The sequence below is a fragment of the Rutidosis leptorrhynchoides genome, chromosome 10, assembly GCF_046630445.1.
Source record: "Rutidosis leptorrhynchoides isolate AG116_Rl617_1_P2 chromosome 10, CSIRO_AGI_Rlap_v1, whole genome shotgun sequence".
In the NCBI taxonomy this organism is placed as follows: Eukaryota; Viridiplantae; Streptophyta; class Magnoliopsida; order Asterales; family Asteraceae; genus Rutidosis; species Rutidosis leptorrhynchoides.
The window spans coordinates 308,033,596-308,105,684 of NC_092342.1; the positions used below are offsets into that span (position 1 = coordinate 308,033,596).

Consider the following 72,089-nt stretch of genomic DNA (forward strand, 5'->3'; position numbering starts at 1 on the left):
TATAAAGGGGGGTTTTTACCGTTTAGTGACCGGTTTGTCGATTCTATATTTTAAGCGCAAAGATAAATGACGATAATTAAAGTGCGTAAAATAATGACAATAAATAAAATGACAGTAAATAAAATTGCGAGTAATAAAATGACAGTAAATAAAGATACGATGAGAAATACAATAAAAGAATTATGCTTATTTAAACTTCCGTAATCATGATGTTTGACGTGTTGATTTTAATTTATTACCATGGGTTAACTGTCCTTTGTCCTGGTTTATTTGATACGTCTATCTGGTTTTTGTCCATAATAGTCCATCGGTCATAAATATAAAGTGCGAGTATCCTCGTCAAATTACCCTTATACCCGAAGTCAAATATTCCAACTGATTAAGGATTTAAACTGTGACGCAGTTATCACTTCTGTCAACAATTACACCAGTTATCACTGTATGTAATCCACCCCTGTTTTAATTAGTTTATGAATATTAATTCATCCACTTGATCAGAATGAATAATCAATTACCCAACCCAATTGATTAATTAAATGATTATAACAGATTCCATATGAACGTCACTAAATAGGACAACCATAATCATTATTAATTATTAGGTTAATTAATTTAAAGATAGGTTCGACAGACTCCAATGAGTTGTCACTCAATTAGACAATACCCCCCATCTATTAATAGTCAATAGTCCAATTTCCACAAGTGTCGTTCTTTTGTCCAAACCCCAATTATGGTACAAAGCCCAATTACCCAATTTTAGTAATTAGCCCAACATCATGATTACTTCGTTTTAAATAAGCATAATAATAACTTAGCTACGAGACATTAATATAAAAAGGTTGAACATAACTTACAATGATTAAAAATAGCGTAGCGTTACACGGACAGAATTTCGACTTACACACTCAAACGATCTCTATCATAAATCTTATTATTATCATAATTTAAAATTAAAATTAAGATTATTGTTATATCTTATTAAGTTAACATTATGATAGAGATATAGAATATAGATATTGATAAATGATATTGATAATAGATAGATGGATCGATATATAGATAGAAAATATGATCGAAAAAAGGTATATTCAATTGATCGTATTACATAGCTTTTATAGGCGAAATTAGAATTGAAATTTTCATTTACGACCCCTGAACTATGCTCAATTAACAACTTTTTATTATTTAATATTATTCTTATTATGAATTATTTAAATATTATATTTTATTCTTGTGCATAGTTGACTCGTAATTTTTACACCGTTACGTCGAGCGTTGAGAATTGACTCATGTCCCGGTTCCGGATTTTCGAACGTCCTTGCGTACTATTTTATATCGTGTACTTTGCGTTTTGTAACTTGTACTCTTGTCATTTTTAGACGTTCTTCATCAATAATTTGAACCTTTTTAATTGTATCTTGTACTTTTGAGCTTTTTGGACCTTTTTGTCTTCAATTTGTCGAATCTGCCTTTTGTCTTCGCACTTATTTAATATAAACGAATATCACTTGAAAATGGAACAATTGCAACTAAAATCTTGTCTTTCTTGGGGGATAATGCTATGAAATATATGTTCCTTTTTAGCCTTATCAATATCCCCACACTTGAGCGTTGCTTGTCCTCAAGCAATATAGTCTTGAAATACTAGAATCACTTCTTTATTCTTCACACTTTGTACATCAGTGATTTTGATATGGCGGTATAAACAATGGTAGTAACGATATGGTTTACAGTCCCACATGACTATAAAAATTTAGATCCATTAAGGAAATTGGATCTTTATGAAAACATTTGATCTTTTGAAAATTCATTCTAGATTTTACCCTAGATAAGTTTTCTGATTTGATCCACCATCGGTGTTGCAAAATATATTTGTGGATCAATATTTTGGCTAAAACTTTTAGGCTCGTGTAATCCACTGCTATCCCGGTATCGGAAAGCACACATCCAGTTTACTTGTTCCGTATATTACCTTTCGGTAAACTACCGTCCGGTTGTAAAGGAAAGTGATGAACAAGAAACTGTTAAGGCAATGTCTAATGACATGTATTTGTTCATGGTCTAATTACGTGTCGGATGCTAGAACTATCCTTGGTAGGAGCAATAGTAAAGATCATCCTATAATTTTTCGGTCTGGCACAAGGTCCTGTCTCCGACCATGCTATGCAACCACCGTTCTTACGGTTGACACCCGATTTGGTTCAGGTGACCTAATGAATTCCAGGTGAATTCCTAGGATTTTACGTTCAATGGTAATGAACGAATTGAAAATGGGTTTTCAGAAAACAAATCGGTTTGTATTTTTGATCAAAATATTTTCTCGTTCAAGCCCGAGTTTAGATATCATTGAATTCCATGAGTTTGAATTCTCAATCTTTAAGGTCAATCTCTAGGATTGAGTATTATCAGTCTTAAAAGCTGATTTTTAATCTTTAAGGAGATTATCCTTTTCTGGGGATCTGATTCATTAGTCTTATCAAGCTAATTTGCACGGTGCCTCCCCATTGTACGAGATAAATCCTTCTCATGGTTAGGATAAATCTGACCACTTGGCGACCCTGTTTGATGCTGAGGTCCGTGGATTTTCTGCTGATTTTAGTGATGACTTTTCTAGATTTTTCGTCAACCTACAGCTGGTCTGGACGACAACTTCATGACCTAAATCAAGAAGCGCGTGTCTTTTTCGGAAGACTTTACTTCCTTTTAATGATGCAATTGATTCATCGTGTAGATCCATCTCTTCTTTTCTTTCATCAGGTAAAACAGTTGATTATCGTCCAAAACAAAAGTATTTTCAATTGTTTGTACAAAAATATGTGATATATTTTGAATAACTTGGTAGAGTTTTCACACACTTGGCTTTTATTTATGTTTTTCTTTGCCTTTTTCTCCTCTATTCCATTCTTAAATGAATTCTAACATTTTGGTTGTTTCTCAATTTATGTCCTTTCCGAGGTAACGATAATTTCGGCATTAACACCTAGTTTTCATCGTTCATAAATATGTATAAACATGATTTTGACTTCATTTAATTGAAAATTTTTCAAATTTTCACAAAATTTGGCAAATAAACCAAGTATAAACCCGAGAGAATTTATAACCCTTCCCCACACTTGAGATCATGCAATGCCCTCATTTGCATGAAATCAGACTATAATTATAAATTCATGAGGGTGATTAGTGTAGAAAAGTGATTAAAAATACCGAATTTGTAATTACAAAGCTCGTTGAATGATTGATGGCGCCTCATCGTTCATTCCTTCATTTGTTATATCACATTTGTTGTTTTGTGTCTTGTCGTCAAAATTAGTACCTTTTGCTGAACTTAATGACAGTCTTTGAAAGTGCGCTGTTTTACCCTATTTTGTACATAACATAGAACACAAACATATATATACATATTTTTGAAGTTTGGTATATAACTCCACGTTCAAAAATGTATAAAATCTAAAATCTTTTTAGCATACTTTAGATCAATAAAATTAAAAATAATGATAACAAAATTTGTCGCCCCGTCCTCGGGTAAAGCAATTTCGGCTCTATGACCTAGTCTTCAACTTACGACGAATTTTATAAATCATTTTTTTTTTCAACTTAATGAAATAAAGTAAATTTTGTTTTTAAAATCACAATAAAACATAAATTAAAATGCATATTAATTTCAAATAAAACCTAAAAAAAATAAAAATTCAGAATGGAGGGAGAAGACTAGTTCTTTAGTGTCTGCTAGCGGAAAAGACCAATCGGATTCCATTCTCGGAACTACACGAGAACAGAACAAATAACTTTAGACAGCATTATCTTTTTAGAACATTCGAATCTCCCCACACTTAGGTAGCTGTGGTGTTGAAATTGTGATTAACTTCATTGTCAATTTCTCTTGGTCCATAATCAACTTGCCTATCTGTGACTTTTTCTTTAAGCCAGTGTCCGGCTTCTTCCGTAATATCCCATAATTCAACTAGCTTCGCCTTTTCTTTAGGTGACAGATTGGATACTAACCGGTTACATAACTTAAAGTTCCCCTTACTTCTAGCATCAATAGCCCGTTTAAAAAGTTTCTTCATTGAACTGTTAATAACGGGGTCATTTAATTTCGTATCAATAACGGGGTTCTTTGTTATCATGTCATCATTAGGTGTTACTTCATTTTCCCCACACTTAGGCGTTTTATTATTATTAAGCACTACCGTTGGAGTTGGTAAAACAACATGGTTCTTACCAATCGTTTTTTCTGGTTCAACGGTCTTGGTTGGTGGAGATTTAGACTTTCGAATCATAAAGGTGATAGATTTGTCACCACTTTTAAGTGTCATTCTTCCATTTCCTACATCAAATAACGCCCCGGTGGACGCAAAGAATGGTCGACCTAAAATTAGAGGAATGTTTGGGTCCTCTTCTATGTCAATGACAATGAATTCGACTAGAAAGGTTAAATTGCCTACTTGAACGGGTAGGTTGTCAGCAATTCCAACTGGGTGCTTAATGGTTTGATCAAAGAGTCGAACACTCATATCCGTTGGACTTAACTCACCTACCCCTAATCTCTTATATAATGAAAGAGACATAACACTCACACTTGCACCTAAATCTGCTAGTGCATCATACATGACACAATCACTAAGTAGACAAGGAACAATAAATTCACCCGGATCACCTACCCTAGGTGGAGGTTTTGGTGGAACTGTATTCACCGGGTTTACTTCTACGGCTTTTGTTTCTTGTACTTTCTTATTCTTTTTCTTCTTCTTCTTTCCAGAAGTATCACAATCTTTATTACTTATTACTTGCTCATACTCAACTCCTTTTCTTGGAAACGAGATGGGTGGTTTGTATGGTGTCACCACTGGCTTTACATACTCGGGTGGTGGTGGTGATGTAACTTCTTCATTATTACTCACATCTAAAACCTTCCCATCTTCTGGAGCTGGTTTTTCAGAATTTGTTGACACCATATTAACATTCTCTTTCCGAGGATTTACTTCAGTATTACTCGGTAGCTTTCCTTGTTCCCTCTCACTCATCATGCTAGCAAGAGTACCTACGTGTTTTTCTAGATTCAAAATGGAAGCTTGTTGAGTTCTTAATGACTGATCAAATCTCTCGTTCGTTTGGGTTTGAGTTTCAATAAATTGTGTTTGAGATTCAACTAGCTTGAATACCACGTCTTCCATATTTGACTTTTTCTCTTCGGTTTGTTGTTGTGGTTTATATAAGCCAGGTCTTTGTTGATTGAAAGTGTTGTTTTGAATTGGTTGGTTATTCGAACCTTGTTGGTTATACCAGTTATTTTCGGGTCCTTTTGGATTGTAAAGAATGTTTTGATTTCGATTGAAGTTTAGCTTTGGCGGTTGATAATTATTTTGATAATTATTTCCCGGCCTTTGGTTCATATAGGAAACATTCTCTCGTTGTTCCATCGTTGGTTCAATGTGACAATCTTTCAATAAGTGTGGTCCACCGCATTGCTCACAACTGATTCGTATTGCGTGAATATCTTTATTCATCTTTTCCATTCGTCTTTCGAAAGCATCTATTTTTGCGGAAACGGAATCAAAGTCATGGCTAGAATCGGCTCTAGCCGCTTTAGATGATCGAAAGATATCTTTTTCTTGGTGTCACTCATGCGAGTGGGAGACTGTGTTATCAATAATTTTGTAAGCTTCAGTTGCGGTTTTCTTCATAATGGATCCACCAGCGGTTATGTCGATGTCTTTTCGTGTGGCGATGTCTACGCCTTTATAGAAGATTTGTACTATTTGAAAAGTATCTAATCCGTGTTGAGGACATCCTCTCAACATCCTTCCGAATCTTGTCCACGCCTCATATAATGTTTCATTTGGCTTTTGCGCGAACGTAACAATTTCTCCTTGAAGTCTCACGGCTTTGGATGCCGGAAAGAATTGTTTAAGAAATTTTTCAACTAAAACATCCCATGTGTCAATCGCCCCTTCAGGTAACGATTCTAACCAATCTTTGGCTTCTCCCTTTAAAGTCCAGGGAAACAACATGAGATAGATCTGTTCATCCTCAACTTCTCTAATCTTAAATAGAGTACAAATCCTATTAAAGGTTCGAAGATGTTCGTTGGGATCTTCTTTTGGCGTACCACTATATTGGCACTGATTAGTTACCATGTGTAGAATTTGTCCTTTGATTTCATAATCTGGCGCATTAACGTTTGGTTGAATAATTGCATGACCTTGGCCAGTGCGTTTGGCTCTCATTCGATCTTCCATACTTAGAAGTTCCGTTACTTCCATATTTGAATTTGTTGAATCCGAATCACTAGAAGATTCTGATTTAACGGTTTGTGGTTCAGGAGGAATAATTAGTGGTTCAGGATCTCTGAATTGTCCTTGAATATCCTCCGGGTTCTTAGTTGTGAAATCGGGTTCAAAAGATGGATTATCGGAAATTTGAGTTGGAGTTCTTGTTTGATTAGATGATGATTCTAAAGAAAAATCAACGGCGACAATATTGGCTAGATGTCTTGATCGAGTTACAGGTGGTGAACGTATGACAGGTGGTGAACGTTTTGCTCGGTGCATTCACAGAATATCCTATTAGTTATAAAAAAAATAAGAAAAACTTATATAAGTTGTCCAATCAATAGACTTTTCTGATTTTTGCCCACGTTTCGAATAGCCAAAAGATGCAGCAGAGGGGCAGGATTCGTTTGGTCTCAATATAATTGAGGACTGTTTGGCTCCAACAACCCGGTCCACGTACAAATCCAACTATTACTACGAACCAGAAAAATGTCAACGTCTATTAACTTAACCGCTTAAATAATTTTTCTTTCCGTTTTAAGATTTAGATAAGAAGTAAAGAAAATTCTATATCCTATAAATAGAGCGTCGAGAAATAAGAAAGAAAAAGATTGCGCGTCGAAAAGTGTCGAAAAATAAAAAGGTCGAAAAATAAGCGTCGAAAAATAAAAATAAGAAGGTAGCACGAAAAATGGCGTCGCAAAATTCTAAAGCACCTAAATCTTAGTCTAAGGAATAAGCACTTAAGGGATTTTACGGCAAAGCCTAAAAATCTAGAAATAAAAAAAATAACTACGCCAAAAATAAACTTAATACTAAAAGTTGCGACTATAATATAAAAATCTAAAGATAATAAAACTTAAAAAAAAAAAATATTATTATTTATTATTTTTTTTTAATTTTTTTTTTTTTTAAAAAAAACAATTTTTTTTTACAATTTTTTTTTTTTTTTTTAAAAACGAATTTTTTTTCCTTAAAAAAAACGTTTTTTTTTTTACAATTTTTTTTTTTTTTTTTTTATAAAAAACGAATTTTTTTTTCTTAAAAAAAAAACGTTTTTTTACACAATTTTTTTTTTAACTCATTTACTATTCATGAATAGTAAATGAAAAGAAATTAATTAATTTATTATTCACATGAAAGCGACATGATAGTAATTATTAATTACAAGTTACATAATATACCCCTGAAGTATTTAATAAATACGACTTTTTAAAACTTTTACGATTATATTTTGATTCTAAAATATTATTATATTATTATATTCTATTTCAATATTATTATATTATTATATTCTATTTCAATATTATTATATTATTATATTTATTTCAATATTATTATATTATTAAAAATATAGCGTTTTAGCGTCCCCGGCAGCGGCGCCAAAAACTTGATGTTGTAGCGTGAGGGTACGAAATAGTATTAATTTTACTACGAAATACTACAAAATATTACACAAGTTTTAATTATTTTACGGATGGATATACCTAAACCTTGCTACAACACTTATAGGCAGTGTACCTAATCGTAGAGTAGTGTAGTTTTTAGTAAGTCCGGTTCGTTCCACAGGGAGCTCGTGAAGTATAACACTATATTTTTTTACACACAATAATTGTAAAAATACAAATATATATATATATATAAGTAATATTATTATTATAAAGGGGGGTTTTTACCGTTTAGTGACCGGTTTGTCGATTCTATATTTTAAGCGCAAAGATAAATGACGATAATTAAAGTGCGTAAAATAATGACAATAAATAAAATGACAGTAAATAAAATTGCGAGTAATAAAATGACAGTAAATAAAGATACGATGAGAAATACAATAAAAGAATTATGCTTATTTAAACTTCCGTAATCATGATGTTTGACGTGTTGATTTTAATTTATTACCATGGGTTAACTGTCCTTTGTCCTGGTTTATTTGATACGTCTATCTGGTTTTTGTCCATAATAGTCCATCGGTCATAAATATAAAGTGCGAGTATGCTCGTCAAATTACCCTTATACCCGAAGTCAAATATTCCAACTGATTAAGGATTTAAACTGTGACGCAGTTATCACTTCTGTCAACAATTACACCAGTTATCACTGTATGTAATCCACCCCTGTTTTAATTAGTTTATGAATATTAATTCATCCACTTGATCAGAATGAATAATCAATTACCCAACCCAATTGATTAATTAAATGATTATAACAGATTCCATATGAACGTCACTAAATAGGACAACCATAATCATTATTAATTATTAGGTTAATTAATTTAAAGATAGGTTCGACAGACTCCAATGAGTTGTCACTCAATTAGACAATACCCCCCATCTATTAATAGTCAATAGTCCAATTTCCACAAGTGTCGTTCTTTTGTCCAAACCCCAATTATGGTACAAAGCCCAATTACCCAATTTTAGTAATTAGCCCAACATCATGATTACTTCGTTTTAAATAAGCATAATAATAACTTAGCTACGAGACATTAATATAAAAAGGTTGAACATAACTTACAATGATTAAAAATAGCGTAGCGTTACACGGACAGAATTTCGACTTACACACTCAAACGATCTCTATCATAAATCTTATTATTATCATAATTTAAAATTAAAATTAAGATTATTGTTATATCTTATTAAGTTAACATTATGATAGAGATATAGAATATAGATATTGATAATTGATATTGATAATAGATAGATGGATCGATATATAGATAGAAAATATGATCGAAAAAAGGTATATTCAATTGATCGTATTACATAGCTTTTATAGGCGAAATTAGAATTGAAATTTTCATTTACGACCCCTGAACTATGCTCAATTAACAACTTTTTATTATTTAATATTATTCTTATTATGAATTATTTAAATATTATATTTTATTCTTGTGCATAGTTGACTCGTAATTTTTACACCGTTGCGTCGAGCGTTGAGAGTTGACTCATGTCCCGGTTCCGGATTTTCGAACGTCCTTGCGTACTATTTTATATCGTGTACTTTGCGTTTTGTAACTTGTACTCTTGTCATTTTTAGACGTTCTTCATCAATAATTTGAACCTTTTTAATTGTATCTTGTACTTTTGAGCTTTTTGGACCTTTTTGTCTTCAATTTGTCGAATCTGCCTTTTGTCTTCGCACTTATTTAATATAAACGAATATCACTTGAAAATGGAACAATTGCAACTAAAATCTTGTCTTTCTTGGGGGATAATGCTATGAAATATATGTTCCTTTTTAGCCTTATCATATATACACTCCAATGATCAGCTCTTAGCAGCCCATGTGAGTCACCTAACACATGTGGGAACCATCATTTGGCAACTAGCATGAAATATCTCATAAAATTACAAAAATATGAATAATCATTCATGACTTATTTACATGAAAACAAAATTACATATGCTTTATATCTAATCCATACACCAACGACCAAAAACACCTAAAAACACTTTCATTCTTCAATTTTCTTCATTTAATTGATCTCTCTCAAGTTCTATCTTCAAGTTCTAAGTATTCTTCATAAATTCTACAAGTTCTAGTTTCATAAAATCAAGAATACTTCCAAGTTTGCTAGCTTACTTCCAATCTTGTAGAGTGATCATCCAACCTCAAGAAATCTTTCTTATTTATAGTAATATATCTTTGTAATACAAGATAATACTCATATTCAAACTTTGATTCAATTTCTATAACTATAACAATCTTATTTCGAGTGAAAATCTTACTTGAACTGTTTTCGTGTCATGATTCTGCTTCAAGAACTTTCAAGCCATCCAAGGATCCTTTGAAGCTAGATCCATTTTTCTCATTTCCAGTAGCTTTATCCAGAAAACTTGAGGTAGTAATGATGTTCATAACATCATTCGATTCATACATATAAAGCTATCTTATTCGAAGGTTTAAACTTGTAATCACTAGAACATAGTTTAGTTAATTCTAAACTTGTTCGCAAACAAAAGTTAATCCTTCTAACTTGACTTTTAAAATCAACTAAACACATGTTCTATATCTATATGATATTCTAACTTAATGATTTAAAACCCGAAAACACGAAAAACACCGTAAAACCGGATTTACGCCGTCGTAGTAACACCGCGGGTTGTTTTGGGTTAGTTAATTAAAAACTATGATAAACTTTGATTTAAAAGTTGTTCTTCTGTAAAAATGATTTTTCTTATGAACATGAAACTATATCCAAAAATCATGGTTAAACTCAAAGTGGAAGTATGTTTTCTAAAATGGTCATCTAGATGTCGTTCTTTCGACAGAAATGACTACCTTTACAAAAATGACTTGTAACTTAAATTTCTGACTATAAACCTATACTTTTTCTGTTTAGATTCATAAAATAGAGTTCAATATGAAACCATAGCAATTTGATTCACTCAAAACGGATTTAAAATGAAGAAGTTATGGATAAAACAAGATTGGATAATTTTTCTTGTTGTAGCAACGTGAAAATTGGTAACAAATCTATATTAATCGTATCCTAGCTAACTTATATTGTATTATACATGTATTCTAATATATTATGTAATCTTGGGATACCATAGACACGTATGCAAATGTTTTGACATATCATATCGACCCATGTGTATATATTATTTGGAACAACCATAGACACTCTATATGCAGTAATGTGGGAGTTAGCTATACAGGGTTGAGGTTGATTCCAAAAATATATATACTTTGAGTTGTGATCTAGCCTGAGACGTGTATACACTGGGTCGTGGATTGATTCAAGATAATATATATCAATTTTTTTTCTGTACATCTAACTTTGGACAACTAGTTGTAGGTTACTAACGAGGACAGCTGACTTAATAAACTTAAAACATCAAAATGAATTAAAAGTGTTGTAAATATATTTTGAATATACTTTGATATATATGTACATATTTGTTATAGGTTCGTGAATCGACCAGTGGCCAAGTCTTACTTCCCGACGAAGTAAAAATCTGTGAAAGTGAGTTATAGTCCCACTTTTAAAATCTAATATTTTTGGGATGAGAATACATGCAGGTTTTATAAATGATTTATAAAATAGACACAAGTACGTGAAACTACATTCTATGGTTGAATTATCGAAATCGAATATGCCCCTTTTTATTAAGTCTGGTAATCTAAGAATTAGGGAACAGACACCCTAATTGACGCGAATCCTAAAGATAGATCTATTGGGCCTAACAAACCCCATCCAAAGTACCGGATGCTTTAGTATTTCAAAATTTATATCATATCCGAAGGGTGTCCCGGAATGATGGGGATATTCTTATATATGCATCTTGTTAATGTCGGTTACCAGGTGTTCACCATATGAATGATTTTTATCTCTATGTATGGGATGTATATTGAAATATGAAATCTTGTGGTCTATTGTTATGATTTGATATATATAGGTTAAACCTATAACTCACCAACATTTTTGTTGACGTTTAAAGCATGTTTATTCTCAGGTGAATATTAAGAGCTTCCGCTGTTGCATACTAAAATAAGGACAAGATTTGGAGTCCATGTTTGTATGATATTATGTAAAAACTGCATTCAAGAAACATATGTCGATGTAATATATTTCTATTGTAAACCATTATGTAATGGTCGTGTGTAAACAGTATATTTTAGATTATCATTATTTGATAATCTACGTAATGCTTTTGAAAGCTTTATTGATAAAATAAAGATTATGGTTGTTTCAAAAATGAATGCGGTCTTTGAAAAACGTCTCATATAAAGGTCAAAACCTCGCAACGAAATCAATTAATATGGAACGTTTATAATCAATATGAACGGGACATTTCAAACGCCATAAACGGTTCACCACCGACAAGATCAATCTTACCATCCAACCAATCCTTCGCCCTACCCCGCAACAAACTAGTAGCGAGTCTCGTCTTCTTCTCAGGAGGGCATTCAATAGTACGAAAACACCCTTCGACATCCGAGATCCAAGTTGTGCTTACCAAAGGATCTGGTTTCCCGTCATACATCGGGGGTTTAGTCCTCATGAAGCTCTTAAGGCAACGCTCCATTTCACTACTACCCCAAAATTCGGAATACTTCCTATCCATTTCTTCTCGAAACGCACTCATTTGCTCCGCAACGGCGGCTGCAACTCTAGCGTTAAACTCCAAATCGTTCGTCTCGATCCCACTTCCCGTCGCCATTCTAAGGAATGCAAAGCGATTAGATCACGAACGTAATAAACCACACACGCCACACCGGTCCATCTTGCTAAACACTCGTCGTACATCACTTGTTAGACACAATTTGTACCCGTAATAAGGTTTGCAAGTCCTTATTACGCACCCACGTCGTATCAACTCGTTAGTACAACGACCGCCTCGCTCGATGATATAAACAAACACCAACAAAATTCTACGCGATATGCACATACACGAGAATTATTATCACAACACAATTAATATATTAATAATATCCGCATTACTAATATAAACGTTAGTCCACCTACAAACAAGGCACTAACTATAACCTATTCCGACCCGTAATCCTACAAGTCCCGCAACAAATAAGCACACACAAAAGTCTAAGTCGAGGCACCTATCTCAAGTCACCTAAATCCCTTAGACCATGCTCTGATACCACTTGAAACAACCCAACCCGTATTAAAACCGGCCCATAAAAATTTTTCCTTTTAATACGCGATAAATAATACTTTAGGTCCCATTACACAATTTTCAAAACATATTTGTTACCAAAGTAAGTTCAACGAACTTAAAACATACATTAATAGTTTAAACTCCCTAATGCAATGGTTCATTAATTAAATCGTAAACCGGTTATAATCATTATGACCCGATTAGTTACGTTTACACTAAACCGAGCATGGTGATTTGGGACTACGCTACCCAAATCCTAATCGAGTCCGAAAGCAAGATTTTCTAAGCAACCTAGCCAAGATCTCTAATCCCTAAGTTTACCCGAGCCGCCAAGCATGCGAACCTATAAAAATATCAACAACGAGAGGGTAAGCTAACGCTTAGTGAATGATAATATACTACATACATATATATGTATAAAATGGACACGCAACACAAATACCAAATACCGCATACCGAAGCATCCATGTATAAGGCAACGACACTAAGCATACCGTACGATCTCTAAGCAACAAGCTAAAGATATCAACAAGTAAGTTCACCAACGACGATGTGAACAACGCCAATAAGCTACACCCGGAGGGTTAGCTACAACACAACAATACATTAATATATGTATACAATATATATATATATATATATATATATATATATATATATATATATATATATATATATATATATATATATATATATATATATATATATATATATATATATATCGAATAACATAAAATTGCTTACGCTTACAACACAATAACCATGGTTAACCAAATCTTCGCAAGGGAATGACTTCGCGAAATAAGTCATCGATGTTCATAACAACCATTAGTGCACTTAACCCTTCGTACACTAACCCCACGGGTGGTATCTTAACACTTCGATACTTCACCCCGGGTGGCGTCTTAACTAGGGATGGCAATGGTCACCCGATCTGATGGATATCCACCCGATCCACCCGCTTCATGATGGATATGGATGAACTAAAATGGATATGGATACGGATATGGATGAACCTTAACGGATATGGATATGGATGAAAAGTTTCATCCAAGGATATATCTATTACCACCCGAAATACATATACACATATATAAATATAGATATATGCGTACATATTTACGATTACAGTTTTATTTACCGTTAAATTTACATTTTTCTTTTAACCCATAATGAAATAACTATAATATATTATAATAAAACAAGTATGGCTAATAAAATAAACTTACAAATTTCATATTTAATTTTTCATAATCTATGTTTTATAGTAAAAATAAAAAAATTTGTTATATCTTTGACAAGGATTACACATTATTATGGATAAATTTTAATTATACCGTGTCATATTTATTTTTTCTATACTATGTTTTTATTTTAATCAAATATTATAACATTTTTTAACATCCATCGGATATCCATTAACCCGCTAAATCCATTGGATATGGATATGGATGGATGATATAAAACTAAATGGATATGGATATGGATATGGATGAACAAAAACAAAATGGATATGGATATGGATACGGCATCACCCGATCCATATCCAATCCATTGCCATCCCTAGTCTTAACAGGTCGACACTTCACCCCGAGTGGTGTCTTAACACTTCGACACTTCACTCTTCATTTTACTTGAGGTGGCATCTTAACACATCAATAATTCACCTCGAGTGGCGCCTTAACACATCGGAACTTCACACTTCAACTACTCGGAGTGGCATCTTAGCACATCGATACTTCACTCCGGGTGGTGTCTTAACACATCGACACTTCACCCCAGGTGGCGTCTTAACACATCGCCACTTCACCCGTCACATTACTTTGAGTGGTATCTTAGCACATCGACACTTCACTCATCACCTGAAATGTGGTGTCTTAGCACATCGACACTTCACATCTCACGCTACAACAAATAAATACATTATATACCTACGCATATAATTATTCCACTCACTATATTAACCCTTCGTCATTGGGGTTATAGAAGTCCACATCACACGCCCATGTGATATCGTACACACAAAGTGTGCACCTCGCCAAAGTGGTTAACCAAAATGCACAACCGTGCCAATTGGACCTATACACAAGTCCAACAATTCTACCTATACGAGAAGCGAGCTCTATAAGCGAGAACCCCTTCACCCGACCCGCACCCATCCTACACATACATATGCATATAGGATATTAACACTCACCTTGTCGCCTTGATGAATGCAACCGAATAATCCGCAACACGCCAATGGAAAGTACCTATTTCATTATCACAAATTCAACAACACACTTAGATTGAATTTACAAACCAACCCAAATTGACACTTAGTGCAATATCGACCCAAATGCACTTCCAAGTACAAACCGCACCCAAACTAACCAATAATCACTAACACAAGTGATAATGGTCCTAATGTGCCAATTAAACCCGAACACAAGTGTTAAACACTTATCGTTCTCAAAATCACCCATAAACCCTAATTTTGACCCATAAGGTCAAAATCTCACCATTTACAAGTTTTGACACCAAAACATGTTTAACTCGGTTTTATACCTCAACTTAATCCATTTTAAGTTTATAAACCTCAACGAATCGACATTCGGGTCATAATCATCAACAAACCCTAATTTTGACTCTAGTCAAAATTAGTCAACTACAAGAACCCTAAAAGTCTCCAAAACATTAATAATCGCTAATACTAGTGATTATACACCATCCTCAAGTCTTAAACATGGTTAAATCATTAACCAACCCAAAACCCGCCTCTAACACTTACAAACCCGAATCTTGGTGTTAATCTCCAATTAACAACTAAATGGGTTACATCTACGCCAAAATTAGGGCTAAGAACGATGTAGCTAAGAACGAGGAGAACAAACTTGTCAACTACGCCAAAGATCAAAACTCGCTTCTTCCTTTCTAAAATCTCACTTGAATCACTTGGGGAAATTGAGTTTCTTGAGAGAAAATGAAAAGAAAAGCAAAAAGAAAATAAGAAAATGAATGAGTGGATGAGGTTAAAACCCCAAATCTGGCTTAAACGTGAAATGACCAAATTGCCCTTGATCCTTATTTAAAATCACAAGAATTCGGTACCAGTCTGCACTGTCTGCCGCGTCGCGGTCTAATTCGTCGCGCCGCGACGATTGCCTTGAACTGGGATCATTTTTAATCGCACTTCTGGTCTGGATTTACTCGAAACGCCGCGCCGCGGCCCTCTTTGTCGCGCCGCGACACCATGCCTCTCCTGATTCATTTTTCTCGCGTACCACTTCAACACACGAATAAGTCTCGAACCTTTCATCCACTAGTCGTATGTACGCTTTACACCTATAAATCATGTACGGGGAAAAAACAGGGTGTTACATGATTGTTGCTTCTGATAATGCTAAAAACGAACATATATTTCATAGCATCATTCCTCAAGAAAGACAAGCTTTTAGTTGCAATTGTTCTATTTACAAGTGATATTCGTTTAAATAATAAAAGGTGAAGACAAAAGACAGATTCGACGAATTGAAGACGCAAACGACCAAAAAGCTCAAAAGTACAAAAGACAATCAAAGAGGTTCCAATTATTGATAAGAAACGTCTCGAAATTACAAGAGTACAAGATTCAAAACGCAAAGTACAAGATATTAAATTGTACGCAAGGACGTTCGAAAATCCGAAACCGGGACCAGAGTCAACTCTCAACGCTCGACGCAACGGACTAAAAATTACAAGTTAATTATATATATAAATATAATATAATATATAATTAATTATATTAATTATATATATATTATATTTATAAAATAAATCGTCGACAAACAAAGAGCCAAAAGCTGGTGAGCTGTATTTACAAACTCCGCGACTCGCGGAGTTTGAAGGCAAAATGGGCCGCGAGTCGCGGAGCCCCAAATTTGAAACTCCCTATAAAAGCAACCGAATTCTGAGCATTTTTCATCATCAATATATCCATCTCTCTATCTATATCGTATATATTTATATTTATATTTTAATTTTAATTTTAATTTTAATTTTAATTTTAATTCTAATAATAAGGGTATGTTAGCGAATGTTGTAAGGGTGTAAGTCGAAATTCTTTCCGTGTAACGCTACGCTATTTTTAAACATTGTAAGTTATGTTCAACCTTTTTAATTTAATGTCTCGTAGCTAAGTTATTATTATGCTTATTTAAACGAAGTAATCATGATGTTGGACTAATTACTAAAATTGGGTAATTGGGCTTTGTACCATAATTGGGATTTGGACAAAAGAACGACACTTGTGAAAATTAGACTATGGGCTATTAATGGGCTTTATATTTGTTTAACTAAATGATAGTTTGTTAATGTTAATATAAAGATTTACAATTGGGCATCCCTATAAATTACCATATACAATTGGGCGGGGTATTTATATGTACGAATAATCGTTCATTTAACCGGACACGGGAATGGATTAATAGTCACTAGAATAATTAAAACAGGGGTGAAATTATGTACAAGGACACTTGGTATAATTGATAACAAAATATTAAAACCTTGGATTACACTCAGTCGACATCCTGGTGTAATTATTAAACAAAGTATTAAAATCTTGTTACAGTTTAAGTCCCCAATTAGTTGGAATATTTAATTTCGGGTATAAGGATAATTTGACGAGGATACTCGCACTTTATATTTATGACTGATGGACTGTTATGGACAAAAACCAGACGGACATATTAAATAATCCAGGACAAAGGACAATTAACCCATGGGCATAAAACTAAAATCAACACGTCAACCATCATGATTACGGAAGTTTAAATAAGCATAATTATTTTATTTCATATTTAATTTCCTTTATTTTATATTTAATTGCACTTCTAATTATCGCATTTTTATTGTTATTTTATTTAATTGCAATTTTAATTATCGTACTTTTTAATTATCGCAAGTTTATTTTATCGCACTTTTATTATTCGCAATTTCATTATCGTTATTTACTTTACGCTTTAATTTAAGTCTTGTATTTATTTTTAATATTTTACATTTGGTTTTAACTGCGACTAAAGTTTTAAAATCGACAAACCGGTCATTAAACGGTAAAAACCCTCCTTTATAATAATAATATTACTTATATATATATATTTGTATTTTTATAAAAGTAAACTAATATAGCGTTAAGCTTTGTTTAAAAAGATTCCCTGTGGAACGAACCGGACTTACTAAAAACTACACTACTGTACGATTAGGTACACTGCCTATAAGTGTTGTAGCAAGTTTTAAGTATATCCATTCTCTAAATAAATAAATATCTTGTGTAAAATTGTATCGTATTTAATAGTATTTCCTGCAAAAATATAAGCTATTTTATATACTACTCTGCTAAGACATCAAGTTATTTTTGGCGCCGCTACCGGGGAACTCGCTTAAAAGCCAGAAGCGCAACGCTAATATAAAAAAAACAGATTTTTAGTTTACTTTTATTAAAATTCGTTTTTATAAAAATACGTTTTAAATATTCGAAAATATAAAAAGAAAAACAAAAATTTATATATTTTTAAGATTTTGTTAAATATTTAAGTTTTATAAAGTTTCTTTATTTTTATTTTGTAAAAATATAAGTTTTATTTAATTTATTTTATAAATATATTTTATAAATATAAAACCGAAAAAAAAAACCGACGGAAAAAAATAAAAAAATAAAATATATATAAATCTAATTTTAAGTTTTTATTTATAAAATTATAAAGTAGTTCTATTTTTATTTAAGTTTTTAAAATATAAGTTTTTTATTATATAAATATTTTGATATAAAACAGAAAATATAAAAACAGAAAATAAAAAAAAATAAAAAAAAAAGAAAGAAAAACGCGTCGAATATTTAATAACCTGTCAGTTGAATTTTGAAACCCCGCGACTCGCGGGGTTTGCTGCATCGAATACCGCGACTCGCGGAGGGGACCTGACACCGACAGAAACCCTAACTGCAATTAATTACGGAGTAATTATTAATTATTATTATTATAAACCCTAAATACTTATTATTATTATAATTAGTTTTATTTTAAGTTTTACTTTTTATTTAATTTATATAATTAGTTAAATTAGTTTAATTAAATTGTAAAATTAATAGTTTTAATAAATAAATAATATAAAAATAATATTTTTATAAAAATTGTAACTTTTACAACTTTTTGTATATTTTTATATTTTGTTCCTTTTTAATCGTTTTAGCGTAATATTTGTATTTTTAGCTCATATTTAGTTTTAAACTTAGTTTTTGCCATAGTTATTTTTACTCCTAGATTTTTAGGCTTTGCCGTAGAATTCCTTAAGTGCTTTTTCTTTAGACTAAGATTTAGGTACTCTAGAATTTTGCGACGCCTTTTTAAGTTTTAGTTTCTTTTTAAGTTATTTCCATTTGGGATTTAGTTTTTCCTATAAGCTTTAATATTTTTAGACGACTTTTACCTATGTATCAATTATCATTCCAATTAGTAATCTCAATTTGCGATTATAATTTTAAGTTAGTTGTAGTAATAAGGTTAGGTTAGTCAAGTGTTTTTAAGTTTTATAAGTTTCTTTTATTTTTCCGTCACCTTTTATTTTTCAACCATTTTTCTTTTTCGATCTTTTTCCGACGAACTCTTTTTCTTTCTTATTTCTCGCTATTCTAGTTTTAGGACATAGATTTTTATTCTACTTCTTATCTAAATTTCTTAAAATTACGAAAATTTATTTTAAGTGGTTAAATTGATAGACATCAAAATTTTCTGGTTCGTAGTAATAGTTGGATTTGTACGTGGACCGGGTTATTGGAGCCAAACAGTCCTCAATTATATTGAGACCAAACGAATCCTGCCCCTCTGCTGCATCTTTTGGCTATTCAAAACGTGGGAAAAATCAGAAAAGTCTATTGATTGGATAACTTATTATAATTTTTCTTTCCTTTTAAAAACTAATAGGATATTCAGTGAATGCACCGAGCAAGACGTTCACCACCTTTTGTACGTTCACCACCTGTAACTAAATCAAGACATTTAGCAAATATTACTGCCGTTGATTTTTCTTTAGAATTGTCATCCAGTCGACCAAGTACTTCAGTTCAAATTTCCGATAATCCATTTTTTGAACCCGACCTCACAATTAAGAATCCGGAGAATATTCAGGAACGATTCGTAGATCCTGAACCATTAAATTTTCCTCCGGAACCACCAATCATTCAAATAGAGATTGTTGAGGAATGAACCATTAAATCAGAATCCTCTAGTGATTCCGATTCAACAAGTTCAATTATGGAGAATCTGGAACCTTTAAGTACGGAAGACCGAATGAGAGCTAAACGCACTGGCCAAGGTCACGCAATTACTCATCCAGACATTAATGCGCCAGATTATGAAATCAAAGGACAAATTCTACACATGGTGACTAATCAATGCCAATTTAGTGGTGCGCCGAAGGAAGATCCAAATGAACATCTACGTACCTTTAATAGGATCTGCACACTATTTAAAATCCGAGAAGTGGAGGATGAACAGATATATCTCATGTTATTTCCCTGGACTTTAAAGGGAGAAGCCAAAGATTGGTTGGAATCGTTACCTGAAGGGGCGATTGATACATGAGATGTTTTAGTTGACAAATTTCTTAAACAATTCTTTCCTGCATCTAAAGCCGTAAGACTTCAAGCAGAAATTGTTACGTTCACACAGAAACCAAATGAAACTCTATATGAGGCGTGGACTAGATTTGGAAAGTTATTAAGAGGATGTCCGCAACATGGTTTAGATACCTGTCAAATAGTACAAATATTCTACCAAGGATGCGACATCACTACAAGGAAAGACATAGATATAGCAGCTGGTGGTTCTATTATGAAGAAAACCGAAACTGATGCTTACAAAATTATTGATAACACTGCTTCCCACTCACATGAGTGGCACCAAGAAAAAGATATCGTTAGATCATCTAAAGCAGCTAGAGCCGATTCTAGCCATGACTTAGATTCCATTTCTGCAAAGATAGATGTTGTCGAGAGACGAATGGAAAAGATGACTAAAGATATTCACTCAATACGAATTAGTTGTGAGCAGTGTGGAGGACCACATTTGACAAAAGATTGTCTCAGTATTGAATTAACAATGGAACAAAGAGAGAATATTTCATACATAAACAAAAGGCCTGGAAATAATTATCAGAATAATTATCAACCGCCAAGACCGATTTACAATCAAAACCAGAATTATAACCGAAATATTCCATACAACAACCAACAAGGTCCTAGCAATCAACAAGTATCAATTATCAGAATAATTATCAACCGCCAAGACCGATTTACAATCAAAACCAGAATTATAACCGAAATATTCCATACAACAACCAACAAGGTCCTAGCAATCAACAAGTATCCAATAATACTTACAATCAGCAAAGACCTAATTTTCAAAACAAACCACCACAACAAACCGATGATAAAAAGCCGAATTTAGAAGATATGATGACGAAGCTAGTTGAAACTCAAACGCAGTTTTTCACATCTCAGAAACAAATTAATGAACAAAATGCTCAAGCATTTAGAAATCAACAAGCTTCTATTCAAAATCTGGAACAAGAAGTAAGTAACCTAGCAAGGTTAATAGGTGAAAGAAAACCGGGAAGTATACCTAGTGATACAAACGCTAACCCCCGGAATGAAACAGCTAAAGCCATTACCACAAGAAGTGGTACAACACTTAAACCACCTGAAATACCTGTAACTTCTGATGAAGCTATTCCTACTCCACAAGAACCACAACCTGATCAAGATAAGGAAAAAGAACCGGTAGTTGAAAAGGTTAATGAAGATAACACAGTTAATGCTAAACCTTATGTTAAACCATACCAACCACCACTTCCTTACCCGAGTAAAATGAAGAAAGAGAAACTTGAAGCCGAGCAATCCAAATTCTTGGATATGTTTAAACAGATAAATGTAAATCTTCCTTTCATTGATGTGATTTCAGGAATGCCTAGATATGCTAAATTCTTGAAAGATCTAATCTCAAATAGAAAGAAAATGGAAGAACTCTCGGCTGTTACCATGAATTCTAATTGTTCAGCAGTGCTGTTGAATAAGATACCAGAAAAATTATCTGACCCAGGAAGTTTCACAATTCCATGTTTTCTGGGTAGTCTTAGTTCAATAGAAGCATTGGCAGACTTAGGTGCTAGTATAAATCTAATGCCGTATTCACTATACGCTAAACTAGACCTTGGAGAATTGAAACCAACCAGAATAAGCATACAACTAGCCGATAGATCAATAAAATATCCTAGAGGGATAATGGAGAACATGCTAGTTAAAGTTGGTACTTTAGTATTTCCAGTAGATTTTGTTGTTCTGGACATGGAAGAAGATTCTCAAGTTCCTCTCATATTAGGAAGACCATTCTTAAATACGGCTAAAGCAATGATAGACGTGTTTGGTAAGAAACTGACCCTAAGTATAGAGGATGAGAGTGTTACCTTTTCAATTGATAGAGCAATGCAACAACCGCAATCTGCAGATGATACATGTTATTATATTCAAACTATAGATGCACATGCAGAATTATTAGAAGAATTTCCAGAATTACAAGGAACAGGAGAATGTTCTTTAGGAGAAGGTAATGAACCAATTGATGAAGCTGAAATGTTAGCTACACTTATAGCTAATGGATATGAACCAACAACAGAAGAAATTCAAATGCTAAAAGAAGAAGACAGATATCGATACAAATCATCGATAGAAGAACCTCCGAAATTAGAGTTAAAGCCACTTCCAAACCATTTGGAATACGCTTATTTACATGGTGAATCTGAATTACCTGTAATAATATCGTCTTCTCTTACTGAAAATGAGAAATCACAACTCATTTCTGTGTTGAAAGCTCATAAACCAGCCATTGCATGGAAGATTCATGATATTAAAGGAATAAGTCCTTCGTATTGCACACATAAAATCCTTATGGAAGAAGGTCATAAAACGTATGTGCAACGCCAACGAAGACTAAATCCTAATATGCAAGATGTAGTTAAGAAAGAGATTATTAAACTGCTAGATGCAGGTCTAATTTATCCAATCTCTGATAGTCCATGGGTAAGCCCAGTTCAATGCGTGCCTAAGAAGGGTGGCATGACTGTCATTACAAATGAGAAAAATGAGCTTATTCCTACTAGGACTGTAACAGGATGGCGTGTATGTATTGATTATAGAAAATTAAATGACGCCACCAGAAAAGATCACTTTCCCTTACCTTTCATAGATCAAATGTTGGAAAGATTAGCCGGAAATAGTTACTATTGTTTTCTAGATGGATTTTCCGGATATTTTCAAATTCCAATAGCACCCGAAGATCAAGAGAAAACTACATTCACGTGCCCTTATGGTACTTTTGCTTACAAACGCATGCCATTTGGACTTTGCAACGCCCCTGCAACCTTTCAAAGGTGTATGATGGCGATTTTTCACGATATGATAGAAAAATGCATGGAAGTATTCATGGATGACTTTTCAGTCTTCGGTGATACATTTGAATCATGTCTAGTTAATCTAGAACGAATGCTTATTAGATGCGAACAATCAAATCTAGTACTTAATTGGGAGAAATGTCATTTCATGGTTAAAGAAGGCATCGTTCTTGGACATAAAATTTCAAAAGAAGGAATTGAAGTGGATAGAGCTAAAGTAGATGTAATTGCTAAACTTCCACATCCCACCAATGTTAGAGGAGTTAGGAGTTTTCTAGGGCATGCCGGTTTTTACCGACGTTTCATAAAAGATTTTTCTAAAATTGCCACTCCTATGAATAAACTCCTAGAAAAGGATGCTCCATTCATCTTTTCAGATGAGTGTATCAAATCTTTTAAAATTCTTAAAGAGAAACTCACTAATGCGCCGATCATGATAACACCAAATTGGAATCTACCATTTGAACTAATGTGCGATGCAAGTAATTTTTCAATGGGAGCCGTTTTAGGACAAAGGATTGAAAAACGATTTCAACCTATATATTATGCTAGTAAGACGTTACAAGGAGCACAAACGAACTATACAACTACTGAAAAAGAACTCCTTGCTATTATCTTTGCTTTTGACAAATTTCGATCATATCTCGTTCTAGCAAAAACGGTGGTCTATACCGACCATTCTGCTCTTAGATACCTATTTTCAAAACAAGATGCTAAACCAAGATTAATCCGTTGGATCTTACTCTTACAAGAGTTTGATATTGAAATCCGAGATAAAAGAGGAACAGAAAATCTCGCCGCTGATCATCTTTCTCGTCTTGAAAATCCCGAATTAGAAGTTCTAAATGAATCGGCCATACAAGACAACTTTTCTGATGAATATCTATTGAAGATAGATTATAAAGAAATCCCATGGTTTGCAGACTATGCAAACTACTTAGTTTGTGGATTCCTTGAAAAAGGATTATCGTACCAAAAACGAAAGAAATTCTTCAGTGATATAAAACACTATTTTTGGGAAGATCCACATTTGTTTAAAAGTTGTCCTATGGAATAATACGCCGATGTGTATTTGGAGATGAAGCTAGTAAAATATTAAACCATTGTCACACAGGACCAACAGGAGGGCATTATGGGCCTCAACTAACAGCAAGAAAAGTTTATGATGCTGGATTCTATTGGCCTACAATTTACAAAGACGCACACCTTCTTTGCAAATCCTGTGATGCTTGTCAAAGGGCCGGAAAAATAAGTCAACGTGATGAAATGCCACAAAATGTCATACAAGTATGTGAAGTATTTGACATTTGGGGTATTGACTTTATGGGTCCATTTCCAAAATCTCATAATAATCTATATATACTCGTAGCCATTGATTATGTATCTAAATGGGCGGAAGCACAAGCTCTCCCAACTAACGATGCACGAGTTGTAGTCAACTTTTTAAAACGTCTTTTTGCAAGGTTTGGAACACCGAAAGCTTTAATAAGTGATCGGGGTACTCATTTCTGTAATAATCAACTTGAGAAAGTTCTTAAAAGATATGGAGTAACTCATAAAATCTCCACCGCATATCATCCACAAACAAGTGGACAAGTTGAAAATACCAACCGAGCTCTAAAACGTATTCTAGAGAAAACCGTAGGATCAAATCCGAAGGAATGGTCCATTAAATTGGAGGATGCACTCTGGGCTTTTAGAACAGCCTACAAAACTCCAATTGGAACCACACCTTTTAGACTTGTTTATGGAAAAGCATGTCATCTTCCAGTAGAAATTGAACACAAAGCATTTTGGGCTTTGAAGACATGTAATCTTGATATACATGAAGCTGGACATCTACGATTAAGTCAACTAAACGAATTAGAAGGATTAAGACATGAAGCATACAATAATTCGTTAATCTATAAAGAAAGAACGAAGAAATGGCATGATAAAAGAATCAGAAGTTCAAAAGAATTTAAGGAAGGAGACAGAGTTCTTCTTTTCAATTCACGATTCAAGCTATTTCCTGGAAAATTGAAATCAAGATGGTCTGGACCATTCATAGTTAAAAGAGTTTTTCCATACGGAACAGTAGAATTGATAAATTCAAATGGGATTGAATTTAAAGTTAATGGTCACAGAGTTAAACACTACATAGATAGTCCGATGGAAGTCGACAACGAAGTTAATCACAATTTCGACACCACAGCTAACTAAGTGTGGGGAGAATCAAGTCTTTAAAGGATAATATGTATTTCTGTTAGAGTTAGATTGTCTGTTTTCGTGTAGTTCTCGAAAATGGAACCCGAATGGTCTTTTCCTAGCAGACCTTAAAGAACTAGTCTTCTCCCCCCATTCTAAATTTTTATTTTTTTAGGTTTTTACAAAATGAAGACTGCCTGTGAACTAAACCATGGTCTAATGCTACACGCTTTGATCACTAAACGTAATAATGACATACTACCGAGTGAAATAGTATCAGTAATCAGAGAAAGAATGGACGGAGTTAGAAAAGAATCCAGATGCGAAGATAATAAGTTACAATTTGGTAAAGGAAAATCAAAATCCGCAGCGAAAAGAAGAGTACGACACCTAGAAAGATGTCACAAATGCGGAAAATGGTCACATGGAGGTAAATGTTCAAATAATCAAACCTATTCAAACACCGAATTTGTTACTTTATGCAGAGACGGACCGTTCATATGTTTAGAAGAAAAGACACTGAATGCTCGAGGTTACGCCTATGTAGCTATGGAAAACCAATTAAACCGACTATCTTATGAATGGGATAGATCATATAACTAAGAAATCTATTTCACAGGTATGTTTGTACAGTTTTTATTTTATTTTTATTTTTAACCTTTTGATAATAAACGCTAATTTGTTCGCTAAAAAGTATTAAATTGGTATTGAATAAAATTAGGTTTGGCGACCGAAATTATTGATATCATTCAAAAATTTATTACATCACTGCGAAATTTAACGTTTATTCTTAAGGTATAAATATCTTTAAACAATCAACCCAAAATATTTCAAAAATTCGTCATGAGTTAAATTAGGTCTTGGAACCGAAATTACTTTACCGAAAAGAGGGGCGCATATTTTTGATAATATTTGATTGATTAAAGTGGGATAAAAAGCCAAAAAGATTTTTAATTTTATTTTTACCATGTTTTTAAAATTAATATATAAATCTTAAATTAATATTGTAAACTTTGTAAAAACAATATATTTAAAATTTTAAATATTTGAAAAATTAATATAAGTTTGGTGTGAATTTATAATATGAATTTTTAAATTAAGTTTGGTGTGAATTTTTAATTTTTTAAAATATGAATTTTTAATTTTATGCATTTCAAATTTTAAGTTTGGTGTGAATTTTTAATATTAATTTTGAATTTTATATTTAAATTGTGTGAATTTAAAAACAAAAATTTACTTTATCTCATTAAGTTAAAAATATGATTTTTAAAATTCGTCGTAAGTTGAAGACTAGGTCTTTAAACCGAAATTGCTTTACCTAAGGGAGGGACGAGAACTTTTATTATCATTATTTTTAATCTTATTGAATTAAAGTATGCCAAAAACATTAAAAAACCCAAAAATCTTAGCTTTTAAAACAATCGCTACAAAAAGACAAATTTTAAAATGTTGTCGAGGGACGGACTAGGACATCGATCCGAAACGACCTCGTCCTAATTAACAAGGGAAACAAAATTTTAAATTAATTAATTAATTGTTTTAATTAGTATAAGATGTTAAAAAAAAAAAAAAAAAAAACCAAACTCCGCGACTCGCGGAGTTTGAAGGTATACACCTCGCACGACATCAAGCCTTAAACTTCAAATTTTGAGTAATCTAGGGTTTGTGTTCTTGAGCAAATTTGGGGCTTTTTGATATAAACAGGTTATGGCCGATTTTTGTCATGAATTGTTGCTAAATTAAGTAGTGTAACATGTTTAGGTAGTTAAATGATCCAAACTTTGAGCCTAAACATGATTTTGAGAATTAAAGTGGACTTTTTCAAGTCTAAAAATTCATGAACTTGATTTTTGAGAGATAATGCCATTTGAAACTTGTTTAATTGCTAGTAATGATTATTTTGACATGTTATTTGAGTTGAATGCTTATGAACTTGGCGAACATTTTCGTATATGCTTATTTGAAAAAGTGTAGATTTGATAAAAATATGAAAATGAGCTTAAGTTTGATATAAATTGATCATGTCATTGTAATTATTTTGATTGATGATTTTGCTGACACTAATGCATATTTGGATGCACAAAAATTGTGTTTGATGTGTTTTGCAGACTGAAAGGGGTGAATCTTCATCCCAAGCTCGCAATGCTCCTGCTGAGAATGCGGAACAACAGGAGGTGGATAACTACTACAAGCAAGATATACCTCATCCAGTCATGACATTTTCTGATATGCACTTGGAAGATTTGCATCCGAACCTGAGATTTGACAGACTTTGGATAGATTATCCAAAGTACCAAAGGGATTTGCATACTCTTCATTCTAAAGTTGTTGAGGTACCTAGGGTCATAGAATGGGGACCATTAGAAGCTGTAGAATTGGCCGGGCCAATTAGGGAATTACTTGTACAGAGGTATGGTAATTCTACTTTTAATGACTGGGTACGTTTATTCACCATGCGTAGACCTGTATATAAAGTATGGTGTGAAGAATTGTTGTGTAGTATAGAATTAAATGATCGGGTAGCTAGTTTAACCGATCGATCTTTTATTAGATTTTTGTTAGGAGGTTCGATGCGCCACATGTCTTTACTAGACATGGCTCAGGCTTTACGTATATATACGCCTGAGGAGTTAGCATCTGCCGATTGTAGAGGGTTGATACTAAATGGTAGAAAGATAGATGAAAATTTTGATACACACGGTGTATGGAGTCAAATGACAAGCCATCACCGATTCAAAGGGGGAAATTACTCTTATTTGGATATAGATAGAGCTGAATTAAGAGTGATTCATAGGTTTTTAGCTAATTCGATTACACAAAGAGGTAAGAACAAGGAAAAGGTAAATGAACAGGATTTGTTTTACCATATGTGTATTCGAGACCCACAAAGCGCTGTAAGTATACCTTATTGTGTGGGTTATTATTTATCAGCTATGGTTAGGGGGATGAGACCGCATAGCATAATAGGAGGTGGTATTTTTATTACTTTGATTGCTGAATATCTCGGTGTGGATATAAGTCGGGAGGGATTATTAGTCGAAGAACCAGAACCCCACGATACTATAGGTTTAAATGTATACCATGGTGCGAAAGTTTTGAAGAGGCGAAATAACGCCGCAGTACAATACCATGGTAGACATCCACAGGTTGAGAGAAACCAACAGCAAGGTAATGTAGGAGGGGGAAATGAAATGCAAGAAATGCAAAGGTTTATAGCTTCACAGGAGTACGAAAATGCTAGACAGAGAGCATTTGAAGATTGGCAAGTTCATCAAAACCAAATCATAGCTCATTGCCAACATATAGGTAGACACTATATTCCTACACCAAAACCCATATTCCCTCCCTGGTCTATAGAGATGCAACCACCGTATCCTACGTATAATCCTGCCGAAGCATTCTATAGCACCTATGGTTATGCTTGGAACCCCTATTGGTACCAGTATCATCCCTAGTCTACTTAGTTTTATTTATTTTGTAATTTGTAATGTTGATATGTTTAATACTTATGTTAATATTGTAATAGTTTTTATAATTTTCTAACTTTTATTCTTAGATTTTAATAATTTTGAATGTGGGGTAATATACCAAACTTCAAAAATATGTATATATGTTTGCAGTTTATCTTATGTACACAACAGGGTAAAACAACACATTTTCAAAGACTGGCATTAAGTTCAGCAAAAGCAACTAATTTTGACGACAAGATGCAAAATAGATGTGAAATAACAACAAGACGGAATGAACAAATGGTGTGCACCATTTATCATTCAGCAAACAAACGCCAATATATTTGGAAACTTTGGTAAAATTTAACCATTTTCACACAAATCACCCTCAATAATTTAATTTGTTACTGATTTCTTGCAAATGAGGGCATTGCAAGATCTTAAGTGTGGGAAGGGGTTAAATTCTTTCGGATTTTTAAAATTTTTACTTTATACACTTGGTTACCATTAGAAATACTAGTAAAGCAGTAGTTGTATTAGAATCTAGTGCTCTCTGATAATAAAGAACAGCCCTAGTCTTATATACTGACTACCCAATTCTAGTAAAATTTTTAAAAAATTTTCAATTAAATGAACTCAAAATCATGTTTATACATATTTATGAACGATAAAACTAGGTTTTAACACCGAAATTATTATTACCTCGGAAAGGACATAAATTGAGAAACAAACCAAAATGTTAAAATTCATTTAAAATGGAATAGAGGACGATAAAAAGGAAAATAAAAGCCAAGTGTGTGAAAATTTACCAAGTTATCTTAAACATATGTCACATATATCTGTAACAAATAATTGAAAATACTTTTGCTTTGGACTAAACTAAACTGTTTTACCCGATGAAAGAAAAGAAAAGATGGATCTACACGATGAATCAATTCCATCATTAAAAGGAAGTAAAGTCTTCCGAAAAAGACACGCGCTTCTTGATTTAAGTCAGGAAGTTGTCGTCCAGACCAGCTGTAGGTTGACGAAAAATCCAGAAAAGTCATCACTAAAATCAGCAGTAAATCCACGGACCTCAGCATTAAACAGGGTCGCCAAGTGGTCAGATTTATCCTAACCATGAGAAGGATTTATCTCGTACAATGGGGGGCACCATGCAAATTAGCTGGATAAGACTAATGAATCAGAACCCCAGAAAGGATAATCTCCTTAAAGATTAAAAATCAGCTTTTAAGACTGATATTACTCAATCTTAGAGATTGACCTTAAAGATTGAGAATTACAAACTCATGGAATTCAATGATATCTAAACTCGAGCTTGAACGAGAAAATATTATGATCAAAATTACAAACCGATTTGTTTTCTGAAAACCCTATTTTCAATGCGTTCATTACCATTGAACGTAAAATCCTAGGAATTCACCGGGAATTCATTAGGTCACCTGAACTAAATCGGGTGTCAACCGTAAGAACGGTGGTTGCATAGTGGTCAAAGACAGGACCTTGTGCCAGACCGAAAAATTATAAGGGTGAGCTTTACTATTGCTCCTACCAAGGATAGTAATTGCGTCCGACACGTTATAGACCATAATTAAAAGCATGTCAGGGGACATTGCCTTAACAGTTGCTTGTTCAACGCTTTCCTTTACAACCGGACGGTAGTTTACCGAAAGGTAATATACGGGACAAGTAAACTGGACGTGTTGCTTTTCAAATACAAGGTTAGCAAGTGGGTGACACAAAACCGCAAGTTTTGAGCTAAAATTTTCAAATCTGAAACCCACCAAACCCACAAAAATATTTTGCAAACACCGGTGAAGGGTTATTCCGAAAAACTTATCTAGGGTAAAAACTAGATTTAATTTTCAAAAGATCAAATGTTTTCATAAAGATCCAATTTCCTTAATGGATCAAAATTTTTATAGTCATGTGGGACTGTAAACCATATCGTTACTACCATTGTTTATACCGCCGTAAAGAAATCACTGATGTACAAAGTGTGAAGAATAAAGAAGTGATTCTGGTATTTCAAGACGATATTGCTTGAGGACAAGCAACGCTCAAGTGTGGGAATATTTGATAATGCTAAAAACGAACATATATTTCATAGCATTATTCCTCAAGAAAAACAAGCTTTTAGTTGCAATTGTTCTATTTACAAGTGATATTCGTTTAAATAATAAAAGGTGAAGACAAAAGACAGATTCGACGAATTGAAGACGCAAACGACCAAAAAGCTCAAAAGTACAAAAGACAATCAAAGAGGTTCCAATTATTGATAAGAAACGTCTCGAAATTACAAGAGTACAAGATTCAAAACGCAAAGTACAAGATATTAAATTGTACGCAAGGACGTTCGAAAATCCGGAACCGGGACCAGAGTCAACTCTCAACGCTCGACGCAACGGACTAAAAATTACAAGTTAATTATATATATAAATATAATATAATATATAATTAATTATATTAATTATATATATATTATATATATAAAATAAATCGTCGACAAACAAAGAGCCAAAAGCTGGTGAGCTGTATTTACAAACTCCGCGACTCGCGGAGTTTGAAGGCAAAATGGGCCGCGAGTCGCGGAGCCCCAAAGTTTGAAACTCCCTATAAAAGCAACCGAATTCTGAGCATTTTTCATCATCAATATATCCATCTCTCTATCTATATCGTATATATTTATATTTATATTTTAATTTTAATTTTAATTTTAATTTTAATTCTAATAATAAGGGTATGTTAGCGAATGTTGTAAGGGTGTAAGTCGAAATTCTTTCCGTGTAACGCTACGCTATTTTTAAACATTGTAAGTTATGTTCAACCTTTTTAATTTAATGTCTCGTAGCTAAGTTATTATTATGCTTATTTAAACGAAGTAATCATGATGTTGGACTAATTACTAAAATTGGGTAATTGGGCTTTGTACCATAATTGGGATTTGGATAAAAGAACGACACTTGTGGAAATTAGACTATGGGCTATTAATGGGCTTTATATTTGTTTAACTAAATGATAGTTTGTTAATGTTAATATAAAGATTTACAATTGGGCATCCCTATAAATTACCATATACAATTGGGCGGGGTATTTATATGTACGAATAATCGTTCATTTAACCGGACACGGGAATGGATTAATAGTCACTAGAATAATTAAAACAGGGGTGAAATTATGTACAAGGACACTTGGTATAATTGATAACAAAATATTAAAACCTTGGATTACACTCAGTCGACATCCTGGTGTAATTATTAAACAAAGTATTAAAATCTTGTTACAGTTTAAGTCCCCAATTAGTTGGAATATTTAATTTCGGGTATAAGGATAATTTGACGAGGATACTCGCACTTTATATTTATGACTGATGGACTGTTATGGACAAAAACCAGACGGACATATTAAATAATCCAGGACAAAGGACAATTAACCCATGGGCATAAAACTAAAATCAACACGTCAACCATCATGATTACGGAAGTTTAAATAAGCATAATTATTTTATTTCATATTTAATTTCCTTTATTTTATATTTAATTGCACTTCTAATTATCGCATTTTTATTGTTATTTTATTTAATTGCAATTTTAATTATCGTACTTTTTAATTATCGCAAGTTTATTTTATCGCACTTTTATTATTCGCAATTTCATTATCGTTATTTACTTTACGCTTTAATTTAAGTCTTGTATTTATTTTTAATATTTTACATTTGGTTTTAACTGCGACTAAAGTTTTAAAATCGACAAACCGGTCATTAAACGGTAAAAACCCTCCTTTATAATAATAATATTACTTATATATATATTTGTATTTTTATAAAAGTAAACTAATATAGCGTTAAGCTTTGTTTAAAAAGATTCCCTGTGGAACGAACCGGACTTACTAAAAACTACACTACTGTACGATTAGGTACACTGCCTATAAGTGTTGTAGTAAGGTTTAAGTATATCCATTCTCTAAATAAATAAATATCTTGTGTAAAATTGTATCGTATTTAATAGTATTTCCTGTAAAAATATAAGCTATTTTATATACTACTCTGCTAAGACATCAGCTTCGTTTACGTTAAGGTGAGTTATAGTCCCGTTTTTCATACTATTTAAAGTATTTTTGGGATGATATTACATGCATTTTTGTTTTACGTTTAAATACAAGTTGAAATAAATTTAAATTATTCATTATGAGTTGAACGAAAATATTTTCTAGTCTGGTAACTGTAATCACGGGTTTCTAATGGTGAACGCGAATCCTATGGATAGATCTATCGGGCTTGACAGCCCCATTTCGAGCTAGTCGCGCTAGCAATTTATAATCGGAATGTATTAGTACTTCGTTTTTTTTTTTTTTTGAAGATACACCTGTTCAGTGTATATTATTGTTTGGTAAGGGTATGGAAATGGTTAAGTGGTTACCAGGTGACTCATGGATTATTGGAATAATAGTTTTGTGTTTTCTAACATTTGAAATCTTGTGGTCTAAAGTTTATTCGTTATTTTAAAACCTATAATTCACTCAACATTTTTGTTGACAGTTTACTCACATGTTTTCTCAAGTACTTGATTAATTGGCTTCCGCTGTGATAGAGGGTCTGCATGCATTTTGACAGATTTTTGTTAAACATTAAACTTGCATTCTATTTTGGTTTTGATACATTGTGGGTGGTTTTGGTTGACATGTTTTGGGTCAACATTGTTTACTTATATATGTTGGGTTTTTCTAAACTACATATTTTGGTAGATTTCCTTTATAGGAAAACATTTTTGAATAAAGAATGCAATGTTGTTTATTAAATTTATATAGAGTTTCGATCAAGTTGTGAGACCAAGTGACGGAGCCGTTAAGGGTACTTGACGGGCCATCACATTATGCCGTTGTACAACTTTAAGTTGTGTTTTAGGATGAGTAGATAATCAAAATAGTTATGATGAAATTAACCAAATATATATGATAGTATATACGGTGCAAAAGGATAGTTTTATTATCAGAGTGTTTATACATCAAGTTTGACTTTTTAGAGTCATACTAAGAATGGTGTTCATTGGGTCACTAGGCTAAGTGATATGAGTGTGACAAGAAGATTGAAACAAATGGTCATTATTATAATGAGTTCAAGATTATTTTACATAATAATAACGATCAACATATTGAGGAATATGAATAATCTCATATCATGGAAATGCAGGGCTCGGAGTTAAGTTAGTGAGTCATTTTTTTTATCAATGAAAGCTTATCTAAAACAATTTTGTGCATGGATGTGAGCTATAATCAACCACAAATGAGGTGTATATATAGAGAGAGATTGAGGAGAATACACATGGGTATATGATTTCTATGACAGAAGTGAAGATCATGCGGATTGTGGAAGGTGGATTGTCAACAGCAAGCTTTGAGCATTCTAAAATTGAGTTTTAGAAATGTGATAAATCATAGAATTGATGTTAATGGTAGTAATTGTTGGATATATATACCTTCTGTTATAAGATAGTCATTAGTATTAATATTTATGGTTTAGTATTTGAGATGTGCACTAATTTCATCCTCTTTAATTATATATATGATATTTAATACTAATATTTTATGTTGCTTTGCTAAAAATTTACCGATTACGGAAAATTTTATTATAAAATCTCGCGAATTCACGGGTATTAAACTAGTTTGTATTATACGTGGCAAATAATTTCATAACAACGCATCAAATATGTTTCAACATACACAAACATCAAATAAACTTTGAATAAACCAGCCAAAAATTGATTCCTATATTCAATATAATATAATTTATAATTATAATAAATACAATCACGTAATCCACACGGAGTATAAATTAAGTTTTTTTTCGTTTTTGTTTTGCATCAAATGCGTTACCAAAGCCAAACTAAATAAACAAATAAACTTAAACTTTATATCTTATAATAATAATAATATCTATAGTTTCTATTAAAATCCTAAAATAATGATGTCATTATTAGGCCAATTACTATGTTAAGAAAAAATCGAAAATAAAAAGAAAAAAAATCTAAGCTTGGTGGATGATGTTATTAATTTAAATAATTTTGAATTAAAATTAAATCTTATTAATTAATTATTATTATTAAATCTTATTAATTAATTATTAGTATTAAATTTTATTAATAATTATTTTAATCATTAAAATTAAATAATTTTAAATTATTTTAAATAATTATTTTGAATTGAGTACGAGAAGGTATAAAAGTTAGGCAGAAAGAAACAAATTCTAAATTTATATTTTAATTTACATTTTTAAAATAAAATTACAATCAATATTATTTCTTATTTCTTATAATTGGATGTGGATTATTTAATATCATTTTAGGTGTTTGATGAAATGTTCAGCTGACGAGTTTCTTAATCGGACTCTGTAGTTTCACGGGTCATTAAACTAAACAACTTTAGCATTTACGTTCACTTAATACCTAAACATATCATTAAACTGTTTCGTTTGAACAAACCCGTGGTTCCACGGGTCATTCCACTAGTAATATAATATTATGCCTAAGAATAAATTGTTGTACGAGTAGCAATTAAACGCGAAGGTCCATAGATTTGTACACCATACATGTATTTTAAAAGGTTGAGTTCGGAATTATTAGAAAGCTCAAGGGTCTATTCTGTACAATTTGTCATTTATGTTTCCCTAGTAAAACCCGAGTAGATTGTGATGATGCCGCGTAAATTGAGAGGCTGAAATTAGGACCGCTAGATTGAATTCTTATGGGAATTAAAGAGGATGGTTCTGCCCATTTCTCCACCGGCAGTCGATTCTCGTGAGACGTCACCGTCCTATGATCCTGTGGTCCTCATAAAACACTCCATGTATTCATGCCCAATAACTTATGTTTTATTCTAATTTAAATTAAAATATGATTTATTTAACGATAGCTCTAAAAAATTATACTTAAAATATTAAATGAAGCTTAAGATGGTTAATAGAGGTGGTTATTCCGTACCCTAAATATAAAGTTCATGTTCGATCGCTTACTACTAATCAACATGTCTTAATCCACAAGAATATAAATTAAGGTTTTCTTACACGTGTATCATTATCACTCACTGATGATACGCCCTAAATCCGTATCAAATATTCTCTACTTTTTCATAACGATTATCTACTTTTTACAAGAAATTCGGGATCGGCAAGGGTTGCAGATGGAAATGGTATTGATGTCGGAGGAGCATCCGGGTAAGAAAGAGATGATATGCATAATGTTGGTTTATTTTGGCTAGTAGAAGATATGTTTATCCCACATTGGTGGGAGGAAGATGTGAGGGGTGAGTGAGTTGGTTATATAAGAGGGGCTAAGTCTTCATTCCAAATCGCACCAATCAATACGCTTTAAGTATTTGATTATTTCTTTCTTTCTTACCCTTGTTTGAAAGTTGTATTAGTTAAATATTTTGGAGAGTGTAGTTGGCTTAAGAGAGTCGTCTATATCATTGTAACAATTTGTGATATAGTGTATTTCTCTCTTTGGGGGCCGGTGATTTTTCTCCTGTTTTGGAGTTTCCACGTTAAATTTTGTGTTATGTATTGTTCTTATTTCTTTACTATTATTGTTGAGTTGGGTGGTGGGAATTAGTGAGACCGTAATTTCCCAACAACTGGTATCAGAGCATCAGGTTTGACGAGGGTCTCGGTTATAGGAGTCGGAGTATGCTCTGTGGTTGCCACGGGAGTGGATCGTCCACATCAGAAACGAGTTCTATCGATCGTATAGGGTATCTGGTTAGACAACATTTTTTCTGATTCGTAGTAATAGTTGGATTTGTTAGTGGCGAGTTGTGGATTTCCGATTTAAAGGGTCCTGGCTACCTGCTACATCTTTTGGCTATTCGAAACGTGAGCAAAATCAGAGAAAGTGTTATTTATAGGATACGGATACAATGTCGAAGATCAGTCCAATGAGGTTTGATGTAGAGAAATTTGATGGGAGGATCAATTTTGGCTTATGGCAGGTTCAAGTCAAGGATGTGTTGATTCAGTCCGGTTTACACAAGGCTTTGAAGGGTAAACCCACCCTTGTTCCTGGCAGTGATTCTAGCAGTAAGTTTGATGAAGAAGAATGGGATGATATGGATTTGAGGGCAGCAAGTGCGATTCGTTTGTGTCTTGCAAAGAACATGCTTGCAAATGTGCACGGGTTATCAACGGCAAAGGAGCTTTGGGTTAAACTAGAGCAGTTGTACCAGGGCAAGGGCATCTCAAATCGGTTGTGTCTTAAAGAACAATTTCATACTCTGCGTATGGATGGGGGTTCAAAGATTTCAGATCATCTAAGTATTCTTAACGGTATTGTTTCGGAACTGGAGGCTATTGGAGTTAAAACGGATGATGAAGATAAAGCTTTGAGGTTGATATTATCTTTATCATCGTCCTATGAGCACATGAAACCTATTCTAATGTACGGGAAAGAAACGTTGAAGTTTGAAGATGTTACTAGCAAGCTCCTATCCGAGGAGAAAAGATTGGAAGGTAACGGAGTCTCGTCATCAGAAGCTACGGTACTGTTGTGTTCGGATAGGCAGAAGAGAAACTCTAGAAAGAATCTGACATGCTGGAAGTGCGGGAAGACTGGACATGTAAGGGTTAATTGTCCCGGTGGAGCTAATCCGACAAATGGCTCCAAAGACGCTAACATTGTCTCTGTTGTTACGGAGAGTGACGAATTCCTCTGAAGTCACGTCATCCTCATGGTGTGTCCGCGCCACCGTGGAAAGGGATGTTCGTTAGCGGTTCCACAATTACACATGGGCATTGGTTTGGCGTTGATGCAGGCTGTGTGGTGGAAACTGATGTTGTAGCTGATGGGACTTTCGGGAAAGCCAAACAGGGAAGTTGCACCATAAAGTTTCAGCTGGTTGTTCAACAACATGTGCCGAGGTGAAATGCTTGGAATGTGATATTCTAAGTGCTATACTCTTAATGGTGGAGTATGATAATTCTTGTTAAGAGTTATGATTGTCTGTGATGACAATGATTGTCGGTTTAGACAATGTTCGATGAAGATGCAAGTTTTGTCTCTTGGGAGATAATGTCAACGGCATGAAGATGAGGATCTTGAAGTTGTCGTCGAGGAAGCGTCTACATCGGTTATCCTTGCAATGTGGAAGCATGGTTATCTTCTTCTATCCAAAAGTTGGAGATTTGTTGGTTTATTTTGGCTAGTAGAAGATATGTTTATCCCACATTGGTGGGAGGAAGATGTGAGGGGTGAGTGAGTTGGTTATATAAGAGGGGCTAAGTCTTCATTCCAAATCGCACCAATCAATACGTTTTAAGTATTTGATTATTTCTTTCTTTCTTACCCTTGTTTGAAAGTTGTATTAGTTAAATATTTTGGAGAGTGTAGTTGGCTTAAGAGAGTCGTCTATATCATTGTAACAATTTGTGATATAGTGTATTTCTCTCTTTGGGGGCCGGTGATTTTTCTCCTGTTTTGGAGTTTCCACGTTAAATTTTGTGTTGTGTATTGTTCTTATTTCTTTACTATTATTGTTGAGCTGGGTGGTGGGAATTAGTGAGACCGTAATTTCCCAACACATAAGAGTTAGTCGCACCGGGAGTAGTATACAGAAAGAAGATATTTCGGAGAGAAGATCAACGACATAGCTGGATAGAGGAGTCCGAATAGAGGCTTGCAGTGAAGAAACACTTAATAAACTATTTATGTTGCGTTTATGTGTAAGCCATGTAACTTGGTCAAATGTGCATGTTATTTGGTAGCATACACACCGCACACTAGCATCAAAATATTTATGCAGTGGCAAACATGAGGAGTGTTTGTACCACGTAAGCCCATTAAAATAAGAAATTTTGCTATGCTAATTTGCTACAACCAAGAAAGAAACATGTGACACGTCAACAATCTCTCTAACAAACTTTCCCGCCTATAAAAAGACTTCATGGATCATTCATTTCAGCAAAAACAAAAAAATACATAAAACGTACTCTATTAAAATCAAGTCTTAAGTGCAAGCTTATTCAATTCTGATTGAAATCCGATCATCTTCGTCGAATTTCATCGCTTAAGATATTAATTGTTCAATCTAATTGAGCAGATTAATTCGATCGATTGTTTTACACCCTCGTGAATCCAAATTTAAATCGGATTTGCACGTTTATCGGAGTTAAAACAATCGATCAATCTCATTTTTTCCAAAATTAAGCACCCAAATCAATTTAGTACTGTTTTTGGTTTGATCACTCACCTTAATAATAAAAGTGATTGCCTGTTGTTTTGTATCTTCGCTTACTACTAATTAACTTTACCCTAATTTTTCGCTTGATAAGGTTCATTCGTTTGTTCTGTTTTCATTGATTTTTAGCTTGATAATAAATTTTAGTGATGGTATTTGTTATAAAGTCGTGTTAGTATGAATATTTGATTTAGATTTAATAAGGTACTAGTTTATAATTCGCGACTTAGCGAGATTGTAGAATTAAAGTTTTGTTAAGCTTGTAAATAATGTAAAGAATTATATCAAACCTTACAATTAAACTATTGATACATTTACTAATGTCATGACAAATCCACTCTGAAATATGCATTAACGATAATTCGCGAACTTATGAAAGTAACGTTCATTTCACATGTAGTCTAAAAATGATTTGTAATTACATAGAAGTAAAGATTGATCATCATTATATAAATATCAATGAATATATACATTTATTTGTATAAAAAGTATTACAAAAATCTGAAAATGGCAGTCGTTATATTATTCCCGATATGGAAGACTTTATAGCACGAATCCAACCTACGACTTCCAACATATTCTTTAGACGATTCCATCCTTAAAGATAGAGAATTCATATCACCATTCAAAATTTCAAGAGCTACAAAATTTGATACATCCCTTAAAAATCACTTATACGGACTATACATACCTTGTCCTACTGTGACTTCAGCTGTTCTTTAATATGCCTTTACTCTTCATCACGTTGAGACCTCAATTCTCTTATCTCAACTTCATATTAATTTGATTGTGGAACTTGGTTTTCCCTATAAAATGTGAAGGTTTAATATTTAGTAGTTATGTACATGCAAACGTAATGAATAAGAACTCGAGTATGGATAAGTATGCACCTCGGGCTTAAACCACAGTAAAACCTAACTTGACATGTGTAGATTATATGTCCATCAACCACTCAAGTCGATCTGTCTAAATGGATATGATCTGCCTTGTAACCTCAAAATGTAATTTGCCCTGTAACAAGAATTTAGACAAACATGTCGAAAGTACCAACTTCTAAAACATGTAAAATCTTACATTGTTCTGTAAAATTACTTTGTTTCTAAATGATTAATTCCAAAAAATGAGCGCTATTGTTTGAAGGGTTGCATGGTTATGGGTTTGATCAGAGTTATCATCCATTTAATCATATCCTATTGGCTCATGGTTCAACATGGTCAATTTCAAATATATTATACGGCAACTCTTAATCAAACAAACTGAAAACGTACAAGTTATATCAATTGAAAGTATGATAAGCGAGTATGAAAACTATTCTTGTAGAAGAAATAAACATAATATGGTTAAGTTTTTTTTACTTTACAAAAATCACATAGATTAAGGCTACTAATTCAGCCATTAGCAAAATACAAAACAAATGACTCATGTCCATCCCGATTGTTTCCAACAATTATACATTTTCTCATGTTATATAACACAATATATATATATATATATATATATATATATATATATATATATATATATATAGGGTTAAAATTCAATTTTGAAACCTATTTTGAGATATAAGAAATGCATTTGAATGAATAATTATCAACAATTGAAGAAACGCAAGTTAATTATGGTGGAATATAATTTAAAATAATAAAACTACTTGTGCAGTAAATCAAACAATTTAAGTAACACAAAATATAATACAATGATTTAAAAAATCCGTAGTAGGTATGAAAAGAAAACTAATAGAAAAGCTTCAAAAACGGACATATTATGTTTATGGATGTGATTGCCAAGCATAGTTTATTGCTTCTAGTCTCTTGTGATACGCGTTAACTGACAAAAATAACTTTGCGAATTGTTCAGTTGTCAGCCTCTCTTGAAGCTTTTAAGGTATTTTTGAAGTATTTATACGCAACTGATTTGCCTGGAAAAATTTTAAAACTTAAATAAGTATTGAAAACTATAGTATTATGCATGTCTGGTTGATAACATCCAAGCAAACTGAACCAGTCCTGACAAATCAAACTTAGGAGAAATATGTGATGATATAGAACTTGTTTGCGATTTTTTTACAGTCAATGAGTTCGAGACTACCAACTTATAAGGATATACGTCTGGTTGCACCAGTCTTAGCTTCCGCATACCTCAATCTTACAGACCTGCATAATTAATGATCAAAAACAAGAAAGCATAAGCTCTTCCTTTTCTTCTGTATCTGAACATACAATTTGATTTAAGATCTTTAGTTTTGTTTGACTAAAATCTATTTCTGATTTACAAAGTGAAGGCTTGGTGATCAATATAATTTCCCTAAATTAAGAAGATAAATTACTTGAATCATATAAAACACAAACTTTAATAGTCTTTTCCTTTAAAAAAAATAAAATAAAGATCACAATTAAATATGACCAAGTTCATATTTGAATCTATCTAAAATTCAAAACACACTAAGCGTCACAAAGAAAAATTGAAAAAGAACCCTTAAAAACCCTGTTCCGAGAATTAGTCAAAGATAAAATCTCATAAAATCTTGTTCATATCAGTAAGAATAACCTCAAAGTTAAAGATCATATAAACAAAAATCTATATAAAAACAAGTATAAAAACCAAAATAATTAAGATAACTTACTGCCACTTTGGTCCATGAAAATGTTGTTATATAATTCATGCATCCCATCGTTATTCAGCCAGTTCTTTGTAATCACCCATTGTCCTAACCAATTCACCTTCCAGATACGATCCTGTAGTTAAGTGTAAGACCTTCATGCCTTTTCCATATATAAATACGCGCAGTCGATACGCTCATGTCATGTGTCTAAACCTGTATAACAACATACTATGCTGAATTATTACAGTTATAAAAGAACTGGGTGAAAATATATTTTAGAAGTTCGATTTGACCATACAAAATGAAATCGGGATGTATTTTAGAAGTTCAGTTTGTCACGTACTTATGTTAATAGCCATAGTGTAGTTAACAGCTTACAGTTCTTAAGAGGTTCAAAATGGGTTCCTGGTAGAGTATGGATGAGGATGTATTTATGCAGCATAGTGTAGTTGATTTTTAAGTATTTTACAAACTTAGTAGTGTAGTTGAAATGTTGATAGCCATAGTGTAGTTAATGGCCTATCGTACTTACATGTATTTATGCAGCATAGCGTAGTCAAAATGTTGATAGCCATAGTGTAGTTAATGGCCTACAGTTCTTAAGAGGGTAAAAAGTGTTTATGTTATGCATACAACTTAGTAAATCACATGATTCAATAACCCCAAGGGCGTAGTTTAGTAGCTGAGACTTGAGAATCTCTAGTGGAGACCCAGGTTCAACCCTCATAGACCACAATTATATGGATTTGGGTTTAAAAATTCACATGATTCGAAGTTCTGAATTATTTGAATTACAATTCGATATCATCTTAGAAGCATCAATTGTGATCATAAGTCTAAAAATTAGATAAAAGAATAGTCGTTGGTCAATCTGACACGACCAACCTGGTAGTCTGATACGTTCAACAATAGCCCATTTTGAGTTGTTACCCCACCCGCCCATATAGTCCTCTCCTTTTATGCAAATTTCTTAAATGATGGTCTAACTTGAACTTAAGAGAACCAACCAACTAAAAATGCAAGGATAAAGAACCAAAGTAGTTGGTTTGGTTGAAAACTATGTCTTTTCCGTGATCAAAACATAGACCTCATTTCAAAAGCATATGAAGATTAGCCTGGGAAAAAAAGATTCTTTTTAAAAAATTAAGCTTTGTAGATGAAGATTACAAAATAAAAAAAAAAATAACAATTAAAGTGTACAAACCTATGAAATTGGTATTCAGAAGAAGATGAGTTGCGTCTAAAAGCGAAATAAACCATCTCCAATAATATTACCATCTCCAATAATATTCTTTTTGCCTTGTTTCCTTTTACGTTTGGTTCTTTATCCCTGCATTCACATCAATATCTAAAAACAAATTTTGAAAAACCAAAAAATAGATTCACTTTTATCAGGGGATTTGCAAACAACGCAAAACAGTTTGCTTGAGTTTAATCCAACCACCCAGTAATGTTCGTCTTTCTTCTCTAATTTACTAACATTGCATTTAATAACATGAATAACCATATTTAATAGCTTTTATTTTACAAAAAAGAAACAATTTTTTATTTGATGCAAGCATGTTTACCTAAAGCGTGGGACCCAGCTACCACCAAACTAATTATTGAATACACGAAGAACACCCTTCCCATAGAAAATTGTAAAAAAATCAAGTTTCATTTAATTATACTTCACATTCACATTATTTATATCTTAACAGCAAAAAGTTATGAACTTGATTTGAGTTATACCATGGAATCATATGAACTTAGTTGACCTTCTTCACTAAAACCGAACCGTGTTAAACACGAATCAGGTGTCAACGGCAACCCACCTCTAATGGGTTGGGTGTGATTAGCAATATTATACACTTTAAACTGTTGGTTCAAAGGAAGAGTAGGGGATGAATGTGTAACAATCGCAAGTTCATCCCAAAATCCCGTTACAGTCACTACAGGTCCATCAATAGATATAACATACCTCTGCACACAAAAAAACAATAAACAAACATTTGATTATATATAAAACAGACAGTACCTGCAAACCGCCTTCTGTGAAAATACGTTAAAAACTTTTACTTGTAACCGCAGCAACCCAAGTATTACCAAGTGCTACAGCTTTTACATCTTCTTCTTCAAATCGCATAGTCACTAAAATGAATAGATGATGTCACATAAGTAAAAAAACTAAACTTTTTATGCATCACAGTTAATGTGTTTAATAATACTTAAAATGAACAAACCTTGCTATTATTTGCCCAGCTTTCAAACGGGATGTACATAAGTGTGCTCGTATTTTTCTCACCTTTAGAGGAATTTGCAAAGACACTTCATTTTTCATTCAATGAAGCCATTGTGTAATTAGGCAACCTCTTTTCAAAAGCACTGGAATCAGTCATCCTAATTGGTACACTCCTTGACTTTTTCTTTAACACAGAATCAATCTTTGTACTTTTCATAAACATCAAGATTCAAATTAGAGTTGGAATGTTACAACAGTGAAATTTCTCTCTCCATTTACACAGCTCCACCGTCTTCCTATTATTTTCCGGTAACCAATCCCTATTATTTCTTCTTCTCCGTTCTTCAATTAATTCGTTAATTCACACAAGCGTGAGTGCTATACATACATATATACATATAATTTTAGATCTACAGGCGTGATTTCTTTTTTTAGATCTACAGGTATTATTGAATTATTATATTGAAAGTAGCTCCTCTCTCCTTTCCTCCGGCCACCGGCATCTAGCCGGTGGTCTTGATTAACCCCTGTCTCGCCGATTTTATGTTTTCTTCTGTCTTGATCCGGCAAACGGCGTGATGGGTGGCAAGAACAAGAAGAAAATTCCGGCGACGACGCCGGGTAGGGTTTTGCGCAATCGGAAAATTAGGGAAGCTCTTGATGAGCTTTCGAAGGAAAGGGATCCAAAGGTAGGTGAATCTAAGGAGGGAGAGGGTTCAGACTCCTGGTCACAGGAGGATACCATTGAAACACAGGAGGTCGATTCTGTTCATGAGGGCAAGGACACTAATGATCGTATGCAAGATAAGGAGGACCATAATAGTGTCCATGCTGCAACCGAATCATCTGAAGGGGAGACGGAGCTTAAGGTTGATGATGAAGTAAAGGATGTCACTCCCGTACAGGAAGGGACAAAGAACCTGCATAAGGGTGATGTGCACGTAGATTGTGATGAGCGAGGGGTGCCAGCAGTTACTACAAATGTTCCTCCATCACATTTGGACATGGCTAATGGGAATGATGATACTAAGGTGGAGGAGCAAGGGGTACCATCTGTGACAACAAATGTTCCTTCATCATACTTAGACATGGCTTATGGAGAAGAGGCAAAACGAAAAGTAAATTTTCGTTACATAGAACCTGTAGTAAGTGATGGTGATGTCGATGTGATACTACCATTGTCTTCTGTCCAAGAGGCTGTTAAAAGGTATGAGAATACTCTATATGGTTACTTTTTGGGTAAACGAGTTGCTTTTCCTGTTGTCCAAAATTATGTGTTAAATGCTTGGAAGAAATTTGGAATCGAACGCATAATGATGAATTCTAAGGGATTCTATTTTTTCAAGTTTATGACAAAAAAAGGGATGATTGATGTGCTAGAAAGTGGTCCATGGACCATTAGAACTATTCCCATAATTCTTAACAAGTGGACTCCTGATGTCTCATTAACGAAAGAGGAATTGAATAAGGTCCCGATTTGGGTCAAGCTTTATGATGTGCCTTTAACAGGGTTCACAGAAGATGGATTGAGTAGGATTGCTTCAACGATAGGACGTCCTATGATGTTGGATAGTTACACGTGCACTATGTGTTCTGAGGCGTGGGGGCGTCCTAATTATGCTAGAGCTCTTATTGAGGTGTCTGCAAATTCGGCTTTGAAAGAAAATATTAAGGTTGCTACACCTGATGAGAATGGTCTTGTGAAGACATGTGATATGGTCAAGGTGGAATATGAATGGAGGCCTCCACGTTGTGATGGCTGTAAGTTGTTTGGGCATATTGACACACAATGCCCGAAGAATGTTGTTCCCAAGGAACCAGAAACTATTGCTGTTCTAGAAGATGGGTTCCAGCAAGTCTATAAACGTAAGAAAAAAGGGGTAAATGCGGGTAATAACAAGGATAAAGGCGAAGGGTTTACGATGGCCAAACAAAAACCAAAGTTGGTTTACAGGCCGGTTTTAAAACCGGGTTTGAAACAACAAACTAATAAGGCAGGCCCAAGTGGTACAAAGAAAGATGATGCTATTGATGGCAAGCAAGTGAAGGTTCAGAATTCATTTGGGCCGTTTAATAATAACCTAGTGGATGAGCTGAGCGATATAGAAACTGACGAAGAGGAAACGGCCACGTTTATGGCTGAGAAAAATACATCTAAGCCTACGGCCCCGATGAAATCGGGTTGGTTGTAGTTGGAAGTCTTCAGTGGTCCATGTCTCGTTCTAGGTGTGTCGTAGGTTTTTATTGTGTTTTGCTAGTCCTGTTGTGTAGGTTCTAGCTTGTTTTGTGGTTGTTTGAGGGGCCGCAAGGCGCGCTTGTGGTCGTTGTTCTTATTTGTATTTGTTATTTTTTGAAATAATATTTACCGGGTAAAACCCATTACCCAAAAAAAAAAAAAGCCATTGTGTAACCAAGAAACCGGTCAACGCATTGACTCGGCCACTACCCGTGTCATGAAAAACAGTCTGCATCCAACCAATAATGAATAAATAAACACAAATAATACAAAATATTAATAATTGATCATATGTAAAATTGTACCTCTATATAGGAGTACTCATCATACTTCATTGTAGATATAATTCCAAGCGTATTATAACATAAAAACTGCCTTTTACCATGCTGCACATGTATGGCCCTGACTGAAATGCTTCTTGCATTACCGGTCATGTTGCAATTATTGACTTGCTGATGTCACCTTTCCATTTTTAATGTCCTCTTTACCAGAAATCGAAGGTTTTTTGCGGGATTTAACTTTTGTTACCAAATCCATTTCCTCATCTGAATCTTCATCATATATAGAATTTTTTTCTTCGTATTCATCATATTTAGGTGGTTCAATTTTCATGTCTTCTAAAGATTTTTTCATTTCGATTTTGTAAAATAATTTACGAATAGAAGAATCATAACAGGGTTATAATTATTCGCTTAATACCCAACCAACAACTAAATAGAGACCTTGAAATTGACTTTAATTAACAAAATTTGCAATTACAAAATGAATGAGTATGAAATTGTACAGCTAGTTACATGAGTCGGTATTGAATATGAATGTAAATATGAATTTTGGCTCAATTTAGTTAGACTTGTTGAACTGACATAAAGGTACATAACTAAAAATTGATCAATAACTGTCATTGGCATTACATCGAACAGCTTGTGTTCGACCAAGAAACTTAAAAAATTATGAATTTAAACCACCTAAAGTACAATTAACTGAATGTGATAATCCAGAATGATAAAAGCGAAAATAGAAATACTTGATTTAAGCCATTGTGATGAGAATCTTCAAGGAACTTCAACACAGTCGTTCTTATCCAGTGAACAAAAATCATATACATTTATCCTACAATTACACAAGTCAATTTTGAATATGAATCATAATAAATCAACACGTTTGATGAATGCTGAAAATACCTGTACGAAGGACAGTTTGATGCGATATGAAACACTAATCCCGCCATTGTTCTCGGTATGTGATAGTGACTTTGAATTAGCGATATAAACGGGTCACAAAACAATCAAATTAAATCCACTAATTACCTGATAAACGGATATCAGCGAAGAAGGGTTCGTTACGAACCATCGATGGCGAATATTTGGTAGCGATAACGTAATGGTATCATGAGAAGTAATCAAACGTTTGGTAGGGATAATTGATAGCAATAATTGGTAACAAAGAAGAAGACAATTGAACTTCAGGATGAAGAATTTGGATGGTGTTTGAGAGGCGATGAATGAAACCCTAATTGATGGATATGGAGGCGGTTAATGACGACGGGTGTAAGTTTTTTGTAATTAACGCAATAAATCCAGATTAAAAGAGGGATTTACACGTGGATAATAATTAGTAGGGTGATTAGCAGAGTGCCACGGCAGCATACAACCACATGCTTTATAAGATGTCATTGGCTCAATTTAGTTAGACTTGTTGAACTGACATAAAGGTACATAACTAAAAATTGATCAATAACTGTCATTGGCATTACATCGAACAGCTTGTGTTCGACCAAGAAACTTAAAAAATTATGAATTTAAACCACCTAAAGTACAATTAACTGAATGTGATAATCCAGAATGATAAAAGCGAAAATAGAAATACTTGATTTAAGCCATTGTGATGAGAATCTTCAAGGAACTTCAACACAGTCATTCTTATCCAGTGAACAAAAATCATATACATTTATCCTACAATTACACAAGTCAATTTTGAATATGAATCATAATAAATCAACACGTTTGATGAATGCTGAAAATACCTGTACGAAGGACAGTTTGATGCGATATGAAACACTAATCCCGCCATTGTTCTCGGTATGTGATAGTGACTTTGAATTAGCGATATAAACGGGTCACAAAACAATCAAATTAAATCCACTAATTACCTGATAAACGGATATCAGCGAAGAAGGGTTCGTTACGAACCATCGATGGCGAATATTTGGTAGCGATAACGTAATGGTATCATGAGAAGTAATCAAACGTTTGGTAGGGATAATTGATAGCAATAATTGGTAACAAAGAAGAAGACAATTGAACTTCAGGATGAAGAATTTGGATGGTGTTTGAGAGGCGATGAATGAAACCCTAATTGATGGATATGGAGGCGGTTAATGACGACGGGTGTAAGTTTTTTGTAATTAACGCAATAAATCCAGATTAAAAGAGGGATTTACACGTGGATAATAATTAGTAGGGTGATTAGCAGAGTGCCACGGCAGCATACAACCACATGCTTTATAAGATGTCATTGGCTCAATTTAGTTAGACTTGTTGAACTGACATAAAGGTACATAACTAAAAATTGATCAATAACTGTCATTGGCATTACATCGAACAGCTTGTGTTCGACCAAGAAACTTAAAAAATTATGAATTTAAACCACCTAAAGTACAATTAACTGAATGTGATAATCCAGAATGATAAAAGCGAAAATAGAAATACTTGATTTAAGCCATTGTGATGAGAATCTTCAAGGAACTTCAACACAGTCGTTCTTATCCAGTGAACAAAAATCATATACATTTATCCTACAATTACACAAGTCAATTTTGAATATGAATCATAATAAATCAACACGTTTGATGAATGCTGAAAATACCTGTACGAAGGACAGTTTGATGCGATATGAAACACTAATCCCGCCATTGTTCTCGGTATGTGATAGTGACTTTGAATTAGCGATATAAACGGGTCACAAAACAATCAAATTAAATCCACTAATTACCTGATAAACGGATATCAGCGAAGAAGGGTTCGTTACGAACCATCGATGGCGAATATTTGGTAGCGATAACGTAATGGTATCATGAGAAGTAATCAAACGTTTGGTAGGGATAATTGATAGCAATAATTGGTAACAAAGAAGAAGACAATTGAACTTCAGGATGAAGAATTTGGATGGTGTTTGAGAGGCGATGAATGAAACCCTAATTGATGGATATGGAGGCGGTTAATGACGACGGGTGTAAGTTTTTTGTAATTAACGCAATAAATCCAGATTAAAAGAGGGATTTACACGTGGATAATAATTAGTAGGGTGATTAGCAGAGTGCCACGGCAGCATACAACCACATGCTTTATAAGATGTCATTGGCTCAATTTAGTTAGACTTGTTGAACTGACATAAAGGTACATAACTAAAAATTGATCAATAACTGTCATTGGCATTACATCGAACAGCTTGTGTTCGACCAAGAAACTTAAAAAATTATGAATTTAAACCACCTAAAGTACAATTAACTGAATGTGATAATCCAGAATGATAAAAGCGAAAATAGAAATACTTGATTTAAGCCATTGTGATGAGAATCTTCAAGGAACTTCAACACAGTCGTTCTTATCCAGTGAACAAAAATCATATACATTTATCCTACAATTACACAAGTCAATTTTGAATATGAATCATAATAAATCAACACGTTTGATGAATGCTGAAAATACCTGTACGAAGGACAGTTTGATGCGATATGAAACACTAATCCCGCCATTGTTCTCGGTATGTGATAGTGACTTTGAATTAGCGATATAAACGGGTCACAAAACAATCAAATTAAATCCACTAATTACCTGATAAACGGATATCAGCGAAGAAGGGTTCGTTACGAACCATCGATGGCGAATATTTGGTAGCGATAACGTAATGGTATCATGAGAAGTAATCAAACGTTTGGTAGGGATAATTGATAGCAATAATTGGTAACAAAGAAGAAGACAATTGAACTTCAGGATGAAGAATTTGGATGGTGTTTGAGAGGCAATGAATGAAACCCTAATTGATGGATATGGAGGTGGTTAATGACGACGGGTGTAAGTTTTTTGTAATTAACGCAATAAATCCAGATTAAAAGAGGGATTTACACGTGGATAATAATTAGTAGGGTGATTAGCAGAGTGCCACGTCAGCATACAACCACATGCTTTATAAGATGCAGAGAAGAGAAGAGAAGAGAAGAGATAGAGAAGATAGAGATTACATTGGCTCATGGGTCAACTGAAATATATTATCTTTGCGTAATGGATCAAAATGTCAATCTAATCTTCATACAACACATTTACAACCAAGCTAAATACATATAAGGATGGGTATCACGAGATACCTTTAGGGAACAAACATATTATTCTTTGAACTTACTGCCAGCTAGTAATTCATCCAATCTTCAACGCGATATATATTAGTGTTACTGGTTCCTAAACAAAAAATTTCAACTCACATAACAAATTTGACCATTTTTTTTTCGAAAAGCCATGAGATTATATAAAACTCGAATTGGGCCACAAACCAGCCCATTACACGAAAGGATATAGCCCAGTTACATGGTTTAGCCTGAAGCTATATACACGAAACAGACACATACAGGTGTTGCTGAGTGTGCAACTTTTAGAGACTATTAGATACTAGATACAATACGCAATTGGATTTGTTAACCAAACAAGCCAATCTATCTTATCCTTTTTAAAACGCGAAGAAATCCACTCGAAAGATTTCAATTGGATTTCCATAAGAGCCGATGCACCATTCCATGTCTTGTTTGAGAATACCTTACGATTTCGATTTTGCCATATTAAATATGCACACGTCCACTCCAATGCTTGCCAAATAGATGCACCCATTGGAGAAAGAGAACGATTACATTTTCCTCGAAAAGCCTCATTGACACTCAAATTTGAAACCGGTCCTAAGTTCCACCACTTATACACCCTTTCCCAAATATCCATCGATACCCGACAAAAAATCATGGAGTGATCGATCGTCTCAACGTCATCATCACATAAAGGGCACCTAACGGAATCAAGGTCAATACCCCGCTTGTCAAGCTCAGTACGTACCGGGATCCGTTTCTTTAGTACCCTCCACATAAAGATTCCGACTTTCAAAGGAACAAGATTATTTTGAAGTGTCTCTTGTCTCGATCTACCATCCTGTATCGTATGTTCATCAATAATTTTGGAAAGCTGCTTAGTAGTGAAATTACCATTCGATGCCAACCGCCATGCCCATGTATCTGCTTCTTTATCATGCTTCACGTAGGTGTTCAATAGAGAGTATAAATTTTGTAGTTCACCATATGCTCGTCCAAAGGGATCATGAGCCCAATTCCAACTTGCTCGCCACGAACCATCATCCCCCCAAGAAATTCTGTCCCTAACAGTAGCACACCGGTCCACATCCAATCTGTACAATTGCTTGAAACTGATGTTTAAAGGTTGATCTCCCAGCCAGGTGTCTTCCCAAAAGAGTGAATCTGAGCCGCTGCCTATCCGCTTGTAAAAAGAGCCACCAAAGTTGATTCCTGTAGCCTCGATGTCGAATCCTGCACGAACAATATTACACCACACGCCACTTTTTCCTTGGGGTTTATTAAGCCCCGAGGAAGAAAGCAGCCCGTTAGCGCCATGAATGCTTTTTATTATTTTAACCCAAAGTGAATTTGGTTCCGTTTTAAAACGCCAAATCCACTTCCCAAGTAGCGCGAGATTTTTGGCCCGAAGGGATCCAATGTTTAGACCTCCTTCACCATACGGTAAAAGGGTGTCTATCCATTTGATCCAAATAAATTTATTGCTCTCACCCGACCCGCCCCAAAAGAATTTTCTACGGATGCCCTCAAGATGTTTAATTACACTCAATGGAGCTCGAAATAGGGAGAAATAGTATAGCGGTATACTACTAAGGACCGATTTAACTAACGTTAACCTTCCACCAAAAGAGACCGTTTTTGCTTTCCAATCCCCTAATTTTGAATTAAATTTATCAACTATGGGATTCTAATTTTCAATTCTGTTCATATTTCGCCCGATAGGGATACCGAGGTAATTACAAGGAAATTCACCACTTTTACATCCGACCCGACTAGCCATAAGATCTATCTCATTTGAAGGAACGCCTACCCCGTAGATAACACTTTTATGGTAATTTATTTTTAACCCCGACGCTTTCTCAAAACAAGTTAGTAGCTTTACAAGATTGCAAACATTTTTCTGACTCCAATCCCCCAGAAAAAAAGTGTCGTCGGCATATTGAAGGTTAGCTACTGGAATACAATCCGCCCCAATTGTGACTCCTTTAAACAATGACTCGTTAGTAGCTTTCTTGGTTAAGAGATTCAAACCTTCCGCCGCGATGATGAACAAGAAAGGTGACAACGGATTACCTTGACGCACTCCTCTTTCGATGTTGAACTCGTTTGTGGGGGAACCATTAACAAGAACAGAGATGGTGCTTGATTTTAAGCAAGCATGAATCCATCTCCTCCATCTTTCACCGAATCCCATTCTCTTCATTATCTCTAATAGGGAGTTCCAACTAAGACTATCGAATGCCTTATCAAAATCAACTTTAAACACAACACTTTTCCTTTTGCTTTTTGTGAGGTAGTCGATGGCCTCATTGGCGATAAGTGCACCGTCAAGAATGAATCTTCCCTTTATGAAAGCATTTTGCTCGACGCCAATGAGATTAGGAATTACCTTTCTTATGCGAATAGATAGAACTTTCGCAAGAATTTTATAGTAGCTCCCTATCAAAGTGATTGGCCAGAATTCATTTAAACCCAAGGGATCCGAGGTTTTGGGGATAAGAGTGATGAATGAAGAGTTACAACCGTTTAAGATTTCACACTTATCCCAAAGCCAATTGAGTGCTTTAAGTAGGTCATCTTTTATTATTCCCCAAAATTTTTTGTAGAATTTAAACTTAAACCCATCCCGTCCAGGCGCTTTCGAATCGCTACACTCTTTAATGGCTTTAAAAACTTCGGTTTCGGTGAACATACACTCGATATCAGTGGCTTGTTGTGAGGTCAGTTGCGTGGGACACATGGTAAAATGGGCAGATTCTGATTTTAATCACATGCCACTCGAATCTTGTTTCTTAAACAGCTTCTTGAAATGAAGAAACACTTCCTCTTTTATATCGATCAGGTCTTCACACCATTCTCCATTAATACTCAACCCATGGATATTGCGTTTTGAATATTTTCTTTTTAGAATTGAGTGGAAATACTTCGTGTTCTCATCCCCTTCAAGGTTCCATTTGACGCAAGCCTTTTGCTTGGCCATACCTGATTTGATTTTTTCCTTTTCGAGCCACTTTTTCCGAATATCAAGCCAAGTATCTCGTTCTGAATCCGTTAGAATTCTGTTTTCAGCAACCAATTCCCACATACATGTGCATATTTGAGCTCACTTATTTCTCCATCAAGCTTTCCAAAAGACCTATAGCTCCATTCTTTAAGTGCAATCTTTACTTCTTTTAATTTGTTGCGAAAAATACAGTTAGGTCTTCTTCCACCAACGTTTATATTCCATGCCTTTCTCACAATCTCATCCGCCCCTTCTGCTTCTAGCCATTCATCAAAGACCTTTGTTGGTTTGGGCCCGAAATCGATTTCTTTGTCCCTTAAAATGATGGGGCAATGATCCGATAAATTTCGTTCCAATGCCAATGCCGACAAATTGTTTAGAATGAAATTTCTCGGATATCAAGAATCTATCTATCTTGCTAAATTTTAACCCATTATCGTAAATTCTCGTGAAACGTTTACCACCCAGCGGGACCTCTACTAATCTTGTTCTATTGATAAACTCGTTGAACCGTCTTGCCCTACTTTCCACGAAGACACAATTTTTTCTTTCCGATTGATCGCGAACTTCGTTGAAATCTCCGCCGAGAACCCATGCCGCATCAAAGCTACCTACAAGACTCTCAAGACTCGACCACAATTTTACTTTATTAGAATCATCATGCGGGCCATAAACATTGACTATAAAAGTATCGCCATCTATACCCTTCCATTTCCCCTTAACCGCAATAAAGAACTCATTTATCATGCTATGCTCGGCTATGAACACACTAGTGTTCCATATCAGAAGCATCCCCCCGGACAACCCCACTTTTTCCTTTTGAATAAAATCGAATTCATTTGATCCCCATAACATATTTACCCAATTGCTACTCACGGTATTACATTTGGTTTCTTGTAATGCCACAATGTCAGGGTTCTCCCTCCTTAACAATTTTCTAAAATCCCCAATTTTAAAATTTTTACCCGACCCAAAACCGCGTATGTTTAATGACAAAATCTTCATAAAAACAAGATAAATAGCGAAGTAGGAAAGAAGGGTAGGGGTTAAACCTGACCTTCGTCCCATTCGAGTCCAATTTGGTCTGCAAATTCACCTAGACGAACACTGCTTTCTGAATTGTCTAGAGTTTTGCTCCTGGTTATTGAGTTTGACTTCCTGGTCTTGGTTTGTTTCAAACGGCTACCCGTTGACCTCCTTTGTTCTGAATTACCATTGGATTTAGTCGAATTTTGTTTCTTCGAGATGATCTTGTGCTCTCGTTTGTGTTTAGATCTGGCTAGGGTTTTTGCTCTCATGATCATCGAGGAAGAATGCCATCTCCTGACCTTTTACCACGTATCATTGGAGGTTGAATTCGATTTAAAGGGGATTTCAATGTTAACACCATCGTCACACACATCCGCTGTATCTGGGATTACTAGAACGTCTTCATCAAAGGTATCATCTGTGGGGATGTTTACTTTAACATTTCTCTTTTTTTTCTTTTTACTCGAGCTGCAGTCATTACTTTCAATTGGATTAATGGGTCCCTCAACCTCTACTTCATTTGCATCCAACCCCTCACGTAAAGTAGGCCCATCAAATTAAGCCTGATCTATTTTATCCTCCTGTATTTCACCTTCTTCTAATCCATTATCATTTGGATCAATATGAGCATTGGGCTTGTTGCCATAAGTAGGCAGCCCATTTACATTCCCATCTTCTTTTTCTGGCCCAACATCATTAATAGGGTTAACCTGGGAAGCATGCGCATCTTTACATGTTTGTTCCTTGGGCACCTCGTTTAAACTCCCCATATGCACGTGAACGTTGCCTTCATTAATGTTTGTTTCGGGAATTGTTGAGCCGTCACCACTGACCTCCTTGTTCCCCACGTCTGCACAACCCCCCATATCACCACCACAACCAGACGCTTTATCTTGCAGGTTGTTTTCCGGCATCTTTTTTCCGATCAGATCAACGCCGTCTAATTCTTCATCTGAATTAAAGCTCGACAAATCTTCATCTTCACTGATACCCTCACTGTTCCAATCACTAGTAGTCTCATCTCCCATGTCAACCTCAACGATATCACTGAGCTCTTCCACAGCCTTCACGTAGAATAATTTTTTCCCTGCTTTTAATTTTATTGTTTCGTTTATCATGCTGTTACCCCATACTTTAACAAGGACCCTACCTGCGATGAGGCTTTGGTTCCCCTTAAGTGAACAATTATCAGTATCATGGATTTGTCCCCACCATTGGCCGATTTCTCGAAAGGTGGTTTCAGTCCAATACTTGATTGGGACACCCATAATATTCATCCAAGTAAGTCTTCCAGAGGTTGTATACTCGCCACATCCAGGTTGTATGTTGGTTAGCCAATTATGAATAAAATGCTCCTTCTGTTGTAAGATGTTCTCTGCAATATGCCCATCATCGAGGATAATCATCATCACCAGACCACCCAAGTATTTTAGCTCGAAATTACTTAATCCCTCAACATATAGTATAGACCGAAGGTTCCCTAGATGTTCAACTTTCTTTACTTCCCCAACCAATGATTTGTCCAGTAGTGTTTGGTTATCCTCATCTTCTGTAATGGTCACAACCCGCTCATTCTGATTTGCTGATGTTGGCTTACTTTTCTTATTCAATAAGGTGTTCCTGAGGTCATCCTCTCTTGAGTTATCATTCTTCTTATTGAGCAGGCTGTCTCGAAGATCTTGAACTCTTGCTCCATATCTCTTGTTCATTACAACTTCACTGAACTTTCGCTCATCTCTAAAAGATTGAGGTGAAGGCTTATCGCCTTCATTCATCTCCAATTGCTCACCATTCCCCTCCTTCTGCACACCATTCACCACCTTATGCTTTTCACCTTCTTGTTGTTTTTTCGTGTTCTCCTCTTTGACACCTCTTTCTCTTGCCTTATAGATTCTTAGTATCTTACCATCGATCTTGATATTTTGCATTTTTTCCAGGAGTCTCCCTTCATCCTTAACTTCACCGAAACGTACAAAGGCGAAACGCAAACCGGTCCTCAGTCTCTTCTTGGCTATGTAAACATCTCGAACATACCCATATTGCTTGAACATTCTCCATAATTCCACCACCTTCCATTCCTCGGGAAAGTTGAAGAACATAAACGATTTCAAGTGGTTTCCGGTAGAACGCAAGTTGTAGTTCTGTAGTTACTGCTATACGATTCTCGATCTACATTCGAACTCGTTGAATTGTTTCTCCTCACTTCTCTCTATTGAAATTTTTTACTCTCTCTCTCTAGAATCTCTCTCATCTCTCTATTAATTTTACCTGAATTATTATTACTAACTAGTGTTATCTTATTTATAAATTGTTTCATAAGGTATACGCAACTAGTTTTAACAAATTTGACCATTAAAAAGCAATACACACATGTATACACAAAATCGAATAGAAAACAAACTATGACATATTTTTGATAAGGAAACAAAACAAATCATTCTTCACCACACAATTAGTTGTGTCCATTTCATCGTTATCATTAGCAACAATAACCTTAACACAAATTGGGTTGTAACTAATATTTAAATATCTATCTATCTATAGTTTCTATTAAAATCCTATAATGATGATGTAATTATTAGACTATTTTCTTTGTTAACAAAAAATCAAAAATAAAAAGAAAAAAATCTAAGCAATCTTGATGATGTCATTAACATTAATTAAATATTTTATTATTTATTTAAGGTTTTTATCATATATACCCTTCTTAACTTTAATAATAACATATTTACCCACTTAAATATGATTATATCTTATGATCCCATTTTAAACATATAAACTCATCATATTTACTCATTTATTCAACCTTAATGTAATACGTCTTTATGCCCTAATTTTTTTATCAGCAATTATTCATGCTTGCTTTTTTCTTTCTTCTCCGAGCTATGTACTATGATATTAACTACCATAATCAATACATGCTAATCATCTAATCCTCAACGGTATAAAGCTATTATAAGGTAAGAATACATAATGTGATCACTATTAGTTATCTTTATATATCTTTAGCTGACTGAAAAATTTTTTATTGTTGTTAATTTCTCTTAATTGATAGGCTACGGATACTATAAATCACGTTTCGTCAATATGTTTGTAAAAACAATGACAAGTTTCTTAGTCGGAATATGTGGTTCCACGGGTCATTAAACTAAATGACTTTAGCATTTACGTTCACTTAATACATAAAACACATCGTTAAACTGTTTCATTTAAATAAATCCGTAATTTCACGGGTCATTTCACTAGTTTAAAATGAAATGTAACATAACAATACCTTATTACCTTTCGGATCCCATGAAGGTTTCCCAACAAACTTGATTGGATTACTGCTACCCACTTATCCAATTATTTGGTAGCATTCACACAAGCATCAAAATATCTAGGCATTGGCACATAGAGGAGCGTCTGTGCCATATAAGCCCATAAAAATTGGAAATTTTGCTATGCTAGTTTGTTACAACCTGGAAAGGAACAGGTGACGCGTCAGCAAACTCTCTAATAAACTTTTTCGCCTATAAAAGACTCTATGGATCATTCATTTAAACAAAAACAAATAAAACTTACTCTGTTAAAATCAACTCTTAAGTGCAAGCTTATTCAATTCCGATTGAATTCCGATAATCTTCGTCAGAGTTCATCTATTAAGTATTAATTGTTCAATCTAATTGAGTAGATTAATCCGATCGATTGTTGTACACCCTCGTGAATTCAAATTTCGATCAGGTTTGCACGTTTATAGGAGTTAAAACAATCGATCAATCTCAGTTTTCCCAAATTAAGCACTCAAATCAATTTAGTACTATTTTTGGTTTGATCACTCACCTTGATAATAAAAGTGATTGCCCATTGTTGTGCATCTTCGCTTACTACTAATCAACTTTACCCTAATTTTTCGTTTAATAAGGTTCATTCGTTTGTTTAGTCCTCATTGATTTTTAGCTTTATAATGAATTTTAGTGATGGTATTTATTATAAATTTGTGGTAGTATTTGAATATTTGAATTAGATTTAATGAGTTATATTTAGGTCTGCTGTTTTAATTCTATACTTCTGTGAGTACTAATTTAGTAGTCTTTACTTCTCTGTAGCATTACTTTTACCTAGGTTAGGTCAAATATTTTAGAAATATAACATGCATTTGCCTAAGTTACAATAGTGGAAATTTGGAATATGTTACTCTAATCTAAATCTTTTTATGTAGTTTGACTTTATGTACTAGCAAGGTTGGAGAACTTGGATCTTAAGAAAATCTCGTTTAAACATTTATTGGGAGATCTCGGCATTTCGGGAAGATAGATCTTAGATGTTGATTTGAGTTGACTTTTTAGTTATATATATATATATATATATATATATATATATATATATATATATATATATATATATATATATATATATATATATATATATAAACATATATATATATATATAGGGGCAGGATCAATGGAGAAGTAACCAATCGGGGGGAAGTGGGGGGAAGCAAAAAAAAAAAATCGTTTTTTTGGAAAAAAAAATTCGGCATCAAGATCACACGAAAATATGAACATTTAGAAGAGACCCTTCGTGATGAATGTTATTATTTAGGCGGGAAAACGATCGACAAAAATAACATTCAAGATAATATTGTTCGTGAAGAATATGAACGTTTTTTTTCTTCATGTTTTGTGAAGTAAAATTTAGCCCGATTTAGAGTTTAGGGTTTAGGGTTTGGTGTTTTGGGTTTATTCCATAAACCCAAAACACCAAACCCTAAACCCTAAATCCTAAACCCTAAACCCTAAACTCTAAACCGTTCGTGTCAAAACTCAATCTAAATCCTAAATCTAAACCCTAAATCTAAACCCTAAACCCTAAATTTCTAAACCTTAATATCTAAACCCTATAAACCCTAATATCTAAACCCCAATAGCTAAAACCTCAACATACGCTCAAAAAACACGATAATTGTTATATATTACTTCTTCGAGCGTTTTCCCGTCAAAATAAAAACATTCATCACAAAGTATCTCTACTAAATGTTCATATTTTCATCTCATCTATAATGTTCATGAACAAAATTTTTCAAAAAACAAAAAAAAAAAAATTATTTCCCCCCGCTTCCCCTCGATTGGTTACTTCCCTCTTGATCCTACCACTATATATATATATATATATATATATATATATATATATATATATATATATATATATATATATATATATATATATATATATGTGTGTGTGTGTGTGTGTGTGTGTGTGTGTGTGTGTGTGTGTGTGTTTATATATATGGCTAATCAAGGGGAAGTATTTTTTTGGGGGGGGGGGGGGAAGCAGAAGTAAATTTTTGAATTTTTTTTCAAATTTTTTTTTTTTTTTTTTTTTTTGAAATTTCATTTTTCAAATATTAAGATCACATGAAAATATGAACATTAAAAAAAACACTTTGTAAAGAATACTATTATTTTGACGGAAAATGCTCGAAAAAATAAATGATAATATGCATCATGAGTAGTGCATTAATTAGTTTTTTTCATCATTTTTGTCGTCTTATGTGAAGTTTTTTTTTCAAAATTAAACCCTATTTAGAGTTTAGGGTTTAGTCCATAAACCTAAAACCCTAACCCTAAACTCTAAATCGTTCGTGTTAAAATTCAATATAAATCCTAATTTTTAAACCATAAACTCTAATTTTTAAACCCTAAACCCTAATTTCTGAACCCTAATTTCTAAACTTTAAAAAAAAACTCTACTTAAATCATTACTCATTATGCATGTTATCATTTATTTCTTTGAGCATTTTTCCCGTCAAAATAATAACATTTATCACAAAGTGTCTTTTTTAAATGTTCATATTTTCACGTGATCTTGGTGTTTGTAAAAAAATTCAAAAAAAAAAAAAGAACATAATTTACTCCCCCCCAAAAAAGTGCTTCCCTTATGATTAAAACACTATATATATATATATATATATATATATATATATATATATATATATATATATATATATATATATATACATGGTCATAATCAAGAGGGAAGCACTTTTTTGAGAGGAAGTGGGGGGGAGTAATTTTTTTTTTTTTTTAAATTTTGGTTATTTTTGAAAAAAAAATTTCAGTCATCAAAATTAGGTAAAAATATGAACATTTAAAAAGACACTTTGTGACGAATATTATAATTTTGACGGTAAAACGCTCGAAGAAAAAATGAAAACATTCAATGCATTGAATGTTTTGATTCTGAGTTTATTTGCACCGTTTTGTTTTCATCTTGTGTGAAGTGTTTTTTTCGAAATTTAGCCCAATTTAGAGTTTAGGGTTTGGGGTTTAGGGTTTAGTGTTTTGGGTTTAGTCCCTAAACCTAAAACCCTAAACTCTAAACCGTTTGTGTTAAAATATTCAATCTAAACCCTAATTTCTAAACCCTAACCCCTAATTTCTAAACCCAAAACTCTAATTTCTAAACCCTAATAGCTAAACCCTAACCCAAAACTCTAATTTCTAAACCCTAATAGCTAAACCCTAATTTCTAAACCCTAATTTATAAACCCTAATTTCTAACCCCTTAAAAAAAACTCAGAATCAAAGTATTCAATGCATTGAATGTTTTCATATTTTTCTTCGAGCGTTTTACCGCCAAAATAATACTACATCACAAAGTGTCTTTTTTAAATATTCATATTTTCATGTGATCTTGATGCCTGAAATTTTTTTTGAAGAAACGAAAAAAAATTACTTCCCCCCACTTCTCCCCAAAAAAGTGTTTCCCTCATGATTAAATTTATCTCTCTCTCTCTCTCTCTCTCTCTATATATATATATATATATATATATATATATATATATATATATATATATATATATAATGTGATATGACGTGATATGATAGAATATGACGTTATGATATGATTATGATGTGATATGATATGATATGATATGATATGATATGGTATGATATAATATAATATGACGTGATATGATATACGTGATATAATATGATATGATATGAAATGATATGATATGATATGATATGATATGATATGATATGATATGAAGCTAGTGGAAATTCTGGTCGAATTGGGTACACTAGAGCTTTCGGTACTTCGGGTAGATCTTCTCCATTGACAACTTTGTTGCGATCGACCGAGGAAGATGAACAAGAGATTTTCTTAAGATTCATGGTTAATAATACATTCGTACAATGTGAGTTGGCTCGGGGGGTGGAAAATCGAATTTGTCAATCAACGTGCGCAAAGGTGTTAAAGTGGACGATTAAGTGTACGAAAGTGCTCTCGTGCAAGGTCTTAATCGGCAATGTCCATGTCTTAGTTCTACCGGCGGGTTTATTTTTTATTGGAAAGTTAAATCGTGTGGATGATATTGTGTACGGGTGGATCGCTTGGGTGACGGGGTTGATTGGGTCGGGTCATACTCAAACGACCCGTTATCTCCAAAACTAAGGTTATAGGTGCTATAGCCAAAGAAAAGTTCTTGTTTCCTAAGCTAGTAACAAAAGGATCGAATTATAGCTCCACAATATTTTTTTGATGTAGAAAGACTTCACTTGCTCGAAGGTTATCGGGTTAAAGTAATCATTTGTGATTACATATAACCTCGTTAAATTTGTTGGATATAGTTTTGGTTAGAAGAATTGGATATGGTTGCATAGTATTTGTGAAGGATGTTATCCCGCATAGGTGGGAGGAAAAAGTTAGAGGGGACTTGCTTGATTATAAAGAGGGGTTAAGTCTTCATTCCAAATCGCACCAATCAATACACGTTAAGTATTTAATTATTTCTTTCTTTCTTACCCTTGTTTGAGAGTTGTATTAGTTAAATATTTTGGAGAGTGTAGTTGGCTTATAAGAGTCGTCTATATCATTGTAACAATTTGTGATATAGTGTATTTCTCTCTTTGGGGGCCGGTGGTTTTTCTCCTGTTTTGGAGTTTCCACGTTAAATCTTGTGTTGTGTATTGTTCTTATTTCTTTACTATTATTGTTGAGCTGAGTGGTGGGAATTAGTGAGATCGTAATTTCCCAACAACTGGTATCAGAGCGTCAGGTTTGACGGGGGTCTCGGTTATAGGAGTCGGAGTATGCTCTGTGGTTGTCACGGGAGTGGATCGTCCACATCAGAAACGAGTTCTATTGATCGTATAGGGTATCTGGTTAGACAATATTTTTCTGATTTAGAGTAAGTGGTGTCTAGAATTTGTAGTGGACCTGGTGTTGGATTTTCCAATTTAACGGATCCTGTGCGCCACTCCACTACATCTGTCGGCAAGTTAAAACGTGAGCAAAATCAGAGAAAGTGTTGTTTATAGGATACGGATACGATGTCGAAGTTCAGTCCAATGAGGTTTGATGTAGAGAAATTTGATGGGAGGATCAATTTTGGCTTATGGCAGGTTCAACTCAAGGATGTGTTGATTCAGTCCGGGTTACACAAGGCATTAAAAGGTAAACACACCTTTGTTCCCGGCAGTGATTCTAGCAGTAAGTTCGATGAAGAAGAATGAGATGATATGGATTTGAGGGCAGCAAGTGCGATTCGTTTGTGTCTTGCAAAGAACGTGCTTGCAAATGTGCACGTGTTATCAACGGCAAATGAGCTTTGGGTTAAACTAGAGCAGTTGTACCAGGGTAAGAGCATCTCAAATCGGTTTTGTCTTAAATGTCATACCCCATCCTAATCTATCTGGATGAAGTCACCAACATCTGGTCCCATTGCGATGATCGACTCTAAGTAATGTCTCTAAAATAAGCAAATGCACAGCGGAAGGTTTCTTTCATACCTGAGAATAAACATGCTTTAAAGTGTCAACCAAAAGGTTGGTGAGTTCATAAGTTTATCGTAAACAATAAAAATTCATCATTTTGATAGACCACAAGATTTAAATGCTGCATGGTACAAATGGGCCCGAATCCTATACCCACCTGTAATGTACATGCGATATCTTTTAAATACAGTACACCTTTCTCGTGTACGAAATCATCTTTCATAAATCTTAGTAACCGTACACATATCTCGTGCACAAAAATAGCATACACATAACCTGTGTATAAAATCATTCTCTCGATACATAACATTCACTTTTCATTTCTTTCATAGCTTGGCTTGGTAACCGACCTTAACATATAATGCGCATAATAATATCCCCAAAACAGAACATCTCGTCTGTATAATAATCATATAAACTTCGAAGTACTAAACACCACGCCCACTAGCCCTTCCGTCTAGTGAACATTCTGGGTGGGGGTGTTAAACCCGGTAGCTACCTTTAGGATTCGCGTCAATTAGGCGTGCACTAATTCTCAAAATTAGTGATGTTCCCTAATTCTTAGGTTACCAAGCAATAATAATCAGGGGAAAAATATTCATATCAATTGCGGCAATTATCACCTCCACATAATTCAATGGTGGTAATTATTACGTCCACATAATTCATTCGAGGAATGTTTTGCTTGTGTCTATCTCGTCAAACATTTATAAAAGCATTTCATGTATTCGCAGTTCAAAATGTATTTCAAAAGCATTTAATAAAGCAGTTGTAAAAGTAGCGCATGTATTCTCAGTCCCGAAAATGTAAAGAGTAAAAGGGAATCAAATGAACTCACGCATATAAATATTGTAAAACAGTTAATAAAGTATTTGCATGTATTCTCAGCCCAAAAATGTAACGAGTAAAAAGGGAGCAAATGAACTCACTCTACAATATTTTGTAGTAAAAATATTCATACGACGATACTGAACAATGCAGGGTTGGCCTTGGATTCACGAACCTATATCATTTGTATATATATTAATACACATTATCGTAATCGAACAAATTTATATATTATTAGTGATTTAATTGTTATTTTAGTAATTTGTATGTTTCATTAATAACTAAATTAACAATATTTATTTTATATACTTTAGATAAATAGTTAGTATTTATTATAGAAATATTGATGTTATTATGTGATATGTATTAAATATATATATATATTTTTTATAGTTATTTATTTGGTAAGATAATATCAATAATAATAAATAACAATTTGTTTTTTTATGATAATAATAATAATGATATTACTCATAATCTAAATGATAATTTTAATGATAATATAATTTTTGATAATAATAATAATAATAATAATAATAATAATAATAATAATAATAATAATAATAATAATAATAATAATAATAATAATAATAATAATAATAATAATAATAACTACATTAAATAATAATTTTTCTAATAATAATAATAATAAAAGTGATAACAATAATAAAAATGATAATTTTAATATTTTTAATAACAAAAATGATAATAAAAATGGTAGTAATAATAATAAGTATAATAACTATAAAAATAATAATTTTTCTAATAATGATAATTACAGTGATATTAATACTAATAATACTTATTTTAATAATAATAATAATGATATTTAATGATAATAATACCTATAATACCTAATGCTAATATTTATTAATGATAATAATAATAATAATGATCATGTAACAACAATAATTAATAATAATAACAATACTAATAATAATAATAATAATAATGATAATAGTAATAATAATAATAATAACAATAAGAGTAATAATGATACTACCTCACAAGAAAAAGCTCCAAAAAGAAATAACTGCCCTTCCCCGGGATCGAACCCAAGACCTCTCTGTAAGACCCGGATATTTTATTGTACTTATGTGTGTATAAGTTATTCAAGTTGTGGGGTTTAGGTTGTATTTAATTAAAAGGCAAAAGAAGCTGAACTGGGCATTTGGCGCACCGCGCGGCCTTATGGTGCGCCGCGCCATTACGGGCTGACAGCTCACTTTGTTTTTAATTAGATATTTTGAGGGCAATTGGGTAAATTCACTTGAGGGCCGACCTTAAGGCCCTAGATCAGTTTTGGGGAGCCTCATAACTCCATTTTCATCTACTTCACTTCTTCCAATTTAGTTTCTAGAGAGAGAGAGAGATTCTTAGTGAGGGAAATCTTGAATCAAGGAAGAAGGAGGCGATTTCGGATCAAAGTGCGGGTATTAAAGTTGTTCATCTTTCCTCTAGCTACGTTTTGATCATAGTGGTATGCTCTAATCTTAATTTCCTTGTTTAATTTGTGAAAGGGTTAGAGTTAGGGTTAATGATGAACTTAAAACCCATTTGTGGGTGAATGGGGTGTTTTTGGATGAATTTGGGTCATGAAGACTCAAAGATGACTAACTAGGGTTTTCAAGTGTTAGATTGATGATTATGAACTTAATTGGTTAGTTAAAGTACTAGAACACTTTAATGATATGTAAATGGGTGTTATTGGGTATGGATGACCCAAATGGGTGTGTTGACTTTGAAATGGGTCAAATGAGTCTTTAATGACCTAAGCGGCCTAGCAAGTATGAAAACGAGTTAGCCTTGTGACCTAAGTATGTTTTAAACCCATCTTGACGAATGATTAGGGTTTTGGTGTGTGTTGACCCAATTTAGGGTTAAGGGTGCAAATGGGTTGAAATTGCACCTTGGGTCAAAATGGATTAGAATGGTGAAAGGGTTTGGTTGACCGACTTGAGTTTGCGTTTGATTATATGTATAATGTGATAGGTACGTTACTTTGAGGTTTCGCAAGCTCGGGTATCTTTTCACAAGACTTTGAGGTGAGTGGAATAATTATATGCGTATGTATATAATGTATCTATTTGTTGTAGCATGAAATGTGTAGTGTCGAGGTGCTAAGACACCATGTTTCACGTGAAGAGTGTAGCATCGAGGTGTTAAGATGCCACTCGGGTATAGCATCGAGGTGTTAAGATGCCACCTAGGAGTGTAGTGTCGAGGTGTTAAGACACCACTCCTTAAAAATAATGAGTGATGCATCGAGGTGTTAAGTTGCCACTCGGGGTGATGTGCCGAGGTGTTAAGGTGCCACCCTAGGGGTTAGTGGTGCGAGGTGTTAAGTGCCCTAACGGATGTTGTGAACACCGATGGCGTTTTCGCGAGCGCCGTTCCCTTATACTATTGGTTAACCATGGTTATTTGTGTGGTAAGCATATTATATTATTCGAGTTATATTTATATGCGGTTGTTATGCTAGCTTGTGGTATTGGAGGTTTATAGCTTGTTATTGCGACGATAAGCTAATTGTGTTTGTTAGCATGTTTGCGGTTTGTGTAAGTGTATGCAAGTAGGTATAATTATATATGTATTCGTATAATTATTGCATTCACTAAGCTTTGCTTACCCTCTCGTTGTTTACTATTTTTATAGGTTCGGTTGTGGACAAGGGTAAGGGCATTATCATGGATTAGAGATCCCGCTTGTTGATTAGGGGACGCTTTTTGGAAGTGTTAGTTCTTGGAGTTTGACCGAGACTTGGGTAGTTTAATCCCAAACGCCATGCTCGTAGTGTAGTTTGGTACTTAAACTTTTTGGCGGTCGAAACTCATATTTTGTATTAAACTAGTAAAAGGGCCGAAGTGGGCCCTGCTTTGTAAAACTTATTTTACGTTTGAATTGTGTTAGTTTTACATATTTGAATGTGTGATTAAAAGCGTGTCGTCTAAAAATGTCGGGAACTGGTCGATCTTTTTCGCATTTTGAAACTTTCCAGACAGGCCCGAATGGCGCGCCGCGCGGCCATCCTGGCACGCCACGCCACTTCTCTGTACAGCAATTTTTTTTTTGTATTCTGGTCGCGGTTTGGTTTGGGTTGTTACAAGTGGTATCAGAGCATGGTCTAAGGGATTTAGGCGACTTGAGATAGGTGCCTAGACTTAGACTTTAATGTGTATGCGCTTTTTGCGGGACTTGTAGGAGACGGGTCGGACCGGGGATTTGGTTAGTGCTTAGGTCTATGTGAACTAACCTTGCACTAATCGTTTTGTGTTGTTTTAGCAATCATCAAGCGAGATAGACGTTGTACTAGCAAGTTAATGCGACGTGCTCGCGTAACAATGATTAGCTACCATTGTTACGGGTTCAAGACGTGTCAAACAAGCAATGTACAACGAGTATCAACCAAGATGGGGCGGTGTGGTATATGTATGTCGTTCCTTTTCGTTTCGTTGTTTAATCTATATGCATTCTTTAGAATGAAGACGGAAGATGGAACCGGAATGAACGCGCCTATTCATGAGGGGAAGGATGAGTTAACATTAAGGATTGAGGCGGAGTTCGAACGCTATATCTTGATTTTCGCCAACAAGGTTAAGCAAGTTCTCCAAGAGTCATTCGAGGGAATAGTGACCGAGATGGTTCGAGACCGAGTGCCTAAGGTCGTGAAGGAAGAGTTAGAAAAGAGGTTTCCTAAACCTCAAGGTGACGGTGACGAAGGAGCAACTATGGGGATTGAATCTCATGCTTCAAAATTTGCTGATCACTCTTTGGGTAAGAGAAAGTTAGAATCAAGAGGTGCTCCTAGTAAAAGGGCGAGAAGTACGCCCGGAGGTGTTGAAAAAGTGAAGAAGAGGAGTAAGACAGGTTATGGGCCTATGTGCTTTCGGTGTGGAGGACGAGGTCATTTTGCACGGGATTGTACGAGTGTACCTTTAAGCACGATCAAGTGCTTTATTTGCCAAAAGAAGGGACACCGTAAGTCAGAGTGTTCCGAATCGTTTGTAGATCGGGTTAGGAGGTTAGAGCGTGACTATCTGATGATCAGTGGAGCGCAAGGGTCCAACGATGATGTTTCAGGTATTTTCGTCTTTGGTACAAATATGCCTTTATTGTTTATTTGTGCCGATGGATTCGTGTATGTATTAGGGACTTAAACTTTGCTTCGAGATCTATTTAGACTCAAGTGAACTCGGTGAAGATTCGGTTTGTTGATGGTTTTGATGATAGTGCACCAGGGTAGCGCCTGAGTCGTTGACTCGTGGAAACGCGCCCTGGGGACGAATGCATAGTGGTAATACGTAGTATTGATGCGGGTGACATTCCTAATGGAAACACCCTATGATGACATTTGTATTGAAGGACGAGGGCGTAAGACTTGGTGCAACCAAGCATTTCTTAGTGATAGGGTAAATGAATCCACTAAGCCATGAGAACGAACTTTGGCGTTAGGTTGTGAGCGCGTGTTCGCGTTTGTAGTGAAGTGGGTGAAACCCTTGAGAGCATGTGTGTGTCGTTGACCGGATGCTTTCGTAGTGGTAACGGGTAGAAAGGATTTGATAGTTGGAAAAGTCTACCTTGCGGGTAGCGGTAATTTCGTTCTAAAAGGTTACGTGTTATGTTGACATTGTGTCATCACTTTAATGGCGCAATCGGGTGACGGTAGACGTTAGTATTTATTATTATCGAATTGAGCTCTCGAGAATTCAGGAAGAGGGACCGACGCCAAGTATGGTCGTGTACGACGGTAAATGGTGAAATCGTTTGACTTTGTAATCTTGACGATTTGATTTAGGAACGAGGTTCTACTTTGGGAAGTTGGTAGTGTTACATCAAAGAAATTGTGTCGACTTTATTAGGATTTATATTCCTACCGAGGAAGCGTAATGGGATTTGAGAAAGGGTACGATGCCTCATTGTCGTATACTTTGGGTAGTAGTTACAAAATAGCCATTTTGTGTACTATGAGGAAATTAGATATATGTGTTTATTTGGGGTCATCTCTCTGTTGACTGCGTTTGACTTGTGATAGGTGATGACGGATATCCGGAAGGATTAACTCTTCGTTACCACCCTTAGTTGTGATGGATGGCAAGCGGCTCTCGGGAAGAACCGTTACTTGTATATTTACGATTTTAATTGCCCGTAGGAATTGTACACATAGCCGTTTTGTGCACATGGTTGTGAGTAATAGTCGGTTTTACTCACACATTGGTATTATGTCACGACCCTACTTTTTCCGTTATCTTTTTCCGTTAATTATTTAACGACCGTTAACTGTTAGTGTGCCACGTCATTTCTATGACCTATATTATTATTTTTGTAATATATATATATGTATATTAAATAATATGTGTTATGTGAATATATGTATTCATATTTTAATTTATACGTTTCTACGTCTCGCGGATTTCCATCCGGCGAATCTTTTCGGTTTTTAAACCAACGGTCGAGCTTTCGGGATTTTTAAATCCTAAATATTTTAAATATGATATTTTAAGGTCATATTATTATTAGGTGTATTTATATTTATTTTTCGTCGCGCGTTTGTTATCTTTCCGGATTTTTAATCGCGTAAATGTGTTTTCGCGTTTCGGGCTTCGTTCGGGCTTTCGGGCCACAAGGAAATTAAATTTTAACAAATTTGGACTCATGGAGCCCACCCCCATGCAAAACTCGGCCGAAGCCAGGGGGGGTATCCCCTTTACACTTTGTTTTCCATTTTATTTTTCATATTTTTAGATTAATTCCCTAAAACCTAAATTTTATCTTTTTCTCTCCTTTTCCCTCTCCCTTTGCCGTCGCCATCACCAACCCTAGCATCATCACCATCAAAAATTATTGCTTGATTTAAGAATTGAAGATCATAATCGCGTTCCTTGTTTCGTTCTCTACACGATTCCACTCTTTGATTCTCGATTTGGGTATAAACCCTAACCCTAGAACTTTTCATATTTATTTATATTTCTGTATTTTGAGTTTATATTATTAGTATGATGTATATTAGTTGTTGTAATGTTGTTTGGATGCGTAGAATTACTCGTTTGTACATGTTTTCGGTTTGTAAATTTTGGACAGCAGTTTGATTCGTATATTCTGACTTTGTAACTGATATGAATGTTAAAATAAAGTACATAAATGAGTTCCTCTCATCAAGACATTAATTTTAGACTCCGGATTCATGTCGTTTCGATTCCCGGAGCCCTAGATATGCTTAATTTGGTTTTTGTTAAAGATTGAAAGGTGTTCTTGGCATGAACAAGGTTGGGTCCGACTTTGTGACCATCCTTGGTGTCTTTAGGGTGTGTCATTTGGTTAGGACTGATGGTGAGACGAATTTTTATGTTCGGGTCACCTAAATCCGAGCCACGGTTCACCCGTTGTGCCCGAATTACTGTTTTGAGTAAATTGATTTCCCAAATGTTGTCATGGCTGATATCCACGACCTAGGGACTGTTCTTGGAGTGTTCTTGAGTTCATAATTGTGTCGGGTGGTTTGAGTAGGTGAAGTTGCATATGTGGCTTGCCCGAAACCGACACCCGGGGCTCAAGATACGACCCGACGAACTTTTAAACTTAAAACTTATGGTTAATGATTAAACTTATGTTAAAATTTATGGACTTCATTATTAATTAATTACTTACGATAAAAGAAGTAATTATTATTATTTAAAACTTATGATATAAATATTTATTATATCATTTAATTATTAATTATAATTTAATTAACATTTTAATTAGACTTATGATTAATAATACTTTTATTATTAAAGGAAAATACTTATGATAAGTATTAAATTTGTTTTTGAGAAATTATTAAAAGACTTATAATAAATATTAAATAATTATTTAATTATTATAAGACTTAATTATTATTTAATTATGATTTAATTATTAAATACTTATGATTTAATAATTTTAATTAGAAACTTATGATATGATTAATAATTCATTATTAATTAATAATACTTATGATATGATTTAAAATTCATTATAAATTAATAATATTTATATTATGATTGATATTTAATTAAGTAATTAAATACTTATGTTATACTAATTATAACATTTCAACTTATATTAACTTTAATAATTCATTTTATTTAATTAAACTTATGTTAAGACATTATTATACACTTTTGACTTTAAATAACATTATAACCTATGTTATTATTATAACTTACACTTTTAAAATTAAGGTTGACTATGTTTGACCAAGGTTGACTTTTGAGTTGACTTTCGGTTGACTTTGACTTTCAGTTGACTTCTGTTGACTTTCTAAATAAGGAAACTTTCCTAACTTCAAAACTTTCTAAAAATAGAACCTTCTAAATTTGGAAACTTTCCAAAAATAGAAACTTTCCAAATATAGAAACTTTCCAAAAATAGAAACTTTCCTAAAATAGAAAACTTTCCAAAAATGGAAACCTGCTAAAAATAGAAACTTTCTAAAAATAGAAAGTGTGTGTCCTTATGCTGTTCCAATCAAACCGATGCTTGCTGAGTAATGTTCTATGCCTACTTGCAACATGTACAATAGCTATCATACTAAGACTTGGCCTAAGTTAGTTATTTATTTCGACCTGCTTTATTTATAGGTCGGCGTTGTGATCTTTCTTGATCACTTTACTTTACTTGATGTTCGCTTGTTTGTGAGATTTCTTCAGTTGCTATTTAAGGTGAGTTATAGTCCCGTTTTTATATACTTTTCAAGGTATACTTTTTGGGATGTGATTACATGCAGATTTTTATTTACGTTTAGACACAAGTAACAGTTAAATTTAATTATTCATTGTGAGTTGGACAAAAATATTCCCTAGTCTGGTAACTGTAATCATTGGTTTCTACCGGT

General features: G+C 33.9%; 1 protein-coding gene and 3 long non-coding RNA genes across 6 annotated transcripts; all 4 read right to left on the bottom strand.

Moving 5' to 3' along the window:
* Positions 1-39,722: 39,722 nt before the first annotated feature.
* LOC139872100 (uncharacterized) lies at positions 39,723-40,222 on the bottom strand. Its single transcript, XR_011766869.1, has 3 exons — positions 40,101-40,222; positions 39,902-40,016; positions 39,723-39,807 (listed from the first exon to the last, which is right to left on the bottom strand). It is a non-coding gene; the product is annotated as an uncharacterized lncRNA (long non-coding RNA).
* A 912-nt stretch (positions 40,223-41,134) lies between these two features.
* On the bottom strand, positions 41,135-43,085 carry LOC139872428 (uncharacterized). 2 transcript variants are annotated; one of them, XR_011767047.1, is made up of 4 exons: positions 43,017-43,085; positions 42,820-42,927; positions 41,834-42,025; positions 41,135-41,363 (listed from the first exon to the last, which is right to left on the bottom strand). It is a non-coding gene; the product is annotated as an uncharacterized lncRNA (long non-coding RNA). The 2 variants fall into 2 exon arrangements; XR_011767048.1 differs by lacking the exon at positions 42,820-42,927.
* LOC139872429 (uncharacterized) lies at positions 43,086-44,162 on the bottom strand. Of its 2 annotated transcripts, none has more exons than XR_011767049.1 (4): positions 44,035-44,162; positions 43,544-43,942; positions 43,381-43,436; positions 43,086-43,142 (listed from the first exon to the last, which is right to left on the bottom strand). It is a non-coding gene; the product is annotated as an uncharacterized lncRNA (long non-coding RNA). The 2 variants fall into 2 exon arrangements; XR_011767050.1 differs by having other exon boundaries at positions 43,086-43,160.
* A 9,219-nt stretch (positions 44,163-53,381) lies between these two features.
* LOC139871225 (uncharacterized) lies at positions 53,382-54,916 on the bottom strand. The gene is made up of 4 exons (XM_071858960.1): positions 54,671-54,916; positions 54,049-54,617; positions 53,751-53,933; positions 53,382-53,673 (listed from the first exon to the last, which is right to left on the bottom strand). Exons 1-4 carry the CDS (start codon positions 54,914-54,916, stop codon positions 53,382-53,384), a joined length of 1,290 nt encoding a protein of 429 aa, XP_071715061.1.
* Positions 54,917-72,089: the final 17,173 nt, after the last annotated feature.

Coding starts and splice junctions, on each gene's coding strand:
- LOC139871225 (XM_071858960.1), bottom strand. CDS start 54,916: ATGAGAGCAAAAACCCTAGCCAGATCTAAACACAAACGAGAGCACAAG. Junction 54,618..54,670: donor TCGAATGGGACGAAGGTCAG/GTTTAACCCCTA, acceptor GTTTTTATGAAG/ATTTTGTCATTAAACATACG. Junction 53,674..53,750: donor CTTAAAGAATGGAGCTATAG/GTCTTTTGGAAA, acceptor TGCTGAAAACAG/AATTCTAACGGATTCAGAAC.